The 72,089-nt window shown below is 40.0% G+C and overlaps 1 protein-coding gene across 1 annotated transcript; it reads left to right on the top strand.

The window, feature by feature from the left end:
• Positions 1-19,106: 19,106 nt before the first annotated feature.
• On the top strand, positions 19,107-71,270 carry HSPA12A (heat shock protein family A (Hsp70) member 12A). The gene is made up of 12 exons (XM_085229442.1): positions 19,107-19,286; positions 33,739-33,824; positions 35,714-35,841; positions 40,034-40,220; positions 41,125-41,229; positions 43,474-43,590; positions 59,823-59,994; positions 62,666-62,752; positions 63,266-63,370; positions 64,124-64,382; positions 65,095-65,198; positions 66,533-71,270. The coding sequence occupies exons 1-12, from the start codon at positions 19,259-19,261 to the stop codon at positions 67,165-67,167; spliced, it is 2,013 nt and encodes a 670-aa protein (XP_085085568.1). The 5' UTR covers positions 19,107-19,258; the 3' UTR covers positions 67,168-71,270.
• The last annotated feature ends 819 nt before the right edge of the window (positions 71,271-72,089 follow it).

Raw genomic sequence — 72,089 nt, 5'->3', positions numbered from 1 at the left:
TGCATGGAGGTATTCCTTGGTTCACAGTTTTCCTTAATGTAGTTCTAATGGTGATGAAAAATCAGACCAGGGCAGAAATGTTAAAAATAACCAGAATTGTGCCTGCAATGAAAAGCAGTGGGGGAGTATGATGATGAGGAAGGGAAGTAAACATATGGAATAATCTAGAAAATTAGAGTTCATAAATAACTGCAGCCTTGAGGCTTTTAATATGCCACCAACCTTCTCCACTTAGAGTGGCTGAAATATTTACAGTACTTTTTAGGGTGGATAATATCTAAGACCTCAGTCACCTTTTCATTTTAAGCAACTGCATATAAACGTGTATTTATGAAATGAAATTTTTGATTGCTTTGAAGAGAGACTTAGAAGTAGGCATGTCAGTTTGTGTTACCTTCTCCATAAGTACTTCTTATTGCCTTGAGATCCTGCAAATTAAGGAGAGAGAAAACACTAGAATTAATGTGATTGTATTTATTTCTTTAAGAGCTGGCCTATAGCATATGGGGAAAGGTAACGTCAACAAAATCATTCTTGAAGAAATATTGACCAGATCTTCAAGTTCTCATCCTATTGCATTTTCTTGCAAAAATGCAAAAACCTCATGTAGAACAAAACTTACAGTACAAACCTCTTAAGTCTCTAATCTTCAGATGTGAAATTTCATAAGCTGGCCACCCATTTCTGTCCAAGGTTAGGTGATAAGCATCTGTCTGGTCATCAAAAAGCTGAGTCCTGGAGCACTTAGCCTTAAGAAGGGAGCATGCCTTCTAGCAGGGCTAAACACATATTCCACAGCTGCAGTGCCAGTACCATGACCTTTCTTTTGCTCCTTGACCCCACACATCAGATGCAGCTGGTCAGATAATCACAGATCAGACTGACCACCTGCATCTGATGTGTGGGATCCAAGAGTGGGAGAGGGCCATGGCACTGCCGTATAAAAATGTGCAACTCTGGCAGTGACAGAGTGCAATACAAAAGAATGAGTCAGTGCATGAGACTTGACAGGTCTGCTTTATAGCACAGCTGGGGATTCACCAGATCCCACAGCATAGGGAGTGGGAAGGGAAGTGCTTTGTGTGCTGCCAATTCCCCCTCTTTGCAGAACAATCCTTAGAAGTCTGTTTCTGCCTGCATAACTTACCAGCCTACCTAATGAGATTTGCAGTGCAAATGCCACAGCTAAATTTGTCTTACAGATAGTGAGGAAAGCACTTTAGTCTAAGAAAACATGATTTTTTGCCTCTTTCCTATTTGTTTCATAGAGAGTTCTTGTTAAGCATTCAGTTTTTGAGTCAATGTTATCAAAGCTACATGTTTTGACAGGTTCTCTCCTGTGTGTATGTATGTGGAAAGGTTCTTCATGTACCTCATAAGTTGAGAGATATAATTTGAACAGAGAAAATTATGGTTCATAATGCACTCTTGTTAGGTGACATGACTATGCTTAGTCCACTGCAGGACAGCCTACACAGAGAAATGCATATTTCCATATAAATTACAGTATACTGCAGCCAAGAGATCAATTAGAATGTCTGCGACCAAGAACTCTCAAGTGTCTCCATTCAGTCTGCCATTCAAACGAGACGAGAAATGCGTTCAATTGGTGTAAAGAATTTGAACTCTTTCAGGGAATGTGTAGAGACTGCTGGAAAGTGGCATTCCCTGCAGGGTGGGACTTGCAGATTCTGTGAGATCCAGCAGGGAATTTTAAGGGTTCTGTAACCTAACATTTTGTCTCCTGTTGAGAGAACAATTGCAGAACCTGCTGAATATTGTGGAAGAAATGATGATTTTTCATTGGCCAGATACAACTGACTATTCTGGCTCTGCTATGTGTTTTATTGCAACTTGATTATCTTAAGTCTGCAGTATAATTCATTTGAAAAGGGGCTTGGAGGACTTCACAAGTTATGTTGCAGATATAGGTGTTGAAATGCAGGTCTTCTGGAATGAAATACCATGGAATGAAATATCTTAACTGTTTAACAATGCACAGTAATGTTTCAATGACTGGGACAGGAAATTCATTCTTAAAAAAATCTTGAAAATTTGCAGTTGTATATTTTTAGGGCAGGTAAGTATGAGTATCATATTGTCTACTCCTTTGAGAGCTGCCCTAAGGTACTATTTTGACAGAAATTGTCAAAAATGGTGGTTAACAGCTAAATGCCTGACTTTTACCAGGAAGACCTAAGATCCTTCCCTTTGCCCAGAGCTGTAAAGCTCCCCTTGCTTTTAATAAGGCAGCAGCAGAAGGTAGAAGACATGATAGCTATTCCAGCTTGGGGGTATCCTTACTTTATCAGGAAGTAATAGAAATGTAATAGAATTTAAATATGAAAAATACCTCTGACTTTCATTTCTGTCTAACATAGCCATATAGCAGTTAATAATATAACAAATTTTATATTTAAAGAAACATTCATATACATTGCAATTTTCTTGAAGTATACTTTTCCTACTGTTTTTTTTTTTTACTTTATTTTCATCACTGAATGGTTTGATTTTTTTTATTTATTTTTTTGCTGCATTCTAAGCAAGCATATATCTCCCAGCAGTTACTGAAGCTTTTTTGAAAGCTTATTGAAAGAGAACTTTTATTCAGAGGGATGTTTTCTTTCATTCCTGATTTATTAAGTGAATCATAGTATTTCTAGAAGATGCAGTTTGTAGACTTTTTCTATAGGGCTCCAAACTAAGTCTTCTACATTCATTGATGTCCCAAAAGGTTTGTAATATTTCAGGATACATCTTCTCTCATTTTGGCATCTGTTCTTTGTGTTGGCATGGCTGCAGGGTGTCCAGTTTTGAACAACGTTCTCCATGAGGGGTAGAGGAGCTGTTCTTTGGTAGAAACTGGTTCAGGTGCAATACTAAGTGTGGGTTTGCAGAGAGAGGACAGGGCCTTGAGCAGGCCACAGGAAGGGTGAGAGACCAGGCAGGTTCCAGGTCCTGATGGATTATAGCGAGCACTCAGCCTTACCAGGAGCTCGTGAGGCATAGTTTGCTCACTTGCTTCTCTTTGCGAGCGTGTGGTATGTGTGCTGCTGATCCTACGCTGCTGTACAGCGTCCTGGGTCTTCACTCCCCCACACTGAGAGCGGGCTTCAGCTGCAGGATGGCTGGTCACCATACAAAGCAATAGCACGCCCTCGTCTGGATTACTGTGACCAGCTGCCAGCAGTGTGTGCAAAAAGGGATACGGGAAGGGAAACAGCAGACAACAGGGGATGGGAAGGATAGGAAAGTCTTCTCAACAAACCGTGTTTCATGGAAAATAATAAGAAGTGTGTAATACAATGTTACGGATGTGATCCATAACATATTGAACAACCTGTGGGATATTCCAGTGTATCTGTCCTCCCAGTATGACAGTGAGGGCTGCACTATGAGTATGCAGTTTCTCGTTTTAAAGGTAATGTAAATTTAAATGTGTACATGTATCTACAGACTTACACGTATGAGTTTTATATATTTCTCTCTATATGTGTATAAATGTGCCAGGAGGAAAAAAGACTTGATTTTTTGATTATTTTGATTTAGATTAGAAGGATCTGTATTGCTGCATTTCAGAACATAATGTAAATGTGCTAACAATGGGGTCATGAAGATCTTCTCCCATTTACATGTGGTAACAAATACCTTGTATGAGCTTTGAACTCTATCTTCTATAGGCAAGTTGTTCCTTATTTGAAAACAGAAGATGGAGTGTTGTTTAGAGATGCTGCTGCAGTCCTTGTGAATAAAAATAAAACCAGTCTTTTAAAACAAGCTATTGCTTATCATGGTGCAATTACAGCTATGAGGCTATACCTGTGGTAGCCTACCGTGTCACAGTCAATTTCTTAAAAAGGATCACCATAGATAAAGTGCTATGTATGACTTTTCAATTTCCTGGCCAGCATTGACTTTCTAGCACTATGAAGCCTGATTAATTATTTTTAAAGCTGGATTAGCTGTTAGAAATAGCTGATTTTCATTAGCCAGAGAAATAGTTAAGTTATTCCTTATTTTCAGTAAGATAACAAAATGTGTGATGTATTGATAAGCATAACTGGTAAATTCAGTATTGTCAGGTGTGCAAAGGATACCAGCAGAATACCAGGATTATAAGAATATAGTGAATCCAAGAATTTTTTTTTGGATTAAAAAAAAAAAGAGAGAGAGAGAGGTTGGAAGTGTCTTAAATTAGCAACAATCCACTATTACGGTCGAGAAAACAAAATATAATGCATTTTGAAGAAAGTTAATAAAAATATTGAACTCTTTAATTTGAAGAAAGAATCACATTGTTTCTTTCTTTCTTTCATTTTTTTCTTAATTGAATGATGAACCTTCCATGAAAATATAATTGGTATATTATCGACTTTATAGAAATTAAAACGATGAAAGGTTTTTGTATGCATCCTGGGAGCGTTGCATGGGTGTATTTGAATAGCTATTGTGCTTGGTGAGTTGAACCACACGATGGCAGTGTACTGTTGGATAAAGACAGGAATCTGCTAAACTAATCTGAAGAACAACCTCACATATTATACTTTGCCATAGTGTAACTTTTGTCTTTTAGCATCACTGAATTCTAATTTTAGCACAAGGAGGATTTTCCCAAGGATCTGGTTAAATATATCCAGAAATAAACTCTTTGAAAAACAACTCAGGCTTATTTCAAGTAAACCCAAGAGCATAAGAAACTGAAGAGCTTACAGCTTCTTCCAGATTCCTAATACCGTGACCTTGGGAAAAATACATCATCTTTGAATGCCAGATATAACTTAATGCTTCTAATCCCAATGAAGCCAATATTAAAACTGTTACAGTTAGTGAATTTAGGGTTTGATTAGCCTTATAATTAGGGACAGCAAAGAAAGATCCCAGTTCTTATGTCCGTAGTAAGGAGCAGCAGAGAATAACCTTTGAAAGGTCATACGGAAAATTCTGGGTCCATAGATGTGTCTCTTTGAAAAGGTGGGCACTCGAGTTTTGTCTGAGGCTGGGGCCTCTCCTGAGGTAGAGAAAGAAGCAGCAATTAACTCACTGATAAGAAGAAATAGAGTGTGTGAGTGCATGGAATCTGATCTTTCTTTCACATCAATTAATAATAACTGCTAAAGAGAATTTTCTAGAAGTTTTTGTATGCGGCCTTTTGTCTTGCTCGTGAACTGCTGAGTCAAGCACCCTCTGCACTGCTCCTGGCTGTTCTTATAAATAAATAAATAAGTAAGTAAAAGGGGGGTGGGAAAAGAACGATACTCCAAAGTACCCCGCTCCGTTTGTTTGTTCTAACATAACACTCCATAATCTACAGCATACCTTCAAAACAATTGCAAAAGCAAAAACGGGACAGGTTTTGCCACAGTCATTTAAATGTTTCTTTCTCCCGAAGTGTGAGGAATGAGCATCACATTGCGGTCTGATAGTTGAGTTCTGATGGATTAGGGTTAAAACAAAATCCTGAATTGGGTCTCCTTCCCTTCCCTGTTCTGAATGATGAGTTGTTAGCTTGAGACCTGATCAGCCTTTGTTATTACAGAGCTAAGTGAGGGGCTGTTTCTGAGGCATGTTGCTCATTCTGGCTGCCATTTTCAAAGGTGTGTAAAATTTTTGAACTTTATCTCCCGTTGAGATTACTTTCCTTAAGAGCCATAAGAGAATACTCGCATTGTGGTTTTACAGACAATTCTTTAAGCACTGATGCTAATTGAAGAACTTGCACAATTGCAGTTAAATTTGTCCAAGATTTGCAGTGAACGCTGACCTCACCTTGCTGCAACCCATTCAGAACTGTACAAATACAGACATAAAGCAGCACTGGGCCCATGGGCAATAAGTGCAATAAAACCAGATCTTCCAGCAGCTGGGCCACGCTGTATGGTTAGCTGCAGAGTGCCAAGAGAGCGCAGCAAATGGCATTCTCCTGCCTCTGGCAGCAGGCCTGTGACGTGTTCAGATGGAAAGGCTGGACGCTTCTAAACCAGCTGAAAAGATCATCATGAAGCTCTTCTCTAAGACCAGAAAGTTATTTTCTGTCCATCTGTTATGCTTCTTGATGACAGATCTTGATAACTTGATCTTGACTTGCTTTTAAAATTTACAATTTTAAAAGACTTCCTGGTATTTACTATAAATACTCCTTTTCATCCTTTCATTTTGTTACACTTTTAACATTGTAGTAACAATTATCTCACATTATTCTGAATGTGATTCCATATTTCTCGTAATCTTGTCAAAGGCTGGTAATGTTGGTTACACCCATGTTTGTTACCCACTGCTTTCTGAAGTAATTACATATGTACTGCTCAAGCATCTTAGTCATTTTTACTTCTCTCTGAATTCTCTCCAACTTGTCATTAGGCTTTGTTACAATTTTAAAGATTAGCAACAAGGATTTAATCCTTTTCTCAATTTCCAATTCATCTTAATGTGGCTCAACAAATAACATAACAGTATGAAAATAGCAGCAGGTCCAGCAAGAGATTAAAAAGCAGCAAAATTCCCACTAACCTAAAAACTTTCTTTGGGAAACACCAATGCTAAAGTGCTTCATAGCAAGAGGGGGAAAAAAAAAAAAAAAGAGGGAGAGGAAAAAAACCCAAAACATTGAGTTTTCATTAAAGTAAATCTATGGCACAGTTGATATGAAAAGCAAAACGTCTATTTGATAGAAGTACAAACAGAGTATGTTTAAGTGTAGATTTCAGTGATATTATTTCAAGTGAGGTTTTCCAAAAGGAGGTGACAACTTGTGGCTTATTTGTCCTCACATTTCTGAAAATCTTTTCTATATAAATGGGCAATCATCAGCTCTTGATGTCAGTTTTAACTGATGTTTTTTTCCTCGTGTGTATATTAGACACATGCAATTTCCTGGGTTGGCTTAGGAAATGTCAGACTTTTCCCATTTATGTGGTGCTGGAGACTTTTCATTCATCCCTTGTTGTTACATAAAAAAAATTGATCACTGTGTTTTAGAGGTAGAGTTTGGAGAGGAGACAAAGAGCTGGCACCTTCCTGGTGTGTTTCTGAGCTGACACTTTTATTTCAGTGGGAAGATGAGCAGTTTCTGTCCCGCAGGGCAGCTGTGTCCTTTTTCTTACTTCCCAAGGTCCTATAAACTGCTGGAATATGTAATTAGGATGCCAAATTATTATCATAATCAAGGGAAACGATCAAGATTAAACAGGATAAAATATCAGCTGTTATAAAAGTATGGCACAAGATAGCATTTTTTGTGGTAGCCATTCAACATAAGTTTTGACCATGTTACGTTTTCTATCACGCGTCTTCTGATCCTCTCTAAACCTAATTCCAGTCTCCTGACACAGTAGCAGCACATAATTGTTGTACATCCTAATGCTGAAAATAAATCAAGAAGAAAAATGGTATCAATAACTGAATAATTGTAAACAAAAACATTAATGTAGTCAGCAAGATTTGAAAATGAGGCTGTCAGGACAGACGCCTTTCCATCAGTGTGAGCTACGTGCTGAGCACTGTGTATTTCTGCAGTTCTTGTCATATATATTTTGTTTTTGCTTCTTGTGTAGCATGCATAGGGATGATCAAAAAGCAAATATGGTGTGAGCAACACTGAAAAGATCTGAAAATTTTGTCACTGATTGAGTGCATGTAAGTTTTATAGAGATCACTGAACGGGGCCTTGAGACTGCTTCATTTACGCTTAAGTAGAAAAGGAAAGCTAAAAATGCAGATTTGCTTTAAAATTCAGGCCTTGGGACAAACAGGGACAAACACATTTTTTCCTGCCCTTGTGAAATGTGGGGACGTGGTTGTAAAATTGTTCTTTCCAATGCAGTTCAGCTTTTCTTTTAGATCCCTGTGAATGGTTTTCCATTTGATCTTGTGTGTGGTCTTGCCTCTGTTTTTAAGACATGCCCTGTTCATCACCAACACAGTTGTTCTGGTTTTGGTTCCCAGTTAGATCTGTGGTAATCACAGTAATTTTTATTCAAGAATGTTACTGGGTTCAGGTTTGTCTGTCAAGTCAGTGTACTGCTGTTGTGTAAGGAGTGGGTTCCCATTTTGTTCTCACCTGAGTGTGTTTAACTTCCATTGGCGTTAAAGAGGGTCATGCAGGGTAGTCAAAGGACAAAACAAATGTTGCACAAACAAACTAGATAATGAGAGTGGAGTTTCTGAAGATGATATTGTGCCATTCTGAATACGTCCTTGGGTGTTTCAGAATGCTTAGACAGCAGCAGCCGCCAGGAATGCTTTTATCATCTGTGTTTGCTCAAGAGTCTGCAACCTTTTCTTTCAGATGCTGGCCTTACACAGCTTTCTGTGCCTCTGTCACCTCTGGAGTAGATTAGTGTAGTATGTGCTATCTTGAGTAATGCACTGCAATCACTGGAGACTTTGGCTGCTGTGGAAAGTGGCTGCTGTCTTATTTAAAGAGATTGATTCAAGTGTTCAAAGTCCTGAACAGCCTGAATCCAGCATGATTTTGAAATCATGTCTGGAGGACTTCAAACTGCAGAAGGTGATGTAAGTGCAAGAGCACAGCATTATAGCCTCACCCTTCCCTTCTCTGAACCTCGAGGGAGTTAGATACAAGGAGTTCAGGCTCCTTGACCTCACTGGCACACGTTTAGCTTGCATCTTTTACATATTTGAGCTTTTGATCAGCATATTTTTCTATTCTCATAGGTTTTCCTGAAGAGTTTATTGATTTATGTAGGAAAGATTGAGGAGCTTTTACTAATGAAAGCCTGCAAAGAGTTTCATTTAGGCCTTCATAGCAGAGTTTTATAGGTCATGTCTGCTGGCTTGTGGGGATGGCTGTCATGCAAACAAGTATGAAGTTGAGGTCAAACCTTTCATCTTGTACTGCAAAGCCACATGCTTTTGTTCCCCTTTTTTTACTTTTAAATGTAGATCCATATTTGACTTCAGCTTTGCATCATAAATCTATTTAATTTAGGGGTTTCTGTATATGTACAAATATATATAATCTGGCATCTTTGTAGTATTTAAATTCAACTTCATATTATATTACTCTGCAGTCTCGGTGTCCTTAGTAGACCTTTAAAATTTGAAATGCTTTACAGGCTTACCTTTTGCTCTTTTGTGACAAATTATATCACTCACATGAAGGTGTTCAAAAGGCCTCTTCCTTCCATATCCCACTTGCAAGAGAAACTTCATCATGCTGTCAGAATGCTGTCTGAAAAGCAATGGAAGAAAGGCACCTGATTCTTCCACTGTGCACATCTGTAGAGCTGGTCACCTTTAGGCTTAAGAACACTCAAAGCATCTGAAAAGATGAGAAGGAGCTAACAATGAAAACATTGGAACTCACTTTAAAAATCTCATTTCAGATCTCAAGGCATCAGCTGGAGCTGAAGCTGCAGGCAGCTTTCTAGCTGTAAAGCAGTATCAGAATATCAGCCTCTGCCAGTTGGCTGGAAACCAGGTACAGAAATGCTCAGGCTTAGAGATATGCTAACATATCACTGCAAGAGCAAAGTGTTCCCTGAAGGGTGACCCAGGGCCTAGGGAATGGGCTGCCCACTGCTGCTAGTGCCCCTGCTTGGCTGCACTGCCTGACTGGGGCGAACCAAGTCTGCAGGCATTACAAACCAAAGAGCCTTAACAGTGAGGTTCAGCAGTGACTTGAAAGGAACTACGATAGTGGTTACTCACCTATAATTTTTTGCCTTTAAACTATACCACATCAGGAAATCCACATAAAATCTGTTTATACATTAGAGAAAAAATTTCACCTGTAAGTGCAACTGTGTCCCTTCTTCATCCATAGTAATTGTATGTCCTTAGTAACTCTAAATCTTTAGAACTATATGTTCCTGCAGTTTCAAATGCTTGTAGGAAGTTGCAGTTCTAAAAGAACTATCTCAGACAAACTTAATAATCATTTCAGCAAAAATCCTCACAATTGCAAGCAGAGTATAAAATCTCACAAATGCTCTCAAAATGCACCGATGTGCAAAAACATATTACAGGGTAAAACACTCGTTCCAGTGAGGTTGTCAAAGGACCTAGAAATGGAGATAGTTTTCCAGCTGGCTCTGGAAAACATCTTTACAGTTATCTGCTGTGATTTTCACAGAGGATTGGGTTCCTGACTGAAATGGGAAATCAAAGCACCTGGCTGACTCTGAAGGCTCTGTTAGATATTTGCTGTGATATTTGTTATATATTTCAGATGTTGGTCAGCTGCACCTTGGAGAAAGTAGCATGTTAAACTCTTTGAAAATCAGAATTAACCAAACTGGGTGTTTGCTATACCTATGCAGTGCTATGGAAAACGAGTTGTGGATTCCTGAGAAACACTGACAGTAAAATACTTTGAGTTACCTCAGGTGCAAAATGAGATGATGAGAGTCTGCTTTTACACTAATTAAACATCTGGCACTGAAGTGTGAAGGCGGAAGGCGGACTATAGTCTTCCATGGCAGTGTTTGGATTGCTTACATGTCTGTTGTCTACATAGTCAGTTTACAACTGGAAATACAATTTTAAATTGTTATTTCAGACTCATTTATCTGCAGAAAATGCCCCTCAGATCTTGCATCAGTGAACAGGAAGACGTATTTGATACAAGCACCCTATTTTCCCTGTAGCTATATACAGTATTTCATGTCTTATTAACATAATATATCCATGGTGAAGTTTATAGGCCTTGACAGATAGCACCTCGGGTGAGAAAAAGGATGACAGAGAAAATTTACTTTTACAGCGTCAGTCTTTCTGGAACTATTCTTGGACAGCTTGACACCAAAGGCTATAAATGTAGACTGGAATCTGAAACTTCTGCAGTGACCTTGTTTTAGAAAACAGTATTCTTATCTCCTCATGCTTATTTCTCTCTTTTGGCAGACACTTCTCATAGTATGTTCCTTGCCATGTGCTCCCCTGTTTCTTGAGCAATGCCTTCGTACCCATTGTTTGTTTACTCTCTGCTTTTATTGAAGTCATGCAATCTAAAGGCCTGCTTTATGCAAGAACAAGAATTATGTTTGTAAGCCACGTGGCTTGTTGTAAGCTTGTCTCCTCTGTTTCTTTTGCATTTCTTTGGCACAAAGCTTCTTCAGGAGGAGGGTTGGGCCTATGCTGAGCACCACATGAAATTACACTTTAGGGGCGGTAGTTTTGTACATTAAAATTTAAAATTGGCTATTCTTTATATTAGTAAAAATGGTACTGCTGTCTAAATAACAGAGGAGCCATATTCAAGCTTAAGGCAAAGGATTGAAAATATGGACACAGTCAAAAATACAATCCTTTGGAAGAGAGATGTCAAATGGATTTAAACAGTATTTTTACACATATTTCACTATTTATAAACAGCGTTGAATGCTTCTTTTCACATGAAAGTTTAAATACAGCTTTCTTTGGTGATGGTTTTCACATTGGGCTTGCTTACTATCCACATGACACACTTTTTTTGCTGAACTTTCACTGCCTGTTGTTTCAGAGACAGGAGACCTTGGGTGAACAATGATAATCCAAGGTGTGAATGCATTAATAGTCTCTGTGCATTTGATATGTTTGGGTTTCCAGATGTCCTTGCTGAGATCTGCTGGTGTTGCATGATCCTGAAAACAATCTTGTCCCTTTCTCAGCACGTTCTGTCCTCATGCTTTCTTAAAAAAATAATCCTGTTGTGTGGCAGACCTACTGAAACATCTGAATTTAAACTATGTGAGGTCTGATGCTGTAGATGATCACAATTTCTGCATAAAAGCACAGATTCATGAAGTGTGAGCTCAAAAATATCTGCATCAGAAACATTATGTCTGATGTTATCTGCAGACAATATATGGGGACAGCTGTCACTTAACTTCAGTGTTTGTTCTAAAATGACTGAAACCAATGGGAGATCTTCCATTAATTTGAAAAGACTTTAAATTCAGCTGAAAGAAGCTGTGATCACAGCTTGCCACCATGCCTTCAGTACTAAAAAGCAAGGCATATTTTTGTGGTCAGTGAAAATCCTAGTTTTATAAGATACACATGCATGCAGAATGTACTAAAACAACTGGTTATATTTTTTTCTAAATCATAATCTTCACAAAGAAAGAGAAACCAGATCCAGATCTTTTATTATATCTGATGGGATCAATACTACAGGATTCTTCTTTTGCAATGAAAAAGCAAATTAACATGATTAAAGGATTGTTTCTTTGAGGCATTAAAACAACTTTATAGACATTAAGTTTAAAAAAAGTGGCATCATTTAGGGAATTACTTTTTCTCTTGAACAAATTCTTGGTTTATTGAATTACCAGACTGAAGCAGTTTAGCAATAATTTAGCCTAAACACTTAGAGGAATGTCAACAGCATTCTTTAATGCTGGCAAAGAAGACTAAAATAATAAATCAATATTGAAAAGACCAAAAGCAAATTCAACAGACTTATTAAGAGGAAGGATGTTTCTTGCATTTATATGCTCCATTTTAAAGATTTTGGTGCAGTTTGTTGTACTTAAATGAAAACGGACAAATATCAGTTTTCTCCAACTCACAGCTTTTTGTATCATCAAAGCCAGTTTTGAATTACTGCTTCCGATTTCATTTGTGAGCCAGCGAGCTCTGCCATCTTTCTTTATCTGTTATTGAATTGTGAAGTCAGAGGCAGGCCGTGTTCTTGTTTACATTTGTGTAAATACAGGAAATGGCTTATTTTTGTTTCTATTTTTTTTATGTAGCCGTTGTAATTATTTCAGCATTCAGTTATAGAGATGGTCACACAGATGTTAGTCCTGCATAAGCTGAACCATTTTTCTTAAAAAGAGTCATATCTTCATATTATTATCTAGTTTGACTTCTTAATTCCTTGTTACTGCTTATAGTAATTCTTCACCTTTGCAGAAATAATGTGACTTACTGATTGGTAGCCTTTATTTTTGCATAATAGGCTCCCTGCTTAGAAATCTTCAAGAACTGATATTGATATCTTCCTTTAGAAAGAGCTTATAGCAAGTAATGGATTGGTATCATCTCACAGAATAGTCAGCTCTTTAGTGATTAGGGAGAAAAAAACATCAGAGTTCTCATCTCTCTCATGGTGAGATAAGATACCGTGCGGAAAACCTCACTCTGTTCATTTGGGATGTCGTGTACTTTCATTTATATGTGTGTGCCCCCATTAAAGACTCCAAAAATAGAAGTATACGATATTTAAAAACACTCTGCAGGGAGTAGCGGCACATTAAGATTTTAAGGCAATATTGATACTACTCAGGATATCATTCATTTTGCACATCTTAACCTAACGTAGACAAACTACTCATAGTGACTGATGATGATCTAGCCCTTTAATTTTTAAAAAGGTGTTATTTTTGGAATCTTCTTGAATGTTTTCCAAGAACATATTTTAACCAGAGAATTCATACTAAAATATCCACTTTCACAATATTTCTATCTATTCTTCATATGTTTGGTTTACTATACTTTGTCTACCAAATAAAGTAGTCCCACTTGTAGTCCAAAATGTAATTTTCCATCATATATTTCTTTTTTAGAAGTTATGTTCTGAAAAAAAAACCCCAAATGAATTACATTTGTAGATTATGTTTCAAGAACATTTCTAGCACATATCTCTGTAAAGGCGCTATAACGGTTTAGCCTTTTTGCTTTGGAGAATATCCTATGAAACAAAAATGAAATTATATTACATTAATGTACATTACATTTTAAAGATTCTAAGGCCTACCAAAATATGTTGATTGTGGTAAAAACTGTGTTTGGTATTCATTGGGCACTTCTTATGAACGTTAGATGGGTTTTTGTTATTTTTCATTTCCATTCAAGATCTGAAATGTCTGGGTCCTGTTGCCTTGTTAAACTGGAGGCCAGTGGAATTCATTAAGATTTCCTCCAGTGAGCAGTCAGTTTCCTCAGCCCTAGGAGGATGTATAGGTGTCCTTGTTTATGTCAAGTAGCATCTAAATCCGATTAAGCTGTTTCTTATTTGTTCCCTAACTTCCTTAGCATTTCTTCAGCTGATCTTAAAGCTTCTTGTATTCCTCTGTACAGGTGTATATTTGTGTGACCTCTTTTACCTCCCGGATACACAGTGAGATAGATGTAACCTAACGTGCACTGTGGTGCCCGTTCCTTTGATCCCTTCTGTTCTCATCTCAGTGATTTGGATTGACATTTGTGTTATATTTACAAATTTGTCAAACAGTTTCCCAAACATCTCAGAACAAAGAATACCTTAACCTGACATGTACCTACATGCAACTTAAATGACTGTTTCCCTGTAAGTAGTCAATATGTGGAAACTGAATATTCTCCTACTTTTGAATTTTCCCTTTGGGGGCAGTTTATTTGGAGCATCACATCAATCATTCTCCTTGTCTTTCAGTGTCATGCATTTTCTTTCCATTATTTCTTTGGACCACAGGAAGCTTCAGAAAGCAGTTAGGGAGGTGCCTGGTAACTATCAAATGTTCTATTTCTGTGAGGACATTTTTATGTGTCACAGGTGCACAATGAGAGATAATGCTTTCATGTGACTTGTTGAGGTTGATAATTTTCTGAGTTGTTTCCCTTTTACATTGCCAAATTCAATGTAATCAGCCTGGTACAGGATATTTTTAAGGGTTCAAATTATGACTTGTACTGCAAATAGCACTGCAATTTTGGAGATGCCTAATTCAGTGAATCAGTCAGCAAAACATAGCTATGAACAATAACACCTAGGCATGCTGCCTGGGGATTCAATGTATTTTCTTGAGCAGAGGCCATAAGGAGTAGGGTATGTAGAATTTTGACATGCCGAGCTGCTCATCTGTAGAGGTGGCTGAGTGACCTGCCACTTCTGTTGATCTGTGGGAGCCAGTGTGCTCATTACTTACTTAATCACTGCATATGCTCTCAGAAATGCAGAAATCAGATAGATAGCAAAAATAAGTTCATTGGCTGATGAATAGATGGCTTTGTTTCTTTTGGAGCAATAGGAAATGTGTAGTAATCACAGAATTACAGAATGGCCAGGGTAGGAAGGGACCCCAAGGATGATGAGTCTCCAACCCCCCTGCCACATGCAGGGCCAAAAAAGTAAAACAAGCAATTGGGCTGATATTTTAGAAACATCTCAAGATAATCGTATTTGTACTCCATATAGATGGTGTGCATTTGGAGAGAAATATCCAGAGGATAACATGACCACACAAAATTATATAACAAATGTTATGTTCATCTGCTGCTTTTTCCTTTGTTAAAATACATCCAAGGTAGAGGAAGAGCAGTGAATTTAAGGAGAAATTGTGCTCAGAACACACAGTGTGAATGGAAACACTGAAACTGAGTTCATCTTCTGGTTTATATACACAGCATCTAGCACAGTCCACTGAGGTCCCCAGTAAGATTTTCAGATGTTCCTGTGATGTGTTTTTGTTGGAGGTACTGTTCAGCATGCAACATACCTACCTTGTACGGTTTCTAAAGGAAGGGGGGGGAAAAACACGGTGTAAGCAGTGGTTAGCTTTGTACTGCCATTTCTACATTTAAAAGGTGTGTTTCTAGATGTTTGTAAGCACCAGAAGAGCATTTTCAGTTTCTAGAATACAGCAGATTTGCTGCAGAAACATCCAGCTGTGAAATGGTGGAGAATTCTATGCAGATTCCGTTCTTAGAATAATGTGTTTCCAAATGATGCTGAGAAATGTACTAAGAACAGGTGAAAACAGTATAAACTGTTTCTTTTGAAGAAACCCTTTGTATTTTTTGTCCTTCTTTATTGAAAGGTTGTGACAGTGAACAGCTTTTCTTGTTCTTACAAAGATTTCTTGCTAAATAATTGAAGAGGGAAAGGGAAGATAGCAACTCATTTAGGGGAACACAGCTTGCCAGTTGACTCTGTAATAAAATTAATTTATAAGCTATTATTATGTGAACCAATAAGCAGAACTAAAGATGTCAAAATGCTGTAAACTGGAATGTAGGGAGAGATTGCAATAACAGTTATGCGAATAATACAAAGAAATCAGATATTATACATTTAATGGTGCTTCAGAAAGTATCTAAGAGGGATATTCAGAGTACAAAACCATCACCTTGTTTTACATATGGTTTGATTTACAGATAGCAACTTTCTCTGGTACCAGTGTAGGGTACATGGCATGCTGGTCTCCACGTCTGTAATAAGATCTCTAGATCTTGCTGTCAGATGCATTAAAAGCAATATTCCAGTGCCTACATTCCTGCCAGGTCTTTGTGCCTTGTGCTCCCAGCTTGCTGACTCTCAGTGCTGCCAGATCAGCAGCACCTTGCTGAGACCCTCATAGTCATGTGTGAGAAACACAGAGCTCCCTTTGCTGGCTAGCCACAGATTTGTGCAGCACGCACCACGTGTGAGTGTGGCCCTTAGAGGGCACTGCAGTGATCTTCTGATTTCTCATGAAATTTTCATCGATGCTAATGGCTAACATCTATGCAGCAGCTCCGTTAGAAGCAGTGAGGTCAGACAGCTATTATTCTTGTATGGGGAGTTTATGACCGTGTGTCTGAACCCCTTGTGTGAGGAACTGCATGTTTGCCACTGCAGCTTTCTGGAGATCACATGGAGAAGTGTTCTGTAGATGCAAAACAGAATATATTAAATCATGATTCTTGATGTGTTTGAGAGGTGTCAATCCCAAGTAGGTACTTGAGGGGAAACTTAAACAGAAGTCTGTCCCAAGCTCCTGCAGTGACCGTGCTTCTCTGCACAGCCACAGTAATGCCCTGTGAAGTACTGGATTGGGTGCTTGAGTTTAATGCCGGTGGGTGCTTTGGTAACCTAGCAGTACTGCCTGCTTCAGAGCTGGAAAAAAGGTTCTTCCTTTGTCTTACTGCTCCCCTGCAATGTACCAAGCCAGCTCATGTTCATTCACTGAGAAGGAAAGTTCCTTCCAGACCTGCACTAACATTGAATCTTGTTTAGGACACCTGCTGATGAGCTCATCCAGACATAAGGATGTTCGTAAGGACAGGTGTTCTGAGAATGTAGATGGCTTTACTTTGACTTTACTTTTTCCTTTCAAAATCTATCTGCAGTATTTTTACATTTGATTTACTATATTTAGACTCACTTCCTGTTATGCTTACAAAATCTCAACCGCTAAAACTAGATTCCAAACAACATATCAAAACAACCATAAAAGTGATGAAGTTCCTAAGGAATCAGAATAAAGTCTTTCCAACTCCAGAGTGGTTCATTTGATATGGGAGCCCTTTCTCAAAGTGTTCTTTCTTTCGATTGAAATGCACTTTTAAATTTGCTTTCAGTTGAGAAAGTTGAAAAAATAATGTACTCCTTAATTTTTCTGTAATTTATCTGTGTAATTTAGTTTTATATATATAAAACAAAACAAAATTTAAGGTGCCTTAATCCAATATTTGATGTTTCAGAATAAGAATCAAAATTTACCACAAATATATTTTTTTCCCCCAGTTCCTCTCATTAGATTTTAAAAGGAGATGCTAAGCTCTCTGGGAAGGGTCTTATTTCTGAACCTAGCAGTCACATGCCTTCAAATATTCTCCTTCTGCATTATTCACAACACCTACAGCTGAATGCGTAGCTTAGGCAACCTGGCTTGATATTGAATAATGCAGTCACTGCCTTGACATTCAGAAAGATGTCTGTACCCAGCAAATGCTATTTTTATGTGTGTTGTTGCTTGAAGCATCATGCAAGAGCAGCCTGCATGGCAGGCTTTCTTCCAGGAAGTATATGATTTGGGTGCGTGTTTCTTTTTCTTGATTATTCCTTTTTCTTCCTTCCTTTGTTAATTATCCCAATACATTTTAAAGCCCACGATCAATTACTATTGAAGTGCATTTAGTTTGAAGCAGAAGTTTCTGCTATTTAAGCCTCTTGTCAGGAAAACAAGTGTTGAAGTTGTTTGGTTTCTTACTTCCGAGGCTGTTTGATGACAGCATAAATATTCAGCTTGACTAAACGTGCAATTACAGCAGACTATTGGCCAGATGATCCCATTGTTGCATGGCCTGGAGCCAGAGGGAAGCACAAGAAGCAGCAGCCCTGGGGCACGCGGTCCCCACTTTTTGGGAGCCCGTGTGCCTGATCCCCTCAGAAGCTCAGAGTCCGGCTGGGGCTGGCGGAGTGCTGCCATCCTCCTGCTGTTCCCGCTCTGTCCCTCGCTGCTCCTCAGCGGTTCAGCACGTCCTTCTGGGAGGCGGAAAGCTGAGGAGTTTGGCGTATTCTCTGGGTTTCAGGAGGAGGTTTGGTTGTGGTGCCTACAGGATTGGTGCAGGCCTTCCAGGTGAGTCAGCTGTGAACACGTGAAGCATTTCACTGGGACTTTATCTTGTGTATTGCACCTTTGGTCCTTCACAGAGGGAATATGGCCGCAAGGAGCTGCATGAATGAGGGCTGAGTGAGGGCTCTGCTCATAGCCATGCACTCAGGGAGGAAACTGGGGGGGGGGGGAGAGAGGAGAATGTGCTGAGTGAGCATCTGCAGCACCCAGAGTTTGGTTCAGACTTTGCCAGTCCTCCAGAGATCCAGAGATCAAAGGATCCTCTGGTGAGAGGGCTCAGGGCAATCTTTGGGTGGAATAACCAATTTACAGTGATTTCTTGAGCTTGGAAGTCAGCAAGGAGCTGCACTGCAGTCAGTAGCCTTGTTTGTTCCACGAGAACCGCAGGCAGTGCTTCCACAATGTGAATGGCTGCTGAGGCTGGAAAATAAGGGAGAACTGGACCCGGGAAGCACGGGAGAAGAACAGGGTAATGGTTTCTCTGGCTGCAGGATATCAGCCTTTTATTCTCGGGTTTACAGCGTCTTTGGAAAAACCTTTACAGCTTAATGGTGGTCCAAGTGCCCGTGGGCGTGCCTCTCTCCCAGGTCCTGCAGAGGTGGGAATCAGCTAACGAGCGGGATCGGAGCTTGCGAAGGGCACGGGTCGAGAAAGAGCCCGCTCCAAAGGCAAATGAAGCACTGTGGTGCTGTGACGGTAACCCTGCAGTCCGTGGTTTTGGGGAACCTGTCAGCGATTGCAGAACGTTCGTCCTCTCCGAGCCTCAGCGCTCCTCGCTCAGCCGCCGCCGGGCCCGCAGCGGGGAGGGGCCGCGCCGCCCCCTGCCAGCGACGGGGCCTGGCTGCAGCGGCACCGCCCGCAGGAAGGCGCGGCGGGGTGGGGACGGGAGGAAGCAACGGAGCCTCCCCCGGGGTTGGGCTCCGCGGCCGGCCCATGCCTCGGCGGGAGCGGTGAACGGCGGGCTGAGGGGAGCCGCGGGGCGGCGGCGGGCGGCCATGTCGGAGAGCGAGGGCGGCGCGGCAGGTGAGGCGGGGGGGGTTCGCCGCAATGCGGGAGCGCGGCGGGGGGAGGCGGCCGGGGCCGGTGGTGGGGAAGCGGGGGCGGAATCCCGGCCGGCTGCCCGCTGCGGAGCACCGCGGGCGGGGGGAGCCGGGGCTCGGAGCGGAGCCCGCCGCCCGCCGCAGCTCCGGGGAGCCGCTGCGGCGACCCGGGAGGGAGCGGGGTGCGGGAACAATGCGGCCGCCGAGGCCTTTTGTGGCCGTCCCGCCCGGCGGCCGGGAGGGAGAGAGGGTCGAGTGGGAGAGCGGGATGCGGGCGTAGCTGTGATGTGCTGGGAGAGAGCCGGGAGGGAGGCAGCGCTTCGGCGAGGCGCCGGGACGGGACGTGCGGGTCGGCGGCTGGAAGGGGCTGCTCCCTGCGGGCCTGCAGGGAGGGTCTGACTGCGGTCCGTCAGTGCTCGCAGTGCACCCGGTGACAGGCAGAGCGCCGCAGGGCATGGTCCCTCCCTGTTGGGGATGCTGCAAATGCGTGGCTGGGGGAACAACCCGAAGGGCGATGCGGGCTTAACCTGGTCTCATTGTGTCTCTCCCGCCCTTCTTCCTCACTGAATGGTGTAGAGACTGGGGAAATGGATGCTGAGCCTTGGGTGATGGTGGTAAATGTACAGAGAAACTTAAAAGACTGTTTGTACAAATCAAAGAATTGTGGGGGTTGGAAGGGACCTCTGGAGATTGTCTAGTCCAAGCCCCTGCTAAAGCAGGTTCCCTGCGGTAGGTTGCAGCAACAAATCCTGGAAATAAACTAAAGGAAAGCTCTTCTGATGAGCTTATCCAGCTGTAAGCCTTAGCACATCTGGGGATGCAGCTCTGTTTTGCAGGTGGGGATGGTGACTCAGATGGGTGCAGACAAGCACCAGCCGGAGGACCGGTCAGAAGGATTTCCTACAGAAGACAGCAGCCCTCTTTGCACAGAGAACTTGCGGTGATGCTCAGGAGACCTGTTTTCAAAATTTCCCCCCAAAACTGAGGTTCTGTGTTGGAGAGAAGGGAGAAAAAAGTGCATCTGTGCGTAGAATTTGGGGAGCACTTTGAATAAAAGAGGTAAACTGTAGCACACGTGAAATAAAAGAGTCACAGTGCCCATTTCGAACAATACAGATAGTACTGTTTATAAACTAGTTGAATTTTCAAGATCTTTACTGCATATTCACCCCCATCATGTACATGTTAAGTGCTTTCTATATAAGTCGCTGATGCTTACTCTGCTTGAGGGTAGCTCTGATGGTTCTCTAGCTGACAACAGGGAGGAACAGAATGATATTTGTGTGGCAGGTGACAGAGTACTGTGTATTGTTTGCTGTAGTAAAGCTGCAAGGTTAGTGCAAGGCAGTGTTGAGAATAAGTGACTTGTGACAGAAAGAGAATTTGTTCAGGAGGGGTTTTGCTAGAAGATGGAATGTCATGCAGTAAATCAATGATTTGCTATGCCAGAAATCTTTATGTGCTTTCCACTCTCTGGAATGCTGAAGCTGTCAGAGAAGAAAGACTTCAGGGATAAAACGTGATTTAGTAGGTGTTGTATTGACAGTCCAGGGGCTGCAGCCACTTACTGCAGCGTGGTACAATGCGTAGAAGAGAGGTCTGTATGTAAAACAGCACAGCGTTGCATGCGGTATCTGCCCATCGCTTGTAGCTCCAGTCAGCACAGCACTGCGGTATCTGCAGATTGCTCAGGGTGAGCCTTGATGCAGTCATTTGTGCCCCTGAGCTGTTGCATGTGGAACTTCTCATTGTACTGCCTTCTAATGCTGGTCAGCCAATGGGTGATGCTGATTCAGTTCTCCTTTACTGTATGCACCCTGTGAATTTTCAGTTCGTTCCCCTGGGGTAGCAGTGGGTGCCTAGCAGTGCAGGGAGCTGCCCTGCTCGGAGCTGCGGGGATTCGCCAGAGTTGGGTTTGGCTGCAGGGAGGCCCTGCACTGCTCAGCACTCTGTGGTGTGACACCAGCACTCTGGCCCAGAGCTGGGAGCAGTGCGGCTCAGACGCGGCTGCTGCTTTGGATGCAGCTGAAGTCAGCAGCCCCAGGAGGCTGATGCTGTGCAAGAAGACCTGAATGCTGCCTCAGCTGCAGAAGATCTGATCTGCAGGTGTAAATGTCATGGTGTAGGTTCTGTTTTGCTCTCTAACTCTGTGCCCGTTGTTGGGGTTACACATGAGTTGACTGGTATCTTGCCTTGTGCTCTTTTCTGCCAAATGCTTTTTACTGTCCTCTGCTATGATGTCACTTCTGAATCCCTTCGCCTCCATTTTCTGTACCTGAATTAGTTCTGCCTTTTGGTGTTGTGTCAGGTGGGATTTCAGAAGTCGTTTACTCCAAGGAGTGCAACATTTATAGCTTAAAAGTGTTTCTCTGTGGCTATTTTAATCTACATATTGTGGAGGAGCAGCTTGGCTTATTCGGGTATTTTAAAAAGCACTGCTGTCCCTCAGTGAATGACAATGGAGAAATGGGAAAGGAATAAACAGCATGGCACTCAAATGATGTGACTTCCCAGGAGAAGAGCAGTCGTGATCACAACTAGCTATGAAACAACTTTTTATGTGAGCTTAGCTCTATTCCTTTTGTTTATTTATTTATATGTAAAGTAGTTGTTGAGATTTGCCATAAGCAGCTCAGTGAAACCGTGAGACTCTTTGAGTGTTGCATTCAGAAGTGACTTCAACTTCTTCCATGGTGACCTTCTGTGTGATAGTTACCCCTCTCACAGAATCACAGAATGGCCTGGGTTGGAAGGGACCTCAAGGATCGTGAATCTCCAACCACCCTGTCTGGCAGCTCCACCAACCTCCACATTCAATACTAGACCAGGCTGCCATCCAGCCTGGCTTGAACACCTCCAGGCATGGGGCATCCACTGCCTCTTTGGGCAGCCTGTTCCAGCATCTCACCTCCTCTCATAGTAAAGAATTTCCCCCTGACATCCAGCCTAAATCTTCCCTGCTTATCCTCTGCTCTCCTGTTAAGCACCCTCACTAACTGACAGTAGAAATGGGTGAAGCTCCAGGTTACGACACAGTCGTGCAGAGCTACTCAGCTGTGTTTTCCTACTAGAAAAGAGGAAGACTTGGAATCTGTTTCAAGAATGAACTCTGAAGTCCATCAGTTGTGCCTGTAATTGGTATGCTCACTTCACAGATGTTTTACTGAAAAAGTGCACAGCTGGTTTGTAACATGAGGTCACAGATGTTGATGTTGCACTCAGAGAAAGCTGCTGTCAAGTATGAACTGAAGGGATCTGCTGTGCCACTAGCATACGTGAAGACTTCATGTTCTTAACTGCAGCAAAGGTCCTGGCTCCTGGCTTCATCAGATCGAGGCTGCCTCTGCTCAGCGACCGGGTGCATTTTGGTCTTAAAAAGAACATTCCATAGATCTCATTACTCAAAATATGTCAACTATGACCCATTTGCTGTTGTGTTAAGGAGCATAGTGATATGCATTTAAAATAAACATACGCAAGTTTTAAATTTTACTGTAACTATTACTGAAGCAGTAACTTCTCTGTGTTTTAAAATTAGGATGGCAGTGGGTATTAAAACAGGAAATTCCTTCAAAGACTGCCTCAAAGGGATTTCAGAGAGGATTTTGTGTAAATGAAAAGGAAAATGCAGTCAATTCTAACAAAAAAAGTAAGTAAATAAACAAAAAAATACTCAGAATCTGGAGGTCAGCGCTGAGACTGGAAAGCCTTTGTTCCTGTCTTCTGATGCCTTTGCTAAGGACTGCATCAGGGTGTGTCAGGAACAGGGAGCTGCACGGGGAGCCACATTGGCTCGCCCCGCTGTTGGCACGCTGCTGTGCTCTGCTTATGGATAGAAGCTCTGCTGGGTTTACTTGGCAGTGGTTTGGGCACATGGATTGGCTCTGGAAGTACCTTAATTTGCAAATACAAGGGACCTGGAAGGGTCTTCCTCTGTTTTTTCCATCAGTAATTCTGTAAGATTTGGTCAGCTCTCAGACTGTGCTCTGGAGATGCAGTTTCCTAGGAATTCTGAGAGATGTTTTCATCAGCTTGTATTGTTCGCAGTCCAGAAAGAAGCATGTATATGAGTGCAGTTTTATAGCAGCAATTTCTTGAAATCTGTGCAAGTTTATTTGCTCTCGTCTCAGAATAACTACTGTCTCTGTTACAGAAATGTCCCCAGTCAACTGTAGTTTCCTTGAGGAAGGAGGCAAGTTTTTGTGTTGAGAGAAGCAAGCTGCATAGAGATCATCTATGAACTCTGCTTTGACTTGCTCTTACCTAGATATATTTTACATTGATAATGCTTTTCAGGACCGCTCTCTAGGGGTTGTCTCAGTCTCTATGTGTACTCCAACCGTTTTGAAGTTCAGAGTGCTCTGAGCTTGCCTGTGCAGCATGGCCTTTTGTCACGAGGCTCGTATTTTAACTCGATTTTTTTCTTTCCATTTCACATGAAGTCTGGACAGTGGATATTTGGGTATATACCTCCCTTGTTACTGCAGCCAGGCTGTTTGTCTTTAGTCAGAGATAATGAGAACATTAAAATCGCAGTTTCTTTATTCATTTCTTACCACCTTACAGTCACTGTTTGAGAAATGCATTCCTGACAACTTGATGTTGCAGATTTCATCTTTGAGGACTCCTGAGGCTTTTTCTATATTTAAAGACCAAAGTACCTGTGGTTATGATAGGCTGACTGGCAAATGGCCCCATTCCCTTGTTCCAAATAGATCCTACAAATTTAACATCGCTTTCTTAAGTTTCCATGGATACCTCACTAGAACACATGCTGTAATCAAACCAGTAGGGCATGCCATTTGCAAAAGCTTTCACTATTGTCGTAATGGAACTGCTGAATTCAAACCTGTCCTTTTAGAGTAGCTCTCTTTCTTACTCAGCTTGTTGTGGTTTTAGCCATAGCAGGCTGGATCCTGTGCTTGTCCCTGTGGAAGCACAGCTTTTCAGCTGGCTGTCTCCTAGGTTGGTGTTGGCCTCTGTGTGATGTGTATGCGTAGTCATGAATGTAGTCCTGATGGGTGCTGGTATTAAAAACCTCTGGAAATTGATTTTAATCAGTGTCTGCATGATTTTATGATCTACTCTACAGATCCTAAGCATCAGTTTTCTCTCTTCTGTCCTTTGCTTTTCTCCTCGTAAAACCTCCTCGTAAGGTATTTTCCTTTAAGCCTGATGGCAAATCTGTTCTCAAGACTGTAAGTTAAAAAGAATAAAGGAACGCAAACTTATTTTTGATTTAGCTGTGAAGTGTCAATCTGAATCTAAATCAAAACCCAGAGACTATAGATTCACAGATGACTTTGCTGATATATTGTCAGATTTGACACTGCTTCTTGCAGTTGCACAACAGCTAGTGTTCTTTATTTTCCCACTTCAGCCGTGAAGAATGTTAAGGGACTCATATAGCTCTTTTCCTTAGTTTTTGTTAAGTTTGCTTACTTTTGGAAGAGGACTGGGGGGACATGGAGACAAGTTTATTTTTCCTGCTGGACATGAGAAACAGAAAAACTGAACGGTGATTTTTGTTCAGTCTTTGACTAATTTTCCTTTGAATATCTTTCCAAAAAAGAAAATCTAGGATTGCTTTGTTTTCAGGATGTAATTACATCTAGAAGATCTTATGTAGGAACTCACAATAAGATAGGGAATTCTCTAGTGCCATATTTTTTTGATTACTTCTGTTTTTTAAAGGAAAAAAAAAAGCCAGCCCACTCTCAGCTGGTAAGTGCTGCATTTCCCCAAGTGACCAACATTGCACATTGCACATGCTCTGTTCTATGTGTGGTCCTGGGAACTGGAGCATAATCTTATTAGTGCCATTCCTGACAGCCTTGCAGTGAACCAAGTGGATGAGGTGGATGATGACAGACATGTTGATGAAAGAGAAGCGGCAGGAGACCTTTTCTAGGAAGCTCTCTTTTCAAAGAATCTGGATTCTGTATGTTGGTGTGGTTTGTTTTCTGTTGCTTGGGTCTTTCTGTTTGGAAGCAAAGGGGGGAGGAGGTGAGTGATAAAGAAAACTGCTTGCATGGGGGAAGGAAGCCTGCAAGGAAGCCTGAAGGAAGCAGGTTCAGAGGAGCTTGTTGAGGAGAGAGGAGGTTATTTAGTATGTGTTAAAGGTGTCTGTAGCATACCTGTGTCTGTGGAATAATTAGAATGATTGTGCAGAGTTCTCTTACGCTACAGTGAGCCACAGAATTTTTTGTTAACCCATATTTATCACAACATGCATCTGCTAAAGCAAGATGCCTTTTCCTTATGGTGCATATGGCAGGGTCAATTTTGTTCTTGGGGCAGTAGTGCATAGGTACAAAAGAGCTGGAGTTCAGAAGTGAGCAATCAATGCAAAGCTGCTGCTGCTGAGTTCTCAAACCCCAGGCTCTGGGGTCTGAGCAGATTCTGAGCATGTGAGAAAAGTCTTGGGTCTGGTAAAGAGTTGGTTGAGGTTTTACAGACCCTGTTATGAAGGGTGCTTGATAGTTCTGTTGAAGTCCACTTTACCATGCACTAGTAAGGTCAGATCAAATTAGGTAATGTCCTACATACTGCCAAGGAGAGGAGAACTGAACTTACAGCACCTGACGTATTCAGTAAGTTATTGCAAGTTCCTGTGCATGTCTTTCATCTTAAATTAAATTCACAACAAATAGGTGGTGTCTGTTTTTCCTTCTGCTGGTGAGGTGCGGGAAAATGAATATTATTCCACAAAATGAGGGATTGTATTCTGATAGTCTTAGCAATAATATTAAAGACTTGAATGATATTTGAAAGCTTGATAACATAGTGAAAAGGTAGACAGCTCCAGTCAAACTGCAGTCATAATGGGAGACAATGGAAAAGTGTAAGTGAGAAAGTTCATAGCTCATAATGAGATTTCTTATTTTCAGAATTGTATCCAAAGAATTGGCAGAATTCTTGCTCTAGAAAATTACTGTGCTGTAATTGGTATTGGGGCAATGAATATCAGTTCTTTGAGTAACCAGTTATTATGAAAGAGTATCAGGAAACTTGGATTTGTCTCAGGGATTTGCTGTGGCTCTATTCAGAAGGGAAGTGCATTGCAGTCTTCAGCAAACCAGCTGGATGCCTACTGGCGTTTTAAAACAAAGAGCTCTGATTCCATTGATGTTAATAGCAGTAGTGTCGCTGGGTTCAGTAGAAGCAGGAGGTTCTTAGTTCTGATAGGAAATATCTTTTTATTATGCAAGAGAATCTTTTAAGTGTTTCTTTGTATTTGCTTTTTTTCCCATCTCTCTCTTTTTGTTGTTGTTCTATAATTATTTTCAAAGGCCATCTTTGTATTGCAGTAAAATTGCTCTAGGTTGTCATGTTACATTTGGAAGCTATGACATTTTGTGCTTAATCCAAAGTAAAGTCTCAGCAAAATGAAAAGCTGATAAGGTTTTCTCTACCAGTGCAGCAATTGTCAACTAATAGCAATATGGAAAACCATTCCTTCCCTGTTGTGCAAACATCATTAGCAAGCTTTGCTTGCAGCAAAATGATTATTGATGCTCAAAATGATACATAGTGATTGGAGTGAAAAGCCACGTTTTGAATTCTATTCTTTTGCTGCATGATGGCTGCCCTACACCCATATTTCATTCATCCGTTTTTATTTTCAATCCAGAGATGTTGCCCAAATGGAAAAATGAAGAATTTGATCAAGGTTTTGGTATAACCAGCAAACTGAATGAGATCCCCATGTAGTAGTCACTGTTACTAACCTCTGGATAGCTGGAAATTCTAGAAAAATTGCCATAAGATATAGGCAGTGCTTTCAGATATAAGATCTAATTTCTGGGTGATCCTTTGCAGAGCTAGGAGTTGAATTTGATGATCCTTATGGGTATCTTCCAACTTGGGATTTCTATAATTCTACGTGCAAGTGTTTGATCTGTGAAACTGATCAGCGTGTGCAAAGTGCCTTCAGTTTTCCTGGGTTTACTGGACCCGTAGAGATCACCTGCAATAGTGGCAGGTCCATCTGGCTCATCAGCCAGCAAATAACCAAGAGGCTGCTTGGCTTAGCATAGGGAACAGTAGATGTGAATTATATGAACCAAAAATGGATTGTTGCAGCTTTTCTTTTGAGTCAGGATTGTGTAGGGCAGGAATACTCAGAGTTTGGGAGCTTCTAGAAAAGAGTGTGTTATATTGATTGTCCTAGTGAAGTCCCCAAGCTCAGCCAGATTTTCACCTTTACACAATAAATGAATTTCATTGCATTTTAGGTCATGGATTGAAACAAATGACTTTGGGATACTCAATTATATTTAAATGTTATTGTGAAAATGCTTCTTAAAATGCTGAAATTCTCAGCTGAAACAGGGAATAGCATCGATCCTATCACTGATTCACAGAAGCGTAGAAGAGTTGAATTGGCAAGCTTTGCATATGTGACCACTCTGGTAGGATCCTATTAATAAAAGTTACCTGCAGATGCATAAATTGGGACATGACATACTTTCCAGGTTAGCAAAGAGGTGCACGTGAGTCCTGAGGCTTTATCCTTCCTGGGAAGTGAGGTCCAGAAAGGTTCAGCACGAGCTCTGCTGTCTCAGCCATCACATCAGCTAAGTTGTTATTAATATTGTGGACTTTTCTTTTACTCTGTGAGTATTCTGAGTAATCTTGAAGATTATTCCTTTGCTGCATTTTGTCATAAGCTATGGTTAAAAACCAAAATGTGGCCAATCGTTACTGAAAAACAGGAAAAGCTAAACTGATTAGCTGCTGCAGGAAACCGTGGAAAATAAACTCTTGCATGTGTTTAGATAAAAAGAAGGAATAATATAAATTAAATCTGCTAAGCCAGCAATTGCAGCTAATACAATAATGGATATGGATCATTATTAATACAGTGTCAGCTGGTGTCATCATTTTATCACTTCCCCAAATATTACAGGGTTTTGAAATTGCATAGAAACTTTTGAATTAAAACAAAACAAAAAACCCAGCAAAACAAAAAGATCCTCAAAGAAGTAAAAGAGAGAGGCTTCTCCTTTTTAACTGCCATCCTTCAAAATGTATTTTTGGGCAATTCCTTAGGGTAGGACCAAAGTCGGAAAATGCAGTGACATGCTTGAATTAATTCTATACATACTAAGTTAAATTATCCAACCCCTCCAGTGTAGGCAGTTGTATTTCAAGTTAATGTTTACAAGCATTTACTGTTGGAAATAAGTAAATCTCTCATCATGCCTTAGAAAAAGATTATTTTAAATACTGTTGTGTAAGTATTTGAATACTTACTTCAATTTGGGTTCAAAATAAAATTCCTTTATTTGTTTTGGTGTGCAAACTGTCATGAATGAGATGTTTACTTATCATGTTATTTTACTACATATCTTTTCCTAGTGCATAGCTGGATGGAGATAGAGGTCCTTGCTAAGCACAAGAGGTGAAGTTTGAACTTCAGCTATGTGCTACTCTACTTGATTGTGTTTTTGCATTACAGCAGGCAGCCTTAATAAGTCATTTACTTTCAAGGACTGTTGTATCACAGAATCAAATACTGTGATACTGTCCTGGCTGTAATTCTGTTTTTTAATTGCCAAGAGGAGAAATTGACTCCTAGGTCAATTTCAGTTGAGACTAGGTGTTTGTTGCATGGTTCCAACCAGGGTTCTTTGCAACCCTTTGCCCATTCTCTGGCTTTCTTTCAGATTTGCCAATTACACTTGTCTACAAATAAGAGATTTTAAAATATGCAACTCTTTCAGGAATATCTGTGCATTTACTTTTCTTTGTGTAACATCTATAAAATTATGACACACACACTTCTTTCCCCTAAACAAGCCCCAATTCATCCCATCCTCCCACGTGCATAAGCTTATTTCAACACCTTTCAGTTTGTGTAGGGTAGATAGTACACAAATTCCCTAATTTCACGTGCTTTTGATTACATTTTCACTAATTTTTAGAACTCATTAAATCCAGAGTGACTGATCTGCAAGCTATTTTGTGTAAGTACCAACAGCTTGGATGAATGGCTTTGACTTCCTACTATGCTGAGCTGCACTGATTCATTTTTGCTGTATGTTAACAGCAAAAGGAAAACTAGAGAGAATGTGGGCCCCTTACTAAGTGAGGCGGGGGTTCTGGTAACGGGGGATGCTGAGAAGGCAGAGATACTGAATGCCTTCTTTACTTCCGTCTTCAGTGAAAAGGCTCTCCCGCAGGAATCCCACACTCTGGAGGTTATGAGAGGGTCTGGGGAATGGGAGACTTCCCTGTAGTCAGGAAAGAGGATGTGCGTGAGCGCCTAGGCAGTACTAAGGTCCACAAGTCCATGGGACCTGATGGGGTGCATCCACGTGTGCTGAGGGGAGCTGGCGGAGGTCATTGCCGAACCGCTCTCCATCATTTTTGAGAGGTCTTGGATAACAGGGGAGGTCCCTGAAGACTGGAGGATAGCCAATGTCACTCTGGTCTTCAAAAAGGGCAAGAAGGAAGATCCGGGTAATTATAGGCCTGTCAGCCTCACCTCTGTCCCTGGAAAGGTGATGGAACAGCTTGTGCTGGATACCATCTCCAGACAACTGGGAGAAAAGGAGGTTATCAGGAGTAGTCAGCATGGGTTCACCAAGGGGAGGTCGTGCTCGACCAACCTGGTGGCCTTCTATGATGCTGTCACATGCTGGGTGGATGGGGGAAGAGCGGTACCTTGATTTTAGAAAGGCATTTGATACTGTCTCCCACGACATCCTTATAACAAAGCTGAGGAAGTGTGGGATAGATGAGTGGACAGTGAGGTGGGTTGAGAACTGGCTGACTGGCAGAGCGCAGAGGATCGTCATTGGTGGTGCAGAGTCTGGCTGGAGACCTGTAACCAGTGGTGTCCCCCAGGGGTCTGTGCTGGGTCTGGTCTTGTTCAACATCTTCATCAATGACCTTGATGAGGGGATAGTGGCCACCCTCAGCAAGTTTGCTGATGATACGAAGTCGGGAGGATTGGCTGACATGCCTGAAGGCTGTGCTGCCATTCAGCGAGACCTGGATAGGCTGGAGAGCTGGGCAGTAAGAAACCGGATGAGGTTCAACAAAAGCAAGCGTAGGGTCTTACACCTAGGGAGGAATAATTGCATGCACCAATACAGGCTGGGGGTTGAACTGCTGGAGAGGAGCTCTGCAGAGAGGGACCTGGGCGTCCTGGTGGACGACAGGTTGGCCATGAGCCAGCAGTGTGCCCTCGTGGCCAAAAAGGCCAATGGCATTCTGGGGTGCATTAAGGAGAGCGTGTCCAGCAGGTCGAGGGAGGTGATCCTCCCCCTCTACTCTGCCCTGGTAAGGCCTCATCTGGAGTACTGTGTCCAGTTCTGGGCTCCCCAGTACAAAAAAGACAGGGATCTCTTGGAAAGAGTCCAGCGGAGGGCCACAAAGATGGTGAAGGGCCTGGAGCATCTCCCCTATGAAGAAAGGCTGAGTGAACTGAGTCTGTTTAGCCTTGAGAAAAGACGACTGAGAGGGGACCTGATCCAGGTTTATAAATATCTGAGGAGTGGCGGCCATAGCGGTGAGGCCAGTCTCTTTTCAGTGGTACGTGGAGACAGGACGAGGGGAAACGGACATAAGCTGCAGCACAGGAAGTTTCGCACGAATGTGCATAAGAACTTCTTCACGGTGAGGGTGACGGAGCACTGGAACAGGCTGCCCAGGGAGGTTGTGGAGTCTCCTTCTCTGGAGATATTCAAGTCTCGCCTGGACGCCTACCTGTGCGACCTGGTGTAGGGAACCTGCTTTGGCAGGGGGGTTGGTCTCGATGATCTCTAGAGGTCCCTTCCAACCCCTACAATTCTGTGATTTATTAGTTCTGCAAACTCTGGTAATGTCAAGGCCTCTTTTAACATCAGAGTTATAAAACAGTTATGGTTGCCCCCATTATTGCATGTGATTAGTTACTGATATTAAGAACTGGTTTAATGGAGTGCAACTTCTGCTTGTCTTAGCTGGGCTTTGCAGAAGCAGGGCATTACTTAGGTGCAGTATAACAGAGAGTGATAGTGCAGAATGCTTATGTTCTTGGAAGGAGCTTTTTTTCTAGTTAGAAATACTGGTAAATCACAGAGAGTCTAACTTTCCAACAGAATTGAGCGGTTATTAAATTAGAATTAAAGAATTTAATTTAAAGAATTAAAACAAGTGAACCTTCCCACAAATTCAACCTTTACGCATAAGTTTCAAGAGCTTCCTGAAACTGAAAGGGACAGTTATTTTAAAGACTTGGGATGAAAATACCTAATTCTGTTCATCTGTTCACTATTTTAGGTAATGTTTTCTGTGGGTGCTGTGACAGCCCTCTGGTCTGTGCTTAATGTGTTTTCATTGCTACAAGTTTTTATACTTGCAGATATGGCAAATGCCTGTGCATAGATTTTATGCTTCTGGATAATTGCAAATTAATTGGGTCAAATACATTCCTGATAGACCTCCATCCAAATTAATGTGCTCTCATTGGATGGATATGAATATCACACTAGTTATTTAATCACCTGTATTGCCACACGGGATTTTATGAGTCTTGTAGAGAGCAGTAAATAGCTTTTCCAGGCAAACACAGTGAAGGCTGATAATGGAAGACAGGCTGAAAAATAGAATGTTGAAACAGGAGTGCTGAAATAGGTAAAAGAGCTGGTAACAAAGAGGAGTGCTGAAGATACAGACAGTATTTTGGTAGTAGTAGTTTGATGTCTACCTTTTTGTCCTCTATAGGAGTCTCTTAAGAGAGGAAATGTAGCATATTGCAAAAATTTGAGTCAGCATTGTGAATTGATTCAGGCAGTGTTGCTGCTGCTTCTGATTCAGTCAGGGAAGGCAGCAGGATGCAAGGAACCTAATTATTTTCCTTAGGAAACTAAAGAAACGGATCCTTCTTTTTCTTCTGTTCTCCCTTTCTTCAATTCTAAGTAAAAAAGCTGTGATGATGGTACAGAAATAAATCTGTTTTGAAAAGAGGAAGAAATTGTACACATGGTTAGGGATGCTGATAACAGCATCTGATCCAAATAGAGCTTGATGAATCAAGCAGATTCTCTGCTGTCACAGGCAGATTCTGTGCTGCCTATGGCTTTTTGTACTTTACCACAAAAGGAGTAATGTAATATATTCCTGAAGAACTTTGTATGGGGATAATTCTACTTTTGCTTCCGAACATCTAACTCAGCATGCATAGGATAACTAACAAAAATAAACATTTTTTGAAGAGCAGTACTAGGATTTGGAAAAAAAATGAGCAGATTATCCCATCGTTGTCTACTCAGAAACATCTTCCCTGAAAAACAATATATTTGATTATGAGGAAGAACAGGATTCTTCATTAAGTAGCTTTAAGGCCTTTTCTTGCAGAGCAGCTCCTGTGCTACCTTAGATTAACGGTCTGATCATCAGTGTTAGGTCTAGGAATTCCTTGCCATACTTCTGTGTGCATTTTGTTGTATGATACATCCAAGTAGGCTGGATAAACACATGTTGAAATGTGTTGTTTAGCATTTATTATTCATTTTTAAAGACTTACTACATAATTCTGCTGTACATCTGATTAGCTCAATGAACTCTCAAGGCTTAAATCTGGGAGTGGGGGGAATGAGCATTTGCAGGATGTATTGGCACCTTTTCATTCCATTCTGAAGTTACTGTAGTTTTCTTGAAAGAATATATTACATAGAAACCCATCTGAATCATCAGTGCTTAATTATTTTAATTCTTTTCAGTCATCATGGAGTACACATAAGAAAGGAAAATACAAATAATACATGACAGTATTTTTCACTTAATTGTTCTATTCCTTTAAATGAAATGTCAGTATTGTGTGCAGGATAGAAATATTTGTTTGATGATTTGTTGATAATGCTTTCCTTTCTCCCAGCTGGGTTCTGTCCTGCAGTAATACTAACAGCTGCAAAATGTTTCAGTGCAGAGTGTATTGAAGAATAAAAACAGAGGCAGTATGAGGAAATTTTAAGAATAAAGATTCATAAGGGAATAATTGCAACTTATTCTTACTGTGTTTTCAAACAGTTATCAACTGCTCTTTTTCTCTTAAAATTAGTCTTTCTTTGTTATATCTCAACTTGTGTCTAATTTCTGCATTCACATGTTTAAATCCTAGGCTATTAATGTAAGTGTATGGTATTAAAGCCATTTGTATTAGCTGGAACTTCTCAGTATATTCAGGAGGGCTTCTGCAATTGAACGTGGTGATTTAAGAGGTGAAAGAATTGAAGTTAGTCAAGGAGACCAAGCATTTTGAAAGCAAAGCTGCCGTTTGGACGTAGCATGTTCTAAGGGCAAAAAGTATTTTTTTATGAGGAGGCTATGGAATTTGCTTTCTTTTTCAGCAGGTTTGTTACATCAGGAAAAGTGGATAATATTATGTGAAGCAGCTATTCTATTCTACTTACTAACACGAAAGAATTTTTGTTTCCTTTCAGACGCAGTTTCCACATCTGCTTACTCATCACCAGCCAAAAGTCTGGGAGACCCTGGAATCACTCCGCTGTCTCCGTCACATATCGTGGTAAGGGAAGTTGTTTCATTGGAAGGCTCTGATTTCCTCATATGCTGGTCCCTTTTATGCTATCCATAATTTCAACTAAAATTTTGATCCTGCTGGAGTTTCTGGTGGAGATCCTGTTTGTTTCAGTAGGATCCTGGTTTCTTTCTTTTTTTTTTTTTTGTCTCCTTGCTGAGCTAATAGATTTGTTCTGTATATTTTTATATCAGTGAGGGGTTTCCTGATCCTCAGGGTTCCCAAATTATGTCGCTGTCTTTCCCACTGATTTGTTTATGCAGACCCTTAAAGAAATAATTATATATTTTTAAAAAGTATATAAATGGTATTCAGCACTATAATCTGAATTCCCAGCAAAAAGAATCTTCTCCTGCAGACAGAGAAGCTCAGAACAGTGCTACTTTAATTTCCAAAGGAATATAGCTACCTGTAAGCTTTTAGAAGCAAGCAAATGTTCCATAAAGATAATGTATTTTAATCTTATACAGTGTTTGTTTTATTAAAAAAATACTCTTGTTAAAATTAAATTCCATCTGTTTTTAAGGCCATCTGCATTATCTGTAGCACATACAGGCATAGTATATTTCCTGGTATCACAAGTGATCATGTTCAGTACACACTGCTATCCTTGTCAGTTTTCTTGCTCAGCATTCTGAAGTTTTCAGTTGACCAACATTCTTTGGGATTTCATGAGTTGTTGCTCATAATTTTAGCTTCCATTCCTATCTTTCTCCATATATTCTACAGCTTTTACTTTTCCCGTGCTGATGATTTTATATCCTCTTCAAGCTAGATTTGCTTCTTAAGGCCCTTGAGGAAGGTCTATAAACACATATTCCTCTGATTGTAAAGATTTATTAGGAGAATCCAAATAAGTCCAACATTATTAGCAGTGAAACCTTATTATGCTCCTTTCTCCGTGTTAAGTATGAAGCCTATGAGATGATCTTGGAAAATATAGAGATACAATAAAAAGGCATTGAAAGAAGCAGGCATGAAGCTGTGAAGCTGCAGGATGTTAATGAGGAAGGTGGTTGGATGCTGCAAAAGACCAAGGACATTTGGTGGTTCTCTGTAAAGATAATAATTGCTTTTCAATATTTTTGAGAATACAGGCTGAACAGCAGTAGAAGGGGGTTCAAACAGGATCTCTATACTTAAAGGTCAACAGTTCTGTCCCATGTTGGTTTTACCAAACTGGCACATGTGCAGGTGTGTGTATTGCCCTCCTTCACCATCTGCCTGCCTGAAGCACGTAGCTTTTCCACCAGTATTACTAGCTCGTTCTGTTCCTGTCCTGCCAAGCTGTTTGTGCAACAACCACCACCAGCACAGAGTATTTCCTAAAGAAGCTTTCTGTAAATTCTTCATTGATAAATAATTATCTTGAGATGTGAAGGAAATTGCTATAGATAGGTGGTTCTGTCTGTGTTACTTCTGAGTGGATAGCAGTATCCCAGGGTCAAGATAATAACCTAGGTGACTCCTAAAACCACCAAGTCCATTGAAGACACTGATGGATATAAATGCATTCTTTCTTCAATTTAAGAAAAAAAGCACTCTGTAACCTACTGTTTAGCTATAGGTTCTAGTGCTTCAAGATGATAGCTATACCAAGAAATGATTATGAAAAAAAATCCTGATTCAAAAGGATATGTATAAAATATCCTCCAGCGAACACATGATTGAGATGTATATTAAATTTCTACCCTAGTGAGAATATGGAGAGTTTTTACAATGACTTAGTTCACAAATGCAGCTTTGGCTAAGTTCCTATTTCCTCTTATTTCCATTAAAGTGGTATGCATGTCTTAGCAGAAATACTGAAGAATAAGACAGATTACAGTTATACTAATCAATGACTCAGCATCTGTTTTGCTTCTGCTGTTTAACAGAAGGACTCTGATGCAGAAGATGCTGTAGAACAGTTATTTCTTGTTGTTGTGGCTATTGATTTTGGCACAACATCCAGTGGCTACGCCTACAGCTTCACCAAGGAGCCGGAATGTATTCATGTAATGAGGTAAGAGCTGCAATGCAGCATTTGGTTTTGGATTGCCATCTACAGCTATCTATGCAGTTGCTATAGCTATGTCCTGCAGTACCTTGAAGTGCCTAGGTTTGTCTAGTGTTGTAACAGTGTACACTTCTGTCAAGGCTATAATTTTCTGTTATTTCTTTCTTAAATCAATACAATCTGATGTATTTCTTTTCCCTTCACAGTTCTGATATGTGTAAGTCTAACACAACCACAAATGCAGAAAATGTTATTGGAGGTATTATCTAAAGGGGATGTGCCACAATCCCTTTCTGTTGTGTATCTGATAATTTTTTCAGACCTTTTAGTAACTAAAAGCCTATATGATTCTTATTAAAGTATCTTTGAATTGTCTATATTGTAACAAGGCCAAGGGATAGATAATTTCAGGCATGAAAAGGGTATATATGAACTTAGGCACAGAAGTTATTAAAAAAGCAACACCTGCTCCTGTAGCAGGAAGTGATGTACTATTGCTACACTATAATACTGAAAAGGAAAGGGCAAAAAGACAAACTTGCTGAAGTCCAGTATGATATACTGTAATTTTTCTAAGCGCAGCTGCTAGCTGAATGCCAGTCTTTAAATCCCAGCAGACAGAATTCATTGTGCAGTCAGCCTGCACGGTCACCTTGTGTGTGTATTGCACAGTATTTTAGAGAGATCTGACACATCTGGGTGATGGGAAATGCTATCTAAAGACAGGGGAACTCAGGAATGGTAGTAGGCTGTACAGTGACAGAGATGCCGGCCATTTTTGGTAAGGATGAGTAATGCTTTAAGGCCTCTTTTGCATCCAGTCCATCTGATGTTCTGCTGATGGCACAGGGAGCTACCTGGTGCTGGAATTCAGAGGACAGACCACGTGATGCTGCCAGGTTACAGGGTGGTGGGGTCACAACCCATGCATATCATCTCCAAAGCTGTAGCTGAGCAATCCTCAATCTTATGTATCATGTTGTTTCTGTGATTTTTGTGGCTGCATTATGATGTATAACAACTTCTGCTTTTATGAATGTCCCTCGAACCCTTTGGATACAGGATTTTAGCTGTTGACTGAAATGTTGAAACGTAGGACAGCACACGTGTTTCAAATCTTAACTGGCATTTTACTTCATACAGCTTGAAACACTATTTGTTTCTCATGTGATAACAACAGTGTGGTTGTGATTTCAGACTTGTATAGATATTATTTGAGATCCTGATTTGAAAATAAATAAACTAATTTGTCTGTTTCAACACAGAAAGGAGAAATGTGTCTTAGGTGGGGAAAACAAGTATTCATATTTCCAATGGCTATTTCAAACAATTGAAAATATTTTGATAAAGATGTATTATGTTTTTAGTTTTAAAAAGTATTGAAGGTGTACTGAGAAAGCTCATAAAATGTATTGCTGGTAGAGAACATACAGCAGATACTGAATTGTGAAATGTACAGTAAAATAATACGTATTTTAATAAATGTGAAATAATGAGGTTCAATGAACAGAGCTGTGATGGGTCAGAGTTAAGACTTCAGTGGTTCAAAAGGTACTAATAAGTTCCAGTACTTGCTATAATGATGGCTGTGTGTAGGATAACTTACAAACATTTATACAGAGTAAACATAATTTCCCACCCATACTCAAGACTGTTTCCCTTAAACATGTCAAAGATGATGCATGGCCATCTTTGCTTCCTAACTTTGAAAAACTTATGGGATTTTGAAGGTGCAGGCTGTCTTTGGTAGAAGGGAGCATGTGGTCTTTCTTCAATATAACTTCAAGCCTCAGTCTTTTCTTTCTCTCCTGTTTGACTGTGATTCTTGGCAGACGTGTGCTTGCCTTTCTGCTGCATGCATGCTCCTGGAGGCATCCAGCTCTGTGAGATGACCCTGCTGCTTTGCTTCCCTGGCTGTTATGCTGCAGCTCTGGATCAAATTCTCATCTCTCTACAAGGAGTGCTCTTTTTTTCTGTTAGCTGGATTCCTGTGTAAGGAAGGGCATTTCTCTAACCTTAGTGTAACCTTATGATCCTTTCCACAGAAACTTTGCTTTGTCCCTTTTTGCCTTTAATGTGCAGTCAGATCTTGAGTGATTCTAAACTGTTTGAGCAGCTCAACAGCAAGCCAAAGCCCTGCTAGCCCATATTAAGCAGAGTGAAGCTGGGCTTCCCCTTGAGAAATGCAGCAGTCAGGTTAGTGTGCACATGCCTCCGGCTGCAGCTGCTTCTTTCCAGAAAAGATGTCATGCCAGAATATTTCTAAAGCTCTGGCTACAAATGGTGACATCAGGCTTCCTGTTCTCCTGTCAGTAACACAGGCTGAGAACTTCAGCACTTGCTAGGCAGTGTCTGATTTCCATTAGAAACACATCCAGAAGTGAACACCTGATGCTCAAGATGGTATTGAAAATTTCAGCCCATACTACTGAGCATGAGTTTGTTTTCATCTAAGTATTATAGGTATTTATTCCAGGAGAGAAAATGTGCCTAGCTGTAAAGAGGCATTGTTATTAGGCAGCAGCTAAGTACACGTCCTATTTATGGAATTTCCCACCAGTGACTCACAATGAATCATTAATGATTCCAAGTAAAAACGATAGCAGTTTGTCTCCTCTCTGTTGTGTGGGATGTGATGTTCTGGTGGAAGAGGCGGTGCTTTCTGCTTATGGGCTATGGAACCCCTGCTTATTAGCAGTGGAACCATATGCTTGCTGTAAGACATGCTCACTGGTGTTGGAGTTGCCCACATATGTTCCAGCAGAGGTTTGCAAGCACTGCCTTGCAGCAGAGCCCTTCCCAGCTGACTGTAAGTGTGGGGCTGAGCAGCAGCACCAGTGAAGTTGAGCAAAATATTTCCGAGTGGGTGAAAGTGTTTCTGTTTTCAGATCAGTGGGATTGCTCTCCATACTAGAAAGTTCCCTGCCATTACTGCTGCTGGTTCAAAAAAGGGCACGCTTTGCTCTGTTTGATCCAGTTGCACGGTCTTAAAGCTTCCCAGCAGTCTATAAGATCCTGTTCCTGGCTGCTTATTGCTTGGCCAAGGTTGAATTTTTCTGTGTCAGTGGTCTGCCTTGATCTTGAAGTCAATTAATTTTCAGTTGATTCAGTCGGTTCAAATGGAAAAAAAAAATAGTACTTCTACATAATCTTCACATGTCATGTAAACAAGAATCACAAAACAAAGCAATCATTTTGTACCTCAGAACAGGGACTTTGGCTGTAGTGTGTTATGACTGCATGTTTTTCTATCTTTAGAAAAAAGTAATCAACATGTGTTTTAGTAATGAACACGACTGCCTTTGTGATCTTGGTTCCTTTTTGAGCTGCATTGTGATGATAGCTGATAGCATAAAGCAGTTTTTCCACTGGTGCTTTTTTAGGATAATGTTGTCTGCTAAGTGTGTGTTTCCCATGTTGAAAGTACTTGTGTGTGGGGCGGGGGGAAAACATTAACGAGAGTTTCTTGTTCTTCCATTCTGCTTTTTTCATAATGGAGATGTCAGGAGAAAAGCAGAATGCTCACAGCTCTCTGTGATACAGATCTTTATGATCTTGTTACTTGCTCACTCCTAAATTCCTTCTGCACTTAACACAAAGTACAGAGGGTCTTCCCATATTCAGTGTTATTTATTTTCTTATTTGATCTCTGAAACAAGTATTGTGTTATTTTCATCTACTACCTTTGTGCCTGGCAGGTCATCCTGCAGATGCCTGTGGGATCCTGATAAGATAGGATACTTATTTTCATGATTTTAGTGGATTGTTGTGAGGTTGAGGGAGTCTGCTTTATTTTTCACAGACTAATTTTTTTTTTTTTTTTAAATCTAAAATTTTTACTACCATTTAGATGTTTAAAGGTAAATAACGGTGAATAGAGTGTGCAACAAAGAGAGCTCAACATCTGCAGGTGTTTTCTTCAGTGTTTCTGGCATCCAAGAAGTGAAGCACATGAGTGGGCTTTGGTTTGAGTGACTTGTTGAATGCCATTGCTGAATTGTCTGAAATGAAACTTGCATTCCTCTTTTCTTGAATGTAAATAATCCCATTTGTTTTGGTATTATAAGGATCGATGTAAACATATTTGGAGGGGAAAGCAGTAAGTGCAATATTTTACCACATTTTTTCTAAGAGTATCTGAATTTTTCTGCTGCTGTAAGCATTAATATCACTTATTGAAGCTCTTTCACTTGAACAGACGATGGGAAGGCGGAGATCCAGGTGTATCCAACCAGAAGACACCAACTACTATCCTCTTAACACCAGAAAGAAAGTTTCATAGTTTTGGGTACGCAGCGAGAGATTTCTACCATGACTTGGATCCCAGTGAATCAAAGCACTGGTTGTATTTTGAGAAGTTTAAGATGAAGCTACATACCACCAGTGTAAGTAATAACTAACACTCTTTAGTAATTCTGCATTTACAGCTCAGATCATCTTGCTGTGGAGAGTGCTGGATTTTGCCTAAAGATTGTGAGCTGTATATCAAGCAGATCTGTTTAGATCTGTTTAGAGAGTAAATAAAGTAAATGAAAATATCAGTTAACATATTCCAATTCATTTTGCTTCTTGATGCTTGGCGAGTGTATTTTGCTTGTATTCATTGTAGATCTTAGAAGCTCACTATCTGCATCCCTACTTTTCCTGGGTGAAATTCTTAGCTGTGCAGGGAATCTGCATGAGGTCAGTTTGTTTTGGAAAATTTATTCAGAGAGCAGAAATGGAATATAAGAAGCATACTGTTCTCTTGTGCACAGGAACAAATTGGCCCAGAGTTCTTTGTAGTAATTGCAAGTGGAAATCATGTTGTTAATTTGACATTACTCCTAATGATTATATGTTGATCTTTCCACTAAACCATTCTAGATTTTTGGGGCCAGGCCAGTACTTTCTGCATTGAGGTGGGTGTTTGTTGGTTTCATGTGTTGGTGGGAAGCCAAAAATGCATGCTTTTAACTCCTGACTTGGATGAAATATCTTTCATATGCAGCTTTGCAGCAATTAATTACAGATGCATTTTATTGTAATTGTTTAATTTTTATTCTGTATTACTCTCTCTGCCTGCAGTTATTTTTAGACATGGTAGATGTTTAAAAATAAAGCTTAAAGTAAACAGCAAATGTAATAGTCCAGGAAATTCAGTTGATGACTTAGATCCTCTCCAGAACAAGTTTGTCACTTCTTCCTAACCAGGTGGATAAAGAAGAATTCCCTTTCCTCAAGCAGTGAGAATTAATTTTATGTTTACTTTTTCCTTTGAATAACTTCCAGTTATTTTCTTTCATGTAGAATCTTACCATGGAGACGGACCTGACAGCTGCAAATGGCAAAAAAGTCAAAGCACTTGAGATATTTGCTTACGCCCTGCAATTTTTTAAGGAACAGGCATTAAAGGTAGAATAATGCTTCCTTATCTAGATTCTCTATATTTATCACTAGTATAAATGTGAGCATAACATTCCTAACCTTGCTGAGCTTTGACCTCAGTTGTATTTGATGTAAACAAAGCAAGGCAGCTGTAGAAACTCCAGGCAGGCTGTGCACTCTAAAAGAGCTCTCAGTAGTCCTGTGGTGGTTTCCTCTTGCACAGGGGAAGCTTGGTTCAATAACAGTAATAAGTTCTAAGTATCTTCTTTAGGGGATAAAACTTTTCTTTTGTTGTCTTGCTTTTTTTGTCGTTGCTTTGTTTTTATCATTAAAAATGTTGATTTAAAAAGAAAACTTAAAAGTGCAGGAGCTGGGGCTCAGTGTTTCACTCAGTCTGCATTTTTAACTTGCAAAGAATTAAATTTGAGACTGGATTCTGGTCTTGCCCCCCCACACTTCTGATGCTGGTACAATTCAATGTTCTGCGTTCTCAAAGTTCTCTGTCATGTTGAAGAGTGAGCACTGTGAAACACAACTGGTTGGGCACCTTCCAATCTCTGCAGTCCCAATCTGACATTGTTTTAGTGACTGATCGAAGGGAGGTCAGATGAGCTGGATTTATTTTGTAACAGGAAGATTATTAAAAGCTGATTAACAGTTTGGTGAGTTGAATCTCAGTGTCACTCTCTACAGTTATGACTTGCTAGTTAACATGGTGGGAGCAGTGTATTTCACTGTTGCAATGATCTGCATAGGCTACTTGGTATGGCTAAGAGGTTCAGTATATTAGCCTATTTTAAGCACTATTTCGGGTGTTGGTAGGGAAATGGGAAAATACATTGTATTTTCCATTTCCTGCTTGAAATGTTACAATACTCACTTGTAATCTTAGCCTTGGGTCGCAAGATGGGATTTGTTACTCTCTTGTGAAATACTTGTCTCCAGTAAATAGTTTTTAGATTTAAGGTCTCATGTAAACAACCAATTGTGAATTTAGTGTACATTAGTTTCAGATGTGCTTCTATATACTGCCAACATGTAGTAATTTCTGGGCCAAATCAGAATCCTAAGCAGTGCTTGCATGAAAATAACCCTGTTGATGTAAAGCTAACCAACTTTTCTGAATGGGTTTAATTTATTCTGCCTTTATAGCCATAGAGGAACGATCATATAATTACTACTCAAAATAATTATCTTTTCTAAGACTATTGGAATTGCACTGAATATTCAGTCACAGACTTGTGCCCATGCATTGCCTGGGGAAATGTTTAGTGAATATGAATCCCCCATAGTTGCTGTGCTGCCTGTTCTGGGCTGCATCCTTACTTGGTGTTAATATAATATCCCTGTGATTTGTGAGTTCATGCTGTTGCTTAGGACTATAATCTGTCCATTCCTACTGCCCTGAGCAGTATAGAGGTACTTCTTTTCTACCACAGACTTTTAAACTGCAAGTATAACTAAGCAAACGCAACACCTTGGCACAGCACACACGGAAACATATTTTACATTCTAAAGGCCTGTTGTTCACCTTTATGAAGCTTTCCCTGTTTGGATGGAGATTTAGATAGGACATATGGTAATGACATTTTACTTGGAACCTTTCCCAAAATATGTCAGTGTATCACCTAATTTGCAAATGCAATACAGACTTTCCTCTTTTTAACGGGAAGGGGAAGAACAATAAAGTAACTAAACTACTCCTCAGTGCTTGCTTAAAGTAAAATTTTCAAGGAGCAATCAATTGATTTATTTTTTCTTTTAAGACTTCAGCTATAACTTTGCCTTGTTAACCGAGTTGTAAAAGTTCAATTTATGTGTGAGTGCTTTATAAAGGAGTCACTGAAAAATCTGGATTGTAAAACTTAATGTTCATCAATACTTCTAATATTTTTCTGTGTATTAATCCAGATGTAAACACGAATTCTTCAAAATAGCTGCAAATCCCCCACTATGACTAAGAGCATATGTAAACATTCTTTAATATTCAGCAGTGCACGTGCTGCTTTTGGAAAAAGTAACTTTTCTATTTCATGTTAGGTAGTAAACGTTTCTATGGGCCTCCTTCAGAAAGTGTCAGCCCTAATCCTAGCTGTTGGCACAGTGAAGCATTCTTGAAAGATTGGTAATAATTTAAATATTTGGATTTGTAGCATAGGTGTAGCAGGAAAAAGATTGAAAAGAGTTTCTGTTGCTGGAACCTGCAGAAAATATTTTCTTACCAAGTTGACGCCCATCAGTTTACATTCACCTCTATTTCTCCTTATTTAGGAGCTCAGTGACCAAGCAGGCTCGGACTTTGAAAATACTGAAGTAAGATGGGTTATTACAGTGCCTGCTATTTGGAAGCAGCCTGCAAAGCAATTTATGAGACAAGCTGCCTACAAGGTAAGGTTACAGAGTGAACTTAAAAATGCCCTTTAAAGCCTTACTTGATAGGCTAAATGTTAAACTCTATTTGGGACAATTAGCACTAGTCTAAAATACATAAACTAATCTGGAAACATTTGGGCTAGAAACACTGAAAGAGAATTTAACTCAACAAAGCAGTGGCTTCACACCATATGTATTCACATTTTAAATGCCTTTTTATGTATTTGCTTTCGTGTATTGGTGTCCCTCACTGCAGACTGATATTTTAGTCATCTTGTACGTGATATTCCTGCTGAATTTAGTGCACGTGGAACAGATGCAGTTTTGAGACCAAAGAGAAAGCTGATGTAAAACTGGACACAATTTTGTTTTGTTGATTTCTTTAGGTCATCACAGGCTTTTTTCAAATAAGGAAAAAATAAGGAAGAGTAGGGAAAGCTTAGACCCTCCACAGTAGGGACTTCTTTTTTTCTGTTCCCATTTTCCCACAGTAGGAATGAAAAGACTGTGTCCAGGTAGTCTGGACATAAAATTAAATTAAAATGTTATTTTCACCAGTAGCAGTAGCAGTTTATCAGCATTTAATCCTTTCCCCTCCTCTCTAAGCCCCCACAATCATGCATATTCCATATTGCATTTGCTTTATTTCAAATTCAGTTTCTGTCTTTGGTAGACTAGATGCGTGCATTCTTCTTTTCATCAAGATACTCACGTTGCATTTTATTTTGTTTATTTTCTGTCACAGACTTGCATAACCCATTGGCAGCAGATAACGTCACGTGCAGTTTGTGAAATATGTAGCAGTTTGTGTGTAATTTGCAGAGTGCTCCTGGAAAGCACCCGGAATTTTTTTAACTCTGTTTCTAACTATCTCTAATGTTGAGCAACATTTTTCTTAACAGTCTTTATTGTGGGATTGCTAATGCTAGTGCCAGAAGCAAAACATTCTTAAAGTTCTGATGGAAGGACACGGTTGTAGGTAAATCTGAAACACTAGAGACCCATTCATTATCTCTGTATATTGTTGTCTGCCTGCTGTCTGTGTGCATGTGTGCTCGTAAAACGGGAGCTGTGTAAGGAGCAGGGCAGAGTGAGGTAGATCTCTTGGCATTTCTCATTTGTGGCACAATGGAATGTTGTTGATTAGTGTCTGTGTCTGTGGTTTTGTCTGTGATTGTGTTCTTCTATCGGCAAGCTTGATAAATAGCAAGGACTGACAAGGCTTTTAACTCAGGGTGTGTGATCAATTACAGGGAAAAAATTGTATGTTTACTTGACAGAGTTGTTATTTATAGGAATGGGGACAAAGACAGAAATGCAGAAAACTGAGAGTTCTACTTTATCATTCAGTCTTCAGATTCCTATTGCAGGATCCAGCATGTGTTTTAAACCTGTGCATACTGACAGAGTAGAAGTTCCAGCCCTTGATGCTAGCTATCAAAGCACGCAAGTGTCATGAAGATGACTTCTGACATCCACTCATCATTGTCTTGCCTTAAACAAAACACTTCCTGGAACTGTTAGTCTGTTTGAGGGCTCCCACAACTCTCCCTTCCAGATGCTGTGCTGTTTTGTCATTTCAAGGTATAATCTGTGTGTTCCTTTCAGCTCACAATTCTTCCTCTGACCTCCCATCCAGCCTACCAAAGTTTTGCTAAATCTACCTGCAAAGCAGCTTTTTCCTGTCTGTGCATAATTCTGAGCTCTTATCAAAGTTGTCACTGATTTTGCATCTCAGTTATTGCAACATAATTTTCGTGGCTTTGGCAACTGTAATCTGGCCTCTTTTGCATCCCTTTAGAATGCTGCCACTAACAGGTTTTGTCACTTCACATTTGACAGGGAGTCAACCTGCATTTGCCTCCTTCATCTGTGTCATTTCAGACATAAGCTGCATGTCCTGGCCATGAGTATCTATAACGCTAACTCATTTTCCTCCTCTGAAACCCTCTCTAAAATGCATATTCTGTCACACCTACAAAAACGTGACCGTGATGAACTACTGAGATGTGAAAACTGCTCTTCACTGCTTCTTGCTGTTACCCTGCCTGCACTATTTGTATTCATCTGTTGTTCTTTTCATATTCTTAACTCTTTTTCATCATACTTGAATTACTACCTCTGTGAAGTAGATATTTATTTATTCTCATTTGTTTTGCTCTCTGGGACCTCTCAAAAGATTAAGTTTGGCAGGCTGTGGAGATCTTCATGTCTTTACAGCCTTACTTTGTGAATTGAAATAGCTTTGTTTCTGGATAATAGTCCACAGACACTTCTTGCTGTTCTGTGCATCCAGAAGGCTCTAAAGCCATGTGACTGCTGTTGAGGTCTGATCATGCTGGGAGAGAGCTCTGTGGCAAGAGTAGAGCACGTCATCTCTGTAGGATCCTAAAGCATGTCTGCAGAGATTAGTGTTCATTGCATCTGACTCTTGGGATGCATCAATCAGGTTTCCCATTTCCTCACCATGAAATACATAGGGCATCATAAATAGTATTCACTTTCCTTGTTCTGGTATTCTGGTTCTTCTGTTGCAAATACTTTGCTTTACTGTAGTTCCATCAGAAGCTGTGAGTTTACCAGTCTTAGAAGGATTCCCATTCTCCTGAAGATTTTGCATTATGAGAAATTAATTCTAATGACTGAAATGCTTTCTTATTTTGGTGAGTTTGGCAGTGTGGTCCAGTTAGATAGCATGTGGGAGGACTCCATCCCACTCACCCAGTTGGGACCTGCTCTTATTCTTGTTCTCGAAGGAGGGACTGCCAAATGCATCTAGCTGTGTTGTGGCAGAGGTTTAGACCTCACCATGGAAGATAGCTTAGGCAGGCCTGCTTATGAACATTCAGCCTTAGTAGTGTGGCGTGTGAATATGGATACAAAGCCAGGATCCCATCTGTGTGTCATCTGAGGTCTCATGGACACAAGAGAATTCAGTGTTCTGTTGGTCCTGTGTTACTGATGGTCAAAAATAAGTGTCTGCTAGTGGGAAGATGAAACTCTGAAAGTATTCAAGACCACTTTTATAGAAATCTGTGGAATGCTGGTAGGTGGGAATATTTGGTTCAGTCTTAAAACCACTTTGTTGTCCTAACATATTACTTACTATAAGCAGCAAATTTAATCCCTTTTCCAAATGAAATTCAGACACTGTGGATTGTTTATCAAGATCCGATATTCTTGGCAGAGTCTTTCTTTTTACTGAAGGCATTCTTACAGCTCGTGTTTCAATACAAATTCTTCAGACACAGTAAGCATGGAGCAGAATCTACAGACCAGAATTTCTTGAATGTGCCAATAGAAATAAAGTTTTAAGGAAGAATTTGGAGTTTGAGAGAGATATGCTGGTGCAGAAGCTGTAGAATAGAAAAGTAAAATATGGTATATCAAATGCACTCGGGCAGACCAAGGGAAAGGGAAAGATGATGCTTTTTCATAAGCTTGCCTGAAATACCTGTAGTCTTACAAACATCGATCTGTTGGTTTACTCAGAGATAATGTAGCATTTTTTCTTCCAGTATGAGCTGTTGATTTTGAAATGAAGTTTCAGGGCTCTTAAGTAGATTTATATTCCAATTACAAATAGCAAATAAAATTATTTATGTGTTAAGCTTGTATAAACAAAAAGGCAATCTAGATTGTAGGATTAATTGTGTGAGCCTGGAATTCTAGGGGATTTTTTTAACTGGCTCTTACACTGAATATTTATTATTGTCAATGTGGAATGAACATGATGAGAATTATTATCACATTGTCTTTTGGCTTACACTACATTGCACTGATCAGTACTAGCTTGCTCTGTAGGAATCTTCTTAGAAAAGTAAACAAATTTGTAAAGAGAGTAACTTGGTGACACAGAATCTCCTACCAATATAAGTGTGAATACTTTGGAATGTAGCATTTAAATAGCCGAGCTTGAAAGAGTTTTAAATGAGTTTTATCATATGAAAAAGAGATGCTACAGGGAAAACAAAAACAAAAAAACAACAACAACGCAAAACCACTCCTTCCAACTGCAAAGCGAGATTTTAGGATTTTAGGAGGGGCAGTGGGAGCAGTGAGCAATATGGAGAATACTGCAACACCTTTTTCCTGTATATAAATCCCACAGCCTTGTTTAGATCGTGAGCCTGTGACTGATGTGGCCTCAAAAGGATATTACTGAACAAGAATAGATTCAGAACAGAAGAGTTCTGCCAACACACCTGGAAAGCTTATGTGAAAACACAGAAACCACACTCAGAAAAGACTGGTGCTATTAAGATTGAAAAGGAAATGTGCTAGTTGTTACCCAGAAACATTTTGCATTTTAATCTCCAACCAGTGTTTTGTGTGCCATTAGTTAATTTTGTTCTTGTGCACAACTTTAAGCAAAAAATGTTTTTGCTAAAATAGCAGGAAATCTATTAAAGGCTATATTTTTCTTCCAGATGAAAATGCAGAAATGTTGCTTATTACAAACAGTTGGGTGCTGAGCACTTCTGCAAGAGCTGGTACTCGGGCTGAGCCCAATATGTGTGTTGTCATATTTTGTGAAAAGGTTGTGAATTTTCGAGTGTCAGGATCTAACCAGCATCCAACGTGATGTCCATGATGTGCCTTGATGCAAACAACAGTGTTAAGATTGTCCTGTAGAACATCACTTCCTAGATAGTAGAATATCTTCACGATGATGTTTCGGGCTAAGTAAATTTTGGTTTGAACCAGTGTTCCTATATAATGATGCTTCCATTTATTCTTAGTTAGGATATTTTTGGAGGAAAAAAATAAAAGAGATTTTAGATTCTGTCTGTCTTGAAATTTGTTAGAAAGAGCAAGGAAGCCGTGCTTCCTGCTGAAATGAATGAGACACTGGCTTAAGAGGGCTCCCTTAGAGCTGCCTAGCTGGGCTCCGCTTTGTAAATCTCTGGAGGATTTATGTTATAAAAATAGCACACCTTTTTTTGTGCTTTTCTCTGAGATGTGCATGTTTGTTCTGTTGTCACGTGTTTTTCTGCCTTTTGGAAAGCATTGATTTGTTTATTTATTTTCATTTTAGGGAAAGAGAGAAAGAAGACACTAAAATAGTTGCGGTCCTCCTAGCTTGTATCGCAGTTGGGGCTGTCCTCTGAGAGGGGGACTTACAGAGGCAGGAAGCTAAAGACAATAGAGATGTCAAAAAGATGAGGAGGTTGTGCTTATTGAGAGCCGTAACTGTGTAAACTGAAGATATAACTGGTGAATGAGTCGCTTTAATTAAAGGACAGTCAATGCATTACTGCATCTGTCATGTTAGTTAGTGTAGTTCTGCTTCTCCAGTCGAGCGAGACATGCTGAAGTTTTAGAAACCCCTGGCAGTGTTGACCCAGAGGCAGGAGCAGCTGTGCCTAGCTGCTCTGTCAGGATTTTTATATGAACAGCAAGAAAAATGAGTTAGGGCCCTTTTCCACCATATATGGAGATGGTAGTGGGAGCAGCAGCCCTGTGCTGGGCTATTTACAGGTTCCTGAAGTAGCACCGGGCTCCTTGCCAGCATCTGCTACCTAAACCAACCGCTGGTGTGGAGGGGCAAAACTGCCTGCATGTTGGGCCCAGCCTACAGACACTGAGCTGCTGATGGAAAAACTGAGTGACCTGAAGTTGTTCTTAAATGTGGGCTATGAGCCTGAACATGCTCTTACTGTTCTGTCATTTCCCCTCTTGATGTGATTTAAAAAGACAGTTAAAGAGCTTTAACCTGTTTGATATCTGTGAAGCTGAGCTTTTTCTTTTAAGTAGTCTGTTTTTTGGCATGTGGTGCACTTACAACTGAAATTTGTTTGTCTGTAGGCACAGCTCAACAGACTTCCTGTAAACTACATAAAAAAACAAATAGTGTTCAGGCATAAGCAGCAGTGAGAAGCTGGTGAAAGCATGAAAGCAGTACTTAGCAAAGGCAGAAGTGTGTTATGTATCAAGCATCCTGATTATTTGTAGTTTCTGGGGTTCTGCTGAGTCCATGCTTTCACTTTTGTGGTATTAAGATCTTCTTAATCATAAGGATTAAGATGTTTATGAAGTGATATGTTTGGAAGGATTCTGCATCTTGTAGCAATGATTAATCAAGGAGAGAAAATCTACACAGTGGGAGCTCAGCACAGTGGGAAGTGTGTACTAATTGATCTCAATTTACACATTTTAATTACCTAGCCAGTCTACATGAAGGTGCAGGCACTTGGCAAAACCATCTGCTAATCCAGTTCTGTAAGGTTTTGGTTGTCCACTGCTGAGGCACAAGTTGGAATTTTTGCAGCTTTTCATTTTGCAAGTAAAGCATCCTAGGTATGAGCAGATAAACAGATTAGTGCCTGCCATGCATAGTATGTAGCTTCCTTGAATGCAGACTCTTTGCTCTAGTAGTTGTCCCTGTAAGGTAGAATCTCCATTATGTGAAGAAAGGAGTGCTACACTCAACATGTGTTTCTTAGGATCTTAGAAATTGCCTGGAATGACCCTGAAGCTAAGAGCAATAGGTGGAAATCAGAATCTTCCCTCCATGTAGAGGAAAGACTGTGCAAGGTGGATGTTTCCAGTCAAAAGATGAAAATGGCCAGCTGAGAGATTCTAAACTACAGTGGGGAGCTTAGTGGGGGACTGCTGCAAGTCTGCAAAAATTGTAAATCAATAGGGGCTGGTCTGAAACTGCTGGTTAGGATTACTTACAATGTATTTGTAGGAAGGCCAATGAAAAAAGATAATTGATCTGTTGAAAAGACATCTTAAGTGCTAGTATCTCAATACAGGACAAGGAGTAATAGAAGCTGAATTTGGAAACTATGCTGAAAAATGTCAAAATCAGAAGATAAAAGATAAAAAATAAGATGCAACTAACAAAACAGCTCAGTAAGAGCCACTTGTGTCTGTAATAAAAATCAGCCTGAAACATAAGGACCTACATCTGGGGTTATTTTGAAACAAATGGAATGGGAGAACGTGACACAGTGGGCAGATATTTAAAAAGGAGGAGAGTCAGGCTTCTCTGTTGTGGTAATCAGTACATGCCCATGGTACTAAAGGCATTTGTGAAATGATATAATATGAAAAATTGAAAAGCTTATGAGAATCTGATGGCTTAATTTTTCTAATGCGTGCTAGTCATAAAAATTGCAACTAATGTCCTCTGCACCTTAGAGAATAAAATACAGAAAAAAATTCCTGACGATGCCACTTGGTGGTATGCTTTCATTTAGTGTTTAAATGTGATCTGTTGCAACAAGCATTTGGGGGCAGGCTGCAGAAACATCACCCTAACATTGCTTCAGTACCACTGTGGTCCCACTTACCTTCCATCAGGCTGTCAGCACAGCCTCTCCATCACCAAATTATCGTTCAGTAACATGTGAATCACATTCAGCTACAAAAGTAAGGTATATGGTATAAAGAATGGAAATGTACAGGTAAGCTGTACTCTGAGCTGGGTAACAACAACCCCAGGCAAGATAAATTGAGGCAGTCTGACCATGCTTAGCAGAGGCATTTATCTGCATAAGACAGCCTAGCCATCTATAACAAATCCCTTCATCTAATCAGTGACCACACAAATGCAGAAGTTCTGACTTTAGGCAATACTAGTCCACAAAACTCATTATTCAAAGAGCATGCTGAAAGTAAAAGTCACACTTCATTACCTCTCCAGGTGCCACATTTATCTTTCTGCTTTTCAGAATGGGATATTGCCATGGTTTCTAAACAGCTGTTAGGAGGAAGCAGTATTACCGATTCTGCTTTTTGTTTTCAGGGGAATAGTTTTATTAATGGAGTAGGAAATAGAAATAAAGTATGAAATAGATTCTCCTGTGGTCTTTTGGTTCTCTACAGCCAAATATAAGAAAATAAATTACTTAGGAATTGAGTTTCCTTCCATGAAAAGACAGTGAACTGAGGCACGGGTTTTTTTTGTGCTTTAAACTCAACTTCTGCACCCTTGATACAGTGAATTTATAGTCTTCTCTGCGTTTAATCTTTTCTTAGAATGACTGTGGTGTAAAGCTACAGGACCTCTTAGGAAAGCTGTGGTTTTTATGTTTTCAGACTTAAATAGTGTAGCCTTCAGACTGTGTAAGAAATGTTTCCTTTTGATCCCAGAAGACTCTAAATTTCTCATTAAAATTACTGAACTCTATACAGAAAGAAATAAGGTCTGGAATAATTTTGGGCTTGTTCGGCTGTCATACTGTCAGATCCAAATGCTCACTGATATTGGCAGGGAATTGACACAGCATTCACAAAGGCATCCAGATGGGGTCTCAACAAGAGCAGAGGAGAGGGGGCAGTCACCTCCCTCTCCCTGCTGGCCCCCCTCTTTTGATGCAGATTAGGATAATGTCAACCTGAGCAGGATGCTACTGGCTCATGTCCATCTTTTTATCCACCAGGATCCTCTAGTCCTTTCCCACAAGTCTGTTCTCACTGAATTGTTCTCCCATTCTGTAGTCATATCAGTGATTGCCCCAACCCTAGTTCAACACTCTGCTCTTGGCTGTATTGAATCTCATTAAGCTCTCGTAGGCCCGCTTGCCTGCTTTTCAGATGTGATGGAGAGTGGCTTGGCAGCCACATCAGCCAGTTCTTGGGATAAACTTGTTACTATATATTGGTTGGTGATATTTACCAAACCCGCTATAAGAGTTCAAATTCGAGATATTTTATAATCATCTATCCTGATTTCCTGCAGGTTAGAGGATTTCACTGAAAAGCTCCTTTCACAGGAGTTCCTAGCTTCAGTAAGCAGCAGTTCAGGCTTCCTGTATGAAGACCTTAAGAAGTCTGTAAATTTTCTGTGGATTAGGTACTTTGTGTGAGCTTCTGGTATATGCTGGCACTGAAAAACAATTGAAAAGCATATATTATGATATTTTAAATGCAAGGGAAAGTTGTGCATATATGTATGTATGTGTGTGTATACATATCTGTAAGGTTTCTACTTCGTCAAGGCAGAAGGGAAAACACCTGGGTTCTCAAAGAAAGCTATCTGTAATCCCCAAATCCCAAGGACCACTTGAAGATGGAATTACATTGGGATTTGTCTTTCTAAGTCTTTCATGTTTTTTAATTACTTATTCTAATGGCAAGTGTACAAATGAGAATTATTCCAAGAGTCTCTTCCAATTTAGCGTCCCCTTCTTTAAACTGATTGGCTTTCATGTTTGTTGTCTTTCATAATTTATATTTCCTTTGTCTGCAAAATGAAGTTACTGCTGTTCATTCATAACCTGAGATTTCACTTCTCTCTCAAGTAGTTTTCTCACGCAGAGATGAATGTTTACACTATTTTCAGAGGAGAAATTTACACTAAAGGAATTCTGTAGCCGTGATAATTATCCATTATGTTTTCACTTGTGAAATGCAAAATACAATCAGTGCCACCAGATCTGAATAGGACAAAGGACAGCCTGTGCCACAAACCTAGTTTTAGGGCAACAGACTACAATAGTTTGAAAATATATGCATTTTTTTTACATATATTTGCATATATGCATAGCAAATAATGTTTAAGAGAGCAAAAAGCTCTTGGTTCTGAAAAGCAGCAAGTATCTCTATGGCATGTAAGTATCAGATTTTTATAGAATCAACCATCACTGAAACATTGGGTTGACTATTTAAAAAAGAGAAAGAATGGGGGGAAAAGTTAATTCTGTTTTCATCTAGGCACTTAAAATCCAAGGATGAATTTTCCAAAGCAGCAGAGCTCCCAGTGGCTCCTCCTCCTGTCTTTGCCTAAACCAGTCACTTCACTGTGCTGTGCTACCTATAGGAATCTGGGTGCATTTGAATGTACTGTTTCCTTTGTAGCTGCAGAGCAATTTTAAGAACCTGTCTTTGAACCAATAAGTTCCCTGAGCTAAAGGTGCTGCCTGACCTCCCTCTGCTGTGTTTATTCATGAGTTGCACGCTGCACTGCGGTACTCTCGTTGTTCCTGAAGACTAATGGCAGAGCATTGGTCTGTGATGATGGCATAGTGATTTTCAGACAGATCTTTCATGAATCTTCCTTAAGTGTCAAGGCTGAAGGTCTAGCAAAACTGTACAAACTACATTTTTGATGCAGCTTCATGACATCCTCTAGCCCCACTCCCTGTCAACCCACTTTCTCCTTATGTGCTTCTGAGTAACGATGCTGAGGCTCGTTTCTCATGTTGCTCATCTTTCCTGCGTTCTCTGCCTTAATTAGGTCTCAGTCATCTATTTGTGACATCCTAATTTGATGCCATAAAACTGGAGAAAGTGCTAGCTAGTGAAAAAGGAAGAGGATTAGAGAAGAGCTCGCTTAGTGAGGCACTAAGTGGCTGGTGTTATCATGAATCTGTTAACACAATGAACTGATTAGTTTAAACAGTGTAAATTTCATGAGGCTCTTAATTTCCAACTGCTGTTTTGTGTTGCCTGGATGGAGTCACACAATACTTTCTTCGTGCAGGCTGCATAGTGCTTAACTTGCAATCATAGCTTTCCTATTGTTACTAATTATAATAAATATCTTGGAAAATACAGAAATGTTGATGCTAATTCACAGCTTCTGTTTTTCTAGCTGAATGATGTTGTACTGCAGGGCTTTATTTCCTAATGAGCCACATTGTCTTTACAAAGCTATTTCATGGAATCCAACTTTTCAAATTTATCTCTGGAGCCTGGAAATATGCCTTCAGTGGTAAAACAGATTTTAAGTGTTCTTTCTGCCACCAAGAAGAGTAGATCATTACACCCACCCAGTCTATCCCACTGCTTCAAAAGCGAATAGAGTAACATGCTTGGTGGAAGTGGCCAACTGTGAAAGCTGCACGGAGGCCCAAGGCTTGAATAGCATGGACTTCTGAAATCAGCTTCATCACTGAACCAGTTCCATCATGGAGCTGTGCCCTTGATTCCTTCAGCAGACATTCCAAGGCTCTGAAGTTTACTTTGATGGCCCCTGAAAAATCACTTCCAACCCAAGTTGTTCTATGATTCTAAGACATTTAGTCTCTGTGTCTTGCCTCTCCAGCTGTATAATGAGGATTCTTCTTGCACATGTTTATTTGTCCAGTTTGTTTATACTAATCTATTTCTGTATCTGGAACTGTCTTATAAAGTGTGAGTACAGCGCCTATGGTACCTACACAGTTCTGAATTGAGCTTTAGATGACTATAAAATTTATTAAAGCAGTAAATTAGAATTCCTCCGGTCAGACTTGACTCTTTATTTCTTTTTCTGAAAGATAAAATTTAACCCACTGTGAAAATAACATAGTATATTACTCTGTACTTAGGTTATGAAGTGTTTTCCTTTACTGCCTTTCAGTGCATAAAGGACAAAGGCAGCAGTGTACCTATTTTACGGGTAGGTAACGTGAGCTCCTAAGGCATACAGAGCCTGCCCAGGATCATCTAACTGGTTACACTGCAGCAGAGTAAAAGTAAAAGCTCAGTGCTTGTATTTACCCAGAGAAAAAGCATTTTTTTTTTTTAAGTTTATGTGCATACGTGGGGATAATTCACTGATCTCATTTAACACTGGAAATGATGTAACGCTGTGATGTGACACAGCAAATGTTACTGAAAGAGAATGAGCCTAGCTCAGATCACTTTCTCTGGTTGAGAGAACTGGATGGAGCTACTCCCTTGACCAAAGAGGAGCCGTGAGATCAGAGTGGTCTCTGGCCTCCTCTTGCAGCAGCTCTGAAAGTGAACGTGAGCATTGCCCTGTAGTAGACCCAGCTGTAGTTTGCTTTGGCACTGACTCTAAATTCTTGTTAAATAGGGGTCAAGACTTCATAGACTGCCTGCATAGATTTGATTAGCTCTAAATCTGAGGAATGCTCCTTTGTCACCTCTGTTATTTCTAATACATACAGACTCTTAACCACTTCTCTTGTATATTTTGAGCCTTTTTTCACAGACTGTGATGTGATTAATACATGTGTTAGCCTCATTTTTGCCATAATGAAGTTGCTGATTGTATCTTACATGCATGCAGCCACATTTTGACAGATTGAAGATTTGTTATTGCCTATCTTACATAGCATTCTGATACAAGAACCACGTGAATCAAATCCCATGTGCATGGAATAAAATGCATCATTTTTTTCTATTCTTTTCATATTTTCTTCCTTGCAGAAGATGATCAAAGCAGGGCTGTGCATTTCAGATCCAAAGAAGTAAAGACCCTCCTAGAGCCAACTAGCATGGATCCACTGTTGTTACTCTGTAATTTGGTCCTTAACTTGGTGCCCTTCGTTATGATGCTAAAAATGTAATAGATGTTCTCTAATCTGAGCAGGCTGGTTTCAAGGACTGGTTGTTCATAGCAGAGGCTGCATCTCTGAAGATAGTGCTCCTACTGGGGTTCTGGGTGTGTATATTTGGTTGACTGGATCCAGAAAAGCTCAGTAGCTAAGTTTTTGGATTACTTTTGGGTTCTGCTTAAATTTGAGGTTATGCATTCTGTCTATTCCACTCAAATTGGATAAATTCCCTATAGCTACGCCTCAGAGGTGGGGAATCTTCATGAAGATCTACCTCATGGCTTTCATTGCGCCTTTTAGAAAGACTCGAGCTCTGTTCTACTCTAATGCTGACTGTAGGGCTTTCCAAGTTATAATATTAAATTTAAAAAAGTGTATTGTTTTTTTTCATTGTGCATCATGGCATGTGGGGCTGGGTTTTATCGTCTTTAATGTGTTAGTGATGATCCTGCATGTTGAATGAGTATCATTCTATATATGTTCAGTCTGCTGTACTGAGCCACAGTCCAAAACTCAGTATTTGCAAATTCTGAGATAAATCAACACTTGGCAGAATATATTTGAGGTCATCTATGGCTCTCATGCAGTCAGACATCTTTGGCTGTGACAGCAAAGCTGGTGTATCATGTTAAGAATTCTCCTGTATCCGGATGGCAAAGTTATATGTGCTCCAATGCTTAAGGATATGAAGCATTCTGAGGTTTGTTGGTGATGATGCATCTTCATGAATGAGCAGCAGTGCCCTGGCAGCAGCTCAGAGGTGTGTTTTTACTGGAGTGATTTAAGTGTGGGAGTTGCCCTGTCATAGCATGAGATCCTGGTGCTCAAATAGATGCACAGAGTGAGTTTGGGGCACTCTGCATCTATTTCTGTGCTTCTTCCAGGTGTATAGATGCAACAGTCTTCTGGAAATCACTTTTAGGAACTTAATGCTAACAAGATTTCTGTTTTTCTGTGATGGTTTTCCACATTTGAATTCTTTCTGCTTCCTTCATGTTTCATTGGTGATGGCTGGATTTATACTGCATGTGAGGAAAAAGATCTCAGACTACAGGCAGGATGTGGTCTGTTGTAAAGTCCACTGTTAGTTGCCCTAGGCAAATCAGTCAGCTGCCAAAATGATCTGTGTAATAAGGGCTGAGATATTGCTTAGATCCGTTCTGATCGACCCTGTGAACTTCTAAATCTTTTCCCTTGGCAAGTGGGCAGTATGGACAAGGCAGACGGAACGGAACAAATGGAAAATCCAGCAAATTTTGGAACTTTTAAAGTTAAGATTTTTTGTGAATTCATCACCATTTCTTTGTGTTGACTGCCTGGTACTTTTACTGCTCTTTCTCTGCATGCTTTTCCTCCTGTCCCTTTTTCCTCAGCAGTAGCAATGGGACAGATGCTGCCTCCTATGTCTTCATCTTCCCAGACCGTGTACTCATGTAATCTCATCATTCCTTTCTTCCCTAGCAGCATGTACCCAGTCACATTTATCTCATCTCCCCTTCTCCCATTCTGTGCATTGCTTAGATACGTATATACACTGTTGTGCTATCTTGATATATGGAGAAAAATACAATGTAGACAATGCATTATATAACATCAATATTGATCTATATGTATGCATATACATATAGATTTACACATTACAATATATATATGTAGGATGTCTTATGTTTCATTGTACACAATTCTTGGTATGGCTATTTTCTGAGATGAAATAACACATTCCTCGTTTTTAACTGGCCTGTCAAACTCTGTAAGGAAAGCTTTGTAACAGTAACAAAAAAAAAAAAGAAAAAAAAGAAAAAAATGCTTCATGAAATTCTATTAGGATCAACTGTGCTTTGAACTGTTAAAAACTGTCATTTCTGTTGAATGTTTTCCTCGGGAGATATTTTGAATATGTTAAAATAGTATCTAGTCAGAAGAAGTAGCAAGAATAGCATCTGCTATACTTGGAGGGTCTGAGAACATGGATCTGAGTTCAGGCTCTGCAGGTCACTGCCTTCCTCTATTGGTGTGCAGGCTGCAATGTGAAAAATTCTTAATACAGGCTGAACTAGAGAAGAGGAAGAAGCAAATGTTAGTGCTAATAGTTTACTGTTTTCTTTTAGCAGGACCAGCCTTGGAAAAATAAGTACCTAAATCTCCCCTTTCCCCCAGAATAGATGAATTTGTAATTAATATATTCTTTTTTATTTCTTAGCTAGGAAATACCATTGCATTTCTTATGCATATAACTCAGTTCTTGTCATCTCTGCAAATAATTTATGATGCAGACTTTGGATTTAAATGTCCTTAGCAACAAATTATTTTTTCCCTAAAATATAGTTGTTTCTTTTTGGGCACATATGATATAAGGCTTAGAATTGCTTTATCTGTGCTACTGATGTGTGCCCAGTACATAGAGAAGACTGAAAATTGCAGCAGGGAAGGAAGGAACTGCTTGTTTTCCGTGCCCACGTTAGGTAAGACGAAAAGTGCTGGTGTTAAAATTGCAGCAAGAAAGGTTCAAATGAGACTTCTTAGAAAATTTCCAAAGGCAAAGGCAGGAAAATATTGGGATAGATTGTGTGAGCAGACTGTACATTCTTGGGATTATGTAACATATTAGATAAACATGTCAGGAATGACCAAGAACTAATTCATACCTTGAGTGTTGCCTCTTCCAGTGCTACCGGTTAAAGTAGGAAAATGTTTTCAATAAAGATGCACCTTTCTTATGTGCTGTAATAGAAAGGGAAAAATGAATGAGTAAAAGGGAAAGACTGTTTTATGCCTCCAAATTTTACCCTGGAACTGATTTTTTGAACAAGCTTTACTCTGAGTTTCTAGCTACAGATATAACCTGGCCACCAATTAGCACAGCCCACAACGTAGCTGATGAAGGAAGCTAAGTTCAGTCCAAGCTAGCAGTCTTCCCGTGTGATTCTGCCTTCTTTTGGGGATGCTCTGAAGCAAACACAATGAATATGTATAAGCTGAAGGGAGAGTTTGCTGGTAGACTGACCATGGAGACAGTAGAATGTTCATTTGTATATTAATCTTTTCTGTTCACACACTTAACTGAAAAACAATGACGAGCAGGCCAAAAGTTGAGCAGAAAGAGTTGAAAGAATGTGGTTATTTTTTAACAGAAAATTGTACAGTAGGGGAAGTGAGGATGAAAGAAATGAAAACAATTTTTTTCTTTCTATCTGTAGACTGAAAATCCAGAAAGCAAATAGAAAGAATGGCAAATCATAGAATTATAGAATGGCTTGGGTTGGAAGAGACCTCAAAGAGCATCCAGTTTCAACCCACTGCCATGAGCAGGCTTGCAAATTTAGTTAAAGTATTTTTAGGCTTTTTCTCATTATAGTTTAAGGAATGTGTCCTATTGTATTTCAATTCCTTGAAAACTGAGCATTTTTGAGCTGTTATAAAACTGATTGGGCTTAAAATTTATTTTGGAATAGAGAAATGTTGATTTTAAGTCAAAAAATGCATTACTGGCAAAGTGTATTATATATTTTAGTAAGCTGCACAGTGGGGGGAAGGTCGGTTTTGGCGAGGACTATATATGTCTTATATCTTCTGGGATATAAAGCAAGGCATACTAAAATTATCACTGGGAGAAGAGACGCCAAAGATATTTCTGACAGGAGGCTGAGCCCCTCAAAGCAGGCAGATTCATGGGTTAGTTAGGAGGTCAGGTTGTAGGCTGTTCAGCACAGGCCTCAGGAGGACTTTCTTCCTCTCTCCTCCTGTCACGCACGCAGCTGCTCAGTTAGACAGCATAGTAAGTGCATGCCTACCTCCCTGCTACAGCCTGTGAAGTGGTGGCTATCCATTGTGGGCAGGATGAATCCCAGCCAAAGGCTTTTGGGAGCAGCAGAAGCTTCTTTGTGTGTTAACTTATAGGGTTGACCTGACTGAACCTGGGAGCTGGGGATGTGCTTGTTCACCTGCTGGAGGGGTCTGTTAGGTGACGTGACCTCTCAGCTCGCTTCTCTGATCAATTCTCTCTCACAGGCAGGAATGGCAAGCCCTGAAAACCCCGAGCAGCTGATCATCGCCCTGGAGCCCGAGGCAGCTTCTATCTACTGCCGGAAGCTCCGCCTTCACCAGATGATAGAGCTGAGCAGCAGAGCGCCTGTCAATGGCTATAGTCCCAGTGACACCATCGGAACAGGATTTACACAAGGTGCTTGTCATAGAATCATTGAAGCTGGAAAAGACCATTAAGATCATCTACTAGAACCATCAACCCATCCCCACCTTGCCCACTGAACCATGTTCCTGTGTGCCACATTTCCAAGTTTCTTGAAAACCTCCAGGGATGGTGACTCCACCACCTCCCTGAGCATCCTGTCCCATACCATTTTCACCACAGTATTTTTCTGCCTTTATTGAAATTGATACTTTATGCTGGATCATTTTATATTTGATCTGTTGAAAACAAGCATTCAATTAGCTGCATTATTGAAGCAATGTTAAATTACTGGATGTCAATGAGACTTTCAGTCTGAAATGTTCTTCCAGAGTTTCCAGATGCTTTTTGAAGTCATCTTTGTGAAATACCATTATTTACTTCTAACACTTGGAGGAGCACGTGGTAATGGAATACAGCAATGCATTTGTCTACTCACAGAAGAGAAACTAGATATGGCAATTCTAACTTACTGACCTGTGATCTGCTGCTCATGTTGGTGCTTTAGGTCTGACTTGCAGAGATGGGCCCACAGTGTAAGTCACTTGCCAGAAAATCCTTCATCACCAATGACTTAGGCAAGATTTAGTATCTTGTCTGAGACTGGAGGGCAAAAAAGAGAAAATAGTGGACTGCTGTGGTGTATTTTTTACATAACAGTTTCCTCTCAGTGTGAATTGTAGTTGCACTGATGTAAGTGTTACTCTGTCAGTCTATCCCAGAGGAATTTTTCAGAAGAATTTGCATTTTGTCATCATATTTACTAGGTCAAAATGGTACGGGCACATGGAAAATTAAGCCCGTAAAGCTATTCCTGTACTTACCAGATTGCATTTTTTCTTAGTTAGGCAAAGTCATTACCTTGTTTTCTCCCAGCTAGCACTTATCAGATGTGCTCAGCATTAGGGAGGCCTGTGCAGGGCATAGTCCTTTCAAGGGCCCCTCACATTCTCCACCTTGGTCTCATCCTGCACCGTTCCACTTCCTTGACTTTTCCATGAACTTGCTTTCAGGCTGCAGGGGGATTTGCTTCTAAGAAAATAAATAATAATAATAATTAAAAAAAAGAAAAAAAGTTCCGTGTTTGGCGAAGTTTTAAAGCTGGACAGAATCTGGCAGATGTTGGATTTCTTTCTTAATTGTGTTGGTAAAGGCCATTGGGGATGAGAAAGGTTTATTGTCAAAATTAATGAAAATAAAGTTTGAGTGAATTAATTTGGGGTTAGAATTAAAGTTTCGTAAAGGCATGGCAGGTACCCAAGACAAGCTGAGAACTGATTAAAGGAGGAAAACCATTTAGCTATGAACAGGTGCACTCCATGGTCTTATTGCAGTGAAGTCAAAACAAAAAAAGTTACTATTTGCTGGGATGACTTTACTTCAGTCATAGTTAAAGACTGGCTCTTGCATTTACTTCTAGTCCACAGAAACAAAGTGAAAGGACTTCCATTGACTTCTGTGGACTCTCGCATCCATTGCTTGGATCTCTTGCTTGTTCTGTCTTTGAATGCTGTGTGATTTGAGCTGTTGGTGAGTGAGGTTGACAACTTGTCTGCATCATAGGGTCTTTATGGAGCAGTTTATAGGTATGGGTGAAAGCAAAGCTCCTCATCTCCTTCTGATCATAGACACAATAGAAAGGAGACGGAAAATGCATTCAATGATTTTCCTTCTTCACATATTGCAGGATGTCTGTCTTTTGTACTATTTTATTTTACACCTTTGAATGAAAGTGAATGAAAGTAATACAGGGAATGACTTTTGATCATGCAGTTGTACAGATTGATTAAGAAGCTTAATAGCAAAGGCTCTCACTGCTCTAACTTCTCTTTACAGACTGTTTTGCATTTTTCGAATGTCTAAGTAGAAATTAAGTCTTGTAAGCTGAAGTACTGTTATGAGATTGTGCTTAATTTTTAATTGCTATAAATTTAAAATATGCTGTGCCAGTGTCCTCCATGTTTCTAATAAGTCTTAGTCAAGACATAATTTAATTGCTTATCATGGCAGCACTAGATTCTGCTTTGCAGGCTGTCAAAACAAACCAGGATTTTCAGAAGTAAAGGCTGAAATAGTTGCTAATCTCTTTAGTCATCTGCCTGAGTTATCAGAGGGTCAGACTTAGTGATCACTTTGAGACTTGAGAGGTTACAAAGCTGTGAAGCAGTGCTTTTGGCTGCTTACATGGAAGCAGTATGACATCCTGATCGTCTCCAGAGGCCTTGCCCCAGCACCTAACATCAGAAGTTGCTTCTGAAAATCTTGTGCTCATTGCCTGCCATCATAGCTCAGGTCTGCGGTGGACCAGGGCTGCCACCGTGTGGCAGAGTGTGTACCTGAACCCAGCTGGCAGCGGGGACAGCTTCCAGCTTGTACTTAGAAGTCAGAATGCAGTAACTATGAAGGATTTGCCTATAGTTTTCACACTAGGTCGTTGTTTCTAATTCCGGTAGTATGAAAAAAGAACAGAAAATCTGAAAAATGTTTTTTCACTCTTTCTAGAAGTAATGTTATAATGTTCCCCAAACCAGTGCAGTGGTTGTTCGTTTGTTTTAGGAAGCAGTACATGAGATCTGTCAGCATGCTTACACCTGTTTTCTGCACCATGTGATATCAAATTTTTTATGCTTCGTAATACTCAGTAATTTTCTCTGTCTTTGACTAGCTAAGGAACACGTCCGTCGCAATCGGCAGAGTCGCACCTTTTTGGTGGAAAATGTTATAGGAGAAATCTGGTCCGAACTGGAAGAAGGTAGTGTCCTTTCTTGAATAAACTTTGCTTTCACTGGTTTTATAGTGCTGACGAACATAGTGTTTCCCACAGATCTGCACTCTGAATCTCAGAATGATTATGAGTTGGAAAACAAAGAAATAAAAGTGCATGTGCATTTCTGAGTTGCTAAAGCTAAACTGCAATTCTGTATAGCAAAGTATGGTTTGTTAAGGAGATGACAGAATGTAATCCAAGTTTCAAAGTACAGCTAGACTATTTCTTCAGAATAGGCTTTGTGAATATGCTGTAGTATTAATTTGGTAACCCCCTAAAGTGGACACCACTAGCACGAGCAATTCCATTAATCCCCTTTCTTTCTGTGTTAAACCAATATCTTTTGATACCTAAATTTTGTATTTACTATAAATCACTACTAATAAAGATGAAGTTTTCAGAATAGAGATTTATAACTTTCTGCAGGTCATTTTCTCTCACTGCAGTATGTCACTGTGATAATATACATCACATTTGCCTATTCCTTTGGCAAACCAGGTGACCGTTACATCGTTGTTGACAGTGGAGGAGGCACGGTGGATATGACTGTCCATCAAATCAGGCTCCCTGAAGGGCATCTTAAGGAACTGTACAAAGCAACAGGTAGATGGCACTTCCAGTGCTTGCATTTATGCAATATTCTGTCTGTGAAGAGAATACATGTCTTTACTAATCACTATATTTCACTAACAATTCTTCCTGGAACCAGACCAGTATTCAAAATAATGTAATCTATCTGCTATCTGGGCAAGGGTCACTGTCCTGGTCTGCCTTCTTTTAGTAAATTTGTGATCTTCCACTCCTTTAAGAGGTCTCTGACCAGCTATTCTGAGAAGTGCTGTGGAGGTAAGAAAAGCCAAGTGTGTCACATGAGATCCTTGTAAAATTTCCCTAGATCTTAGGGAAGGCTTGTATGTTCAATAATTCCACAGCCAGTGTAACTGGTGTGGTCTGCCACCCTCTGGCAGATACTCACAATGATAGATCCACAACAATAAGTGCAATAAAATGCAATTGCTTTATTGATACTTCCTTCCTGAACTCCAAAATCCCCTCTTTGTCTTTGCTAAGCTGTTAACCCCGTAAGACAGCCTGTACACTTGTGTTGGTCTTCATCTGTATCGTTCACTGCTGAGTGTCTTCAGTCTTGGTGGCTTTAAGACAACTTTCTGCTGTAGTGTTACAGTGTCTAGGACAACGTAGGTATAAAAGTGAGGCAAAGGTAAGATCACGTTCTGTATTAGACAGACTGTTTCCAACGACAGTCCTTGTAGTGTCAATCTGATGTGTATTTGGTCTACCTGAAATCTAATACGATTTTCAGAATATTGAAGTTGTGTTTTGTTTTTAATACAGGTGGGCCATATGGTTCCCTAGGTGTGGACTATGAATTTGAAAAGCTCCTGTGTAAAATATTTGGAGAAGATTTTATTGAGCAATTTAAAATCAAGCGTCCTGCTGCCTGGGTAGATCTGATGATAGCATTTGAGTCCCGTAAACGGGCAGCAGCTCCAGACAGGACCAATCCACTAAACATCACTCTGCCTTTCTCCTTCATTGATTATTATAAGAAGTTTCGAGGTCACAGTGTAGAACATGCCTTGAGGAAAAGCAAGTGAGTAGATGATTGAACCCAAATAGATGCAGAATTGACTAATCTTTAAAAAGACAGACATTTAAAATATCCTAATTACATGTAGTCTGAAGGACAGTAACGTAAAAGAAGTGTCTGTTTCCAGTGTTTCTCTAGGTATACTGAAACTAACAGAATAACGAGATAGAAAGTGTAAAGATAACATAGAATGTGCATGAATGAAAAGGAAATTGCTAAGCTGTATGGATGTACATAATGAAATAATATAATGCCTCTATTCACTTAACAAATATTACAGCTCATTAAAAATATTGTTCTTCTCTCTGTCTCCTGAGACTTCCCATGCTTGCTTGCTTGTTTTCCTTGCTTGTTTTCAGTGGCTTGACCTGCCCTGCTATAATCTAAATGTTGCCCTTCTGGGGTTGAATCAGTGCTGTTTCAGATGAGTGAACAGTGCACTGACTGCCAGCTGTTTCAGGGGGCAGATAAACATTGGTAATGCTGCAGGAGGCAATCAGGCAAGGAAAACAGCAATTAAACAAGCAAAAAATAGCAATTGTCCCTGGAAATTTTATATTGCTCCATTTGGTGTGGGGCTGAAGTTAGATGCAAAGCAAACTGCATACAGATTCTGTAAACTCATTATTTGTGTGTCATGTCTTATGAGTGCTTGGCTGTACTCTGTATTCTCTTAATATCCTTTCTGAATGCTTTTTTTTTTTTTTTTTTGCAGCGTGGACTTTGTGAAGTGGTCTTCCCAAGGAATGCTGAGGATGAGCCCAGATGCAATGAATGCACTCTTCAAACCTACAATTGACCAGATTGTTCAACACCTGAGTATGTATCTGTGTGTAATTCCATTTTCTGACTAAGCTGAGACTGAAGCTTGGTTTACCTGTCTCAAACCAGTAACAGGAATTATAGGAAACACCACTGCTATTATGCACTGAATGTGGGCAAGGAGGTTAGTTCTGAAACATTCATGCTTTAAAAAGTGATTAGGAAGGTAATTTCAAGGAAGGGACATCACCTTTAATGCATCTATCTACCTGCTTCTAGAACTAGTTTTTCAGTGTGATTCAGTCCTGTTGCTGCCTAAACTGTATTTCCAGGGCTACAGTCATTCCCTAAAGAGCACTGCTTTAGCCCAGATCCTACTTTTCTTTTTCCTATTTCAGACAAGTACAAAATAATGCCAGAATCATAACTAGTATCTGATTATTGCTGAAATTAAGACCTGTAGTTTATTTCTCATCAGTGAAAGGGCTTAAAAAGTCCTATTTTTTGATGACTTTCCAAACCACTGAGCTCTCAGGAACACAATAAATAAATGATGTCTCCTGTTTAAAAAATAATAAAAAAATAGAAAAAATTCCAGCCATAGGAATCTTAAGCAGTAATATATTTATTTATCTGGCAGTGAAAAATGACACAGGTTTATTGGGAAATTTGTTATTTAAACTCTCTTTCATGAAAGATCGGATTTGTGTCAAGTATAATACATATGCTGAGTGAAGTGTTGCTGTTCTACTCATTACAAAGTGCTAATCAAATTGTATTTGGAATAGAATATCCAACTTAGCATACTGGCTGTGTGAGGACTTGTTAAGTGGAACTGAGAGACCACAACTTAGTAAGACAGCTAGGACAGAATAGCTTCTGCGTGAGCAGGGAGGGAGAGGCTTCACATTAAGATCACAGAATCATAGGGGTTGGAAGGGACCTCCAGAGATCATCGAGTCCAACCCCGATAATTGTGACAGATACCTCAGTCGTGCTGCGTCAGTTATTTGAACTGACTGTGGGTGAGCCTACAACAGAACTGTTTGATTTTCCTCAATGTAGTGGATTTCTTTGCAAAAAATCTGTCTCCCTTTGCTGGTACAAGCCAAATGAAAATTCTGTTCAGAAAGCATAAATGCCACCTCAGGAATGTCATCTGCTTTGAAGCAAATTTTCATTCACAGTCATTGCTCCACTGAAACAGAATGTAGTAAGAAACCTCAGAAGTGGAACTGATGCATGTTAAGATCAACAGTGGGGGCATAGATGTGAGTGTTTCAGATTTTATGCATGCGCATGGAACATTGATGCGTCAGGCATTTAGAGTTTCAAATGAATTGCTTTGCCACTGAATTTTTCCCTGTTGAATGGGCTCTGTTTCTGTATAGGTGATGTGTTCGATAAGCCAGAAGTGACCAATGTCAAGTTTCTGTTCCTGGTGGGTGGCTTCGCTGAATCCCCTTTACTCCAGCAAGCTGTCCAGAGTGCTTTTGGTTCGAGATGTCGAGTCATCATTCCTCAGGATGTGGGGCTCACTATCCTCAAAGGAGCTGTTCTCTTTGGTCTAGACCCTGCTGTCATCAAAGTGCGGCGTTCGCCTCTCACCTATGGTGTGGGTGTGCTGAATCGGTTTGTGGAAGGGAAGCATCCACCGGAGAAGCTGCTAATCAAAGATGGCACGCGTTGGTGCACTGATGTCTTTGACAAATTTATCTCCGCCGACCAATCTGTAGCCCTTGGAGAAACTGTGACACGCAGTTACACACCTGCCAAACCTTCTCAGTTAGTAATAGTGATCAATATCTATAGCTCAGAACAAGATAATGTCAGCTTCATCACTGAATCTGGAGTGAAAAAGTGTGGCACCCTTCGCCTGGATCTCACAGGAACTGATGCTTCCGTGCCAAACAGACGGGAGATCAAAACACTTATGCAATTTGGGGACACTGAGATCAAAGCCATGGCCATTGATGTTGCCACCTCCAAAAGTGTTAAAGTTGGTATTGATTTCTTAAACTACTAACAGATCATTTGCCCCACCATGGCCTGTTTGTGAGACTCATCATCCAGTATTCCATTTTTTGACTTTCATATGTCACGTAATCATCTTGAATTTCAGCAGGCTATATGAGAACAGCTAGTAAGGTGGGGTATGTCATGCTTGTGCCCTTGAAGGACCAAAGGCTGCATTTTAAAAGACCTTAAAAAGTTTGAGGAGGAAAAGTTCCAGAGGTAGTGAAAGTTATTTCGTTGTTCAAGCATGTGTAATCTTGCCTTTATTAAGTATTATTATTGCATCCTGAAGATTGGTTAAGAAATATAAAATCATTATCTCTTTGCCTTGTTCTTGTTCTTCTTCCTCTTCCTCCCAAGAAACATTTGCTAGCCCAGGTGGTTGGTGTAGAGGGGTATCTGTATGGGGTTTGTTTCTGAAAAGCACTTTCCTCTGAGCATGGAAACAAATTAGTAAGTTACAGCTTTCAAAAATGTAAGTGCTGAAAATCAGGGACGGAAAGAAGTAGGAAGTGAGTGTCTTCACTTCTGAGATCACACTGAAAAGAAAATCCTTAGAAATCCTTAAAAGTAGGTTTAGGAAACATACGTATTTTAGTAGCTTAATGTTGGTTGCCCAAGCCAAGAGGGAAGCCTTTCTTGCCAAGCTCTTTGAACTAGCTATTGGATTAAATAGCTAACATTGCCCTCGTTGTACTTCAGAAATTTATTAAGAGTGAAGTTATTTCCCTTTTTAGGTCTTATAAACTTACATTTATTAGTTTCTTTCCAGAATCACAGAACAGATGAAGTTGGAAGGGATCTCTGAAAACTGTCTGGTCCAACCCCTAAGTTCTAAAAACCTCTAAGCTAGAACAGGATGCTCTGTCTTTTCAGATTGTGAATACCTTCAAAGGTGGAGATGCCTAAACTTCTTGGGGCAATCTATCCCAGTCTTTGACCACACTCACTGTAAAAAACAAAAACAAACAAAAACAAACAAAGAAAAAAAAAACAGCAACAAAGAACCACATGTTTTTAAAAGCATTTTCTTGTATTTTAAGTTGTGCCCATTGCCTCTTATGCCTTCGCTGAAAACTATTGAGAAGTCTTGCTCCATTTTCTTTGCTGTCTTCTTTCAGACATTTATACACATTTCTGATTGCTCCACAAGCATTCTCTTCTTGAATCTGAAGTCCTAGATCTCTCAGCCTCTCCTCTTACAACTGATGCTCAGATCCCTTCATCTGATGCCTTGTCAGACTCAACTCATAAGTCCATGTTGCTCTTACACTGAGAAGCACAGGACTGGATGCCAGATATGGTCTCACCAGGTCTTAACAGAGAAGAATATTCACCTTCCTTATCCTGCTGGAAGTCCAGCTGTTGGCATTCTTTGCCTCAAGGGTGCATTGCTGGCTCATGAATACTTTGTGTCTGCCAAGACCCTGAGGTCTTTTTCTGCATAGATGCTTCCCAGCCAGTTGATCCCCAGCATGTACTGGTGTATGGAGTTACTCCTCCAGAGGTTTAAGACTTTGCACTTCTCTCATAATCATATTTTTTTTCTTGTTAATTCCCATATTAATGTTTGAAAGTACAGTTAGGTGATGGCTGAACAGGAGGATAAACTGATAACTTCAGTTTTAAATCCACTCCTAGCTGGCAGACTGATGCTAACCTGAATAACCATCAAATGCTGATGCTTTCAGAGCATTTATATAGAGCTGCCTGATTACCTGCTGGAATTCATTACATCTTTGGTACTTACAATTTTAATTCTTAAACTAAACCTTCCTTTCTAATAAGTTGAGCATGAGTTCTATCGGTTACTGACACTTTTGGGAAATTAAAGCTTTATCAATGTTTTCACTGATTTACATTCCAATCCTGCACTTAAGCTTTCCGTGTTTATCCTGGAGATCTGCCACTGTAAAGAGCTGCAGAACTGGTCTGCTGCATTTGCCATTGAGTTTTCTGTGTCTGTTGCAGAATTCCCTAGTAGAATATGAAATCTATGAAATCTGTTCTGCATTCAGCTTAAAAAAAAAAAAAAAAAAAAAAGGGGGGGGGGGAAAAAGAAGAAAAAAAATAAAAGGACTATGGAGAATGGAGTCACAGTATCCAGCTGGATACTTTCCTATAATTACAAAGTGTGCTTTCTAGCATTCAATTTCCTGCTGCCTGCTAAATGCTTTAAAAGCTAAATGCCGGGATTTTTTGTGTATTGCTTTCCATGGTTTACAAACAGGAGAAACTTTAAGATGAGTTATGAACAATATAATTTTATGTATATACAATATTTAAATATTGTACAGACTCTTTCTTTCTACAGTGCTATTTTCTTGTATAAAAATGCTCTTTGCCTCTGTTGATTTCATTCAGCTGTTAATTTTAAATAACATAGTTTCTCAATCAGCTTCCATAATTATAGGCTTTTAAAGATGGTAAGATATGAAATGTAAAAGGCTGATCTTATAATAATAGGAAAGAAATGTTGATGTGTCAGAAAATACAACATTCTTCCTGCAATGCAAGTCACACCAGTTAAGCATATTACACAGATGCACTTGTATTTTGCTGGGATTTCATTTCTTTGTTTCAGATGGTGACCATTCCAGCAGTTCATCATAATAATGGATGAATCCTCCTGTAAAACAAAGTTATATTTAGCTTGTATGATCTGAATATACAGCTTCTTCTCTAGGTTCTTTTCTATTTTAAAAAAAAAAAAAAATATATATATATATATATATATATATATATGCTTTCCAGAGCCAGGTAACACTGATTTATAGTAGCTGCAGGTCTCTGTCTGTCACTACTTCCTACCAAACACTAAATCTGTAAAGAAAAGAAGGTTTCACTGTCTTTGCAGCCTATGTTAAACTGAGTGATTCCAATTAAACAAGGGTTTGTTTCCAGTGACCTTCGTTTAGTGAAGAATTTGATATAGTTAAGATCTGCAATCCCCCACCAAGAAGAGGAGGTGAACTGTAGGATCTTGCAGCCCTTGGGTTTTGTGCCATTTTCAGCCCACCTGCCGGGAATGCTAGCAGTAGTTTCTGCAGCTCTTTTGAAGTGTAGTTTCCTGCATGGTAGAGATTCTTTGCCCTTTTTTATTCACCTTTTGTAAGATTCTGACCTGATCCAAGCAGGCATTTGTTGCTAAAGTGATTCTACTGTAACTGTAAAATGTGAAGAGTTTGCATATTTTTGCACTTCCTTTTTCAGTCTCATGAGAGCACTGTCTAGCTCTTCTATGCAGAACACTGAACTACTGAGCAAACTTCCAATTGTCCTTGTTGTCCTCTTTAAATCTAAGAGTGGAAAATTAGCCTCTAAGGAATGTCCCTCTAAGGAATTAGAATTGTAAGTAGAATGTTATGCTATGATCTGTAGTTTATAACCCATTTGAACAACTTTACATTGTAAGTGAGAAATGGATGCCCATTTTGATAGAGGATGTTAGGCTGTAAAATTAATATGAAATTTACTAGGAAATTATGAGTCATTTTTAGAATAGTAGTTCTGATACTTATGCAGGAAGTTTCCTGTATTTTTGGTAGGGATTTCGGATGACATTGTGCAACTTAATGTTGAAAAGACAAGGTCTGCCATCCTTAGGCAAAACTAAAAGCCCTGACTGAAGTTTTGCTCTAAGCATGGACTTGAAAGTTTGAGTCAAACTTAATTAAATCTAGGCTGAAAGTTAGCAACGAATTGTGGTAGAATGATTACTTGTACTAGAATATGAAACGTGCAGTAATGGTTAGGATGATTAATATTGCTATATTCATACCAGTGAATATATACAGGAGTTTTAATGCATTATTATGAGAAGGCTAATTATGTATTGCAGAGAATTAATCGCTGAGATAAGCTGCATATTTATCATACGAAATGGCTTAAGCGGATGAATAGTGTAAAAGTTGTTGGGCATAACGTCACAATACACACCTGCTTGAAATAGTCTTAAACTATATTATAAAACCAACCATTGTGGTCTTGTTCACCCCTGTGCAAGATAAATTCAGATTTCACAGATGTTTGGAGCTGTTCACAACTTCTCTGGATTGTATCTTGAGTGTTCTTGTGTCCTCAACCATGTCAAATAAAATACAGTAAAACTAATTTTTCTTTTTGGGTGTTTCTGTGTTGATGAAAATGGCTGTGAAGGGTCCAGTGGTTATACTTGCAGTCGGATACACCTTCATATGCATGAGTGTTGTATATCAGATTTCTTCTTCCTTCTCAATGTGCGGACACCTGGAGTCCATGTTGACCTGAAGTCACTTTCTACTGTTGGTGATCACCGAAATCCTACTGCAGTTTGTGTAGCTCTGAATAGGATGACTGTTGGTGTTAAGATAGAAAGACTTCGGACAATATCAGAAACAGTTTAGGTCTTTCCTGTAATGATGCTCTGAATCAGAATGAAAGCTGGGAAATCAATATGGTGAGGCTGAATTCATGATTTGTGGCATTTCTTTCGTGACATTCTCAAGAAAACTCACAAATGTCACTGATGATAAATAGAAAAAGATAATAGTGTAGAAAATGTAAAAGAACCAGTATGTGTGTGTGGAGGTTCCCTTGTTACAGCCCATGGAAATAAACATGAAGGATGTTGAGGATGAAAATCTGGATGGTATTCAGATCCAGGGAAAATCAATATTTCTGGAAGCAAAACTGAATGGTTTATGTTTTTATTACAGGAAAGACTTAACGTGTTTTCACAGAGTACTGCTTTTGGAAGGATGGGAGATTCCTCTGAAATGGTAAGCCACTAGTATTAGAGGATGTCAGCGTGTGGGTTTCTCTCACAAACTTTTAGGTTGCTACCAACACTGGCAGCTCCCAGGTATTTGCACCCAGACCTGAGGAGGCAGATATGCCCAAGATTTCTCTGGGAAGGCCACTGCCAAGGAGGAGATGTCCATGGTGCTCCAG

Source organism: Meleagris gallopavo, chromosome 8 (assembly GCF_905368555.1).
Source record: "Meleagris gallopavo chromosome 8, MGAL_WU_HG_1.1, whole genome shotgun sequence".
In the NCBI taxonomy this organism is placed as follows: Eukaryota; Metazoa; Chordata; class Aves; order Galliformes; family Phasianidae; genus Meleagris; species Meleagris gallopavo.
Note: the sequence above shows the minus strand (reverse complement) of the source record. Positions and strands in the feature narration are given on the sequence as shown.

Bases quoted from the DNA above. Each gene is read 5' to 3' on its own strand.
- HSPA12A (XM_085229442.1), top strand. From the start codon at position 19,259: ATGTCGGAGAGCGAGGGCGGCGCGGCAG. The intron at 41,230-43,473 runs GTAGAATAATGC...CTCCTTATTTAG, and splicing joins TTAAGGAACAGGCATTAAAG to GAGCTCAGTGACCAAGCAGG. The intron at 43,591-59,822 runs GTAAGGTTACAG...TCTCTCTCACAG, and splicing joins TGAGACAAGCTGCCTACAAG to GCAGGAATGGCAAGCCCTGA.